The sequence below is a fragment of the Anser cygnoides genome, chromosome W (assembly GCF_040182565.1).
Source record: "Anser cygnoides isolate HZ-2024a breed goose chromosome W, Taihu_goose_T2T_genome, whole genome shotgun sequence".
Classification (NCBI taxonomy): Eukaryota; Metazoa; Chordata; class Aves; order Anseriformes; family Anatidae; genus Anser; species Anser cygnoides.
In genome coordinates, this window is record NC_089911.1 from 13,035,092 (window position 1) to 13,096,039 (window position 60,948).

General features: G+C 45.2%; 2 long non-coding RNA genes across 2 annotated transcripts; one reads left to right on the top strand and one right to left on the bottom strand.

The window, feature by feature from the left end:
* The first annotated feature begins 26,936 nt into the window (after window positions 1–26,936).
* Window positions 26,937–41,344, top strand: LOC136788715 (uncharacterized). The gene is made up of 2 exons (XR_010827344.1): window positions 26,937–36,652; window positions 37,223–41,344. It is a non-coding gene; the product is annotated as an uncharacterized lncRNA (long non-coding RNA).
* Window positions 41,345–50,710: 9,366 nt separating this feature from the next.
* Window positions 50,711–57,690, bottom strand: LOC136788757 (uncharacterized). Its single transcript, XR_010827366.1, has 2 exons — window positions 52,485–57,690; window positions 50,711–52,034 (listed from the first exon to the last, which is right to left on the bottom strand). It is a non-coding gene; the product is annotated as an uncharacterized lncRNA (long non-coding RNA).
* Window positions 57,691–60,948: the final 3,258 nt, after the last annotated feature.

Sequence of the window (60,948 nt, forward strand, 5' to 3'; positions counted from 1 at the left end):
CTATAAATTGTTAAGCATGACATCATATGGTATGCGATATCCCTTTGGCCAGTTTGGGTCAGCTGACCTGGTTCTGCCCCTTCCAGCTTCTTGTGCACCCCCAGCCTTCTCACTGACAGGGGCGAGTGAGAAGCTGAAAAGTCCTTGGCTTAGTGTAAGCACTGCTTTGCAACAACTATAACATCAGCCTGTTATCAACATTATTCTCATCGTAAATCCCAAACACAGCACCCTACCAGCTACTAGGAGGAAAATAAACACTATCCCAGATGAAACCAGGACAATCCCTTTTCCCCATTCATGAGCTGGTTCATCGACTGGAGAGCTAAGGAGTGATCAGCAAGATTCACTCACCCTTTAAATAGTCCCATATGGCCAGTGAGAAAGTCTAATGGCGAGTGGAGGCTAACGGTGGACTATCGTGGCCTGAATGAAGTCATGCAACTACTGAGTGCTGTGGTGCTGGACATGATAGATCTTTAATATGAACTAGAGTCAAAGGCAGCCAAGTAGTATGCCACAAGTGATATCGCTAATGCATTTTTCTCCATCCCTCTGACAGCAGCATGCAGGCCACAGTTTGCTTTCACTTAGAGAGGCATCCCATACACCCGGAATTGACTGCCCCAGGGCTGGAAACAGAGCCATAACATTTGCCATGCACTGATCCAGACTGCACTGGAACAGGGGGAAGCTCCTGAAAACCTGCAGTACATTGATGACATCATTGTGTGGGGTGACACAGCAGAAGGTTTGGAGAAGGGGAAGAAAATAATCCAATCCTGAAAGCTGGTGTTGCCATTAAACAGAGTAAGGTCAAGGGACCTGCACAGGAAATCCAGTTCTTGGGGTAAAATGGCAGGATGGACATCGTCATATTCCAGTGGATGTGATCAACAAAATAACTGCTATGTCTCCACCAATTAGCAAAAAGGAAGCGCAAGCTTTCCTAGGCCTTGATGGGTTCTGGAGAATGCATGTTCCTGCTTGTGAGTCCTCTATATTGAGTGACTCAAAAGAGGAATCATTTTGAGTGGGGCCCCAAGCAACAACAGGCCTTTGAACAGATTAAACAGGAAATAGCTCGTGCAGTAGCCCTTGGGCCTGTCCATAGATGAACAGCTTTGCAAAACATCCTTTACATTGCAGCTGGGGAGCATGGCTTCACTTGGAGCCTTTGGCAGAAAACCCCAGGAGAAACTCGAGGTCAACCTCTGGGGTTCTGGAGCCGGGGTTATCGAGGATCAGAAGCCCATTACACCCCAACTGAAAAAGAGATACTAACAGCCTATGAGGGTGTTTGAACTGCTTCAGAAGTTGTGGGTACAGAAGCACAGCTCCTCTTGGCCCCACGGCTACCTGTGTTACATTGGATGCTCAAGGGGAGTATCCCCCATCATGCATCCGATGCTACGTGGAGTAAGTGGGTAGCATTAATTACACGGCCGGCTCTAATGGGGAAACCCAACTACCCATGAATCCTGGAAGAGATACTGGACTGGCTGGAAGGAAGAGATTTCAGAGTATCAACAAAAGAGGTAACTCATGCCGAAGAGGCACCACCATGTAATGAGTTGCCAGAAGAAGGAAAGCAGTAAGTGTCTTTCACTGAAGAATCCTGTGACGTGGTAGGGGACCATCAGAAGTGGAAAGGTGCTGTGTGGAGTTATCCCACATGATGAGACGTGGAAAACATGGAAGGGAAAGGTGAGTCGAGTCAGTATGCAGAAGCGAAAGCCATACAACTGGCCGTAGAAATAGCCAAAAGAGAAAAGTTGCCAGTATTCTCTCTCTATTCTAAGCCATGGATGTTGGTAAATGATATGTGGTGGTGGCTACAGCAATGGAAACAAAGGAAAAAAATGGGTTGCCTGGGCCACATATCCTGGTCCATTATCTGTTCTAATCGTTTTGGGGATTCCCACTGTCGCAAATACTGACAGAAGATGCTTACACACATCCTTTGCCTTTTCTCCTGCATGGACAGATGCAAAAATACAGAAGGGGGAGATGTGGGAGTGTGGCCTTGTGGGTCGACAAGCCCCATGGTTGGTGATAACATCAGACTCTTAATGATGAGGCCGTAAGGAATGTAAAGAGTTTGGAAGGAACAAAGAAGGGTGATTCAGGAGACACCTTGTTGTCTCGGGTTGCCTGTTCTCCAGCGGTTAAGGCATGGAAGTTGCTGGGTGTTTCTGTTGCCGGGCAGAGTTGTTGACCAATGAATAGTTAGTGGAAAAGGACTGCTGTGGGGTGAATGGTATAAGAAGGGAGCCTGTCCTCAATAAGGGGATTGAGAAGTGAGAGTTGAAGTTATGCCCTCAATAAAGTGGTAGCAGTTACTGATCCTAAAAGAACCTTGGTGTCCGTGTGGTCATTTTGCCACACACCCGAGCTGAAAGGAAGCTCATACTGAAAGTCGCTGAAAGGAAGCGCACCTGAGCTGGAAGGAAGCTCATACTGAAAGTTGCTGAAAGGAAGCGCATACTGAAAGTCACTGAAAGGAAGTGCACTTGAGCTGAGAGGAAGCGCATACTGAAAGTCACTGAAAGGAAGCTCAAGCTGAGAGAAGCGGACCCACGCACACAACTGCCCCTCACTGGCCGAAGGTAAGCGGTTGTGCGCTATGGGGAATCATATGTCCTTAGAACCAAAGAATGTCCTGGTAACCTTACAGTTTATTCCCTTTATTAACAATCAGACAGTTTATGATCCTGAAACATGGGACCAAATTGAGGTCAAGGTGTGGGACTCTGCTACTAAAAATGACAAGGTTGTGGCTGGATTGCTTGGCACCTGGCGAGCAATCTCTGAGGCCTTAAAGAGCCATGTGGGACCACAATCAGAAACGTGTGGTTTGCCAGATAGTGAGGGAGCTGCAGGCTCGTCCACCGATCCGCCTGCTATGCCATCCCCCCCGCCCCAACCGCTACTGCCATCGCAGGCTTTTGCTATTGCGCCCCCTGGTGACCTGAACGTTCCTTTTTGACCCAGGCCCTATAGGCCCTGAAAAGGAGCCGGATCTGTTTCCCTTCGATCCGGGAGGAATAGGATACATAGGGCCCAAAAGCCGAGTTGCTTAACAACATAAAGCGAGACATACTGTTCCCATGACTAGCCCCTGGAACTCTCCGTTGTTTGTAATCAAGAAAAGGAATGGAAAGTGGAGACTATTACATGATCTGAGAAAAATTAATGAAGTCATGGAAGATATGGGAGCACTTCAACCAGGATTGTCATCTCCAACTATGCTCCCCCAGTCATGAACAGTAATAGTAACAGACTTAAAGGATTGTTTGTTATACATATGCCACAATTTGGAAAACTTTGCCATGTTTATGTTTCAATTGATACCTTTTCTGATTGTACATGTGTATAGGCGTACTCAGGTTTCTTATGAACCTGAACACCAGAACCCTGGTGTCCGTGTGGTCGTTACGCCACAAGCTGCTGCCTGCGGTAAGCCCACATAGTATCAGTTTGGGAAGGACTGCATCCTGTGGGAGGGACCCCCCCACTGGAGCAGAATAAGAGAGTAACCGCGAAGGAACAGCAGAGGCAAAGCGTTATGGACTGATCACAACCCTCATTCCCCGTTTCCCCTGCCGCTTTGCAGGGGAACACGTAGAAGAGGTTGGATGAGGCTGGAAGGTGTTTTTGGTTTGCTTTTAGTTCCTCACTGTTCTAGTCTGCTAGTGATAAGCAATAAATTATATTAATCTCCCTGTGCTGAGTCTGTTTTTTCCTGTGACACTAATTGGTGAGTGATCTTCCTGTCCCTATCTCAACCCTTGAGCACTTTTCATCATGAGTGAGAGAGCAGATGTGGTGGAGTTCAGCTGTCCAGTAGGGTAAATCCACCACAAGCTCTCAGACATACTGTCTGATTGTTGGCTGGTCCTGTGCGGACCCAGGATTTGGACTCGATGATCCTTGTGGGTCCCTTCCAGCTCAGGATATTCCATGATTCTTGGATTCTATTCTTTAATGTGTGCGTGACTGAGCACTGGAGTATCCATCCTTGGGGATCAAAGGGCTGGAGCCCCATCCCTGGAAGCATTTAAGGACAGGTTGGATGGGGTTTTGAGTAACCTGGTCTAGTGGAAGGGCAGCTGGAATTGTATGATCTTTAAGATCCCTTCCAATACAAACCATTATATGATTCTATGATCTTCAAAAGCCATCTGGAAAGTCCAGGAGGTTCCTGTAGTGCATTGATGACAACTTTTTGACACAGGTGGTGGAGAAGCCAACAAGGAGAGGTGCGCTCCTGGACCTTGTACTAACAAATGAGGAAGGACTAGTTGGAGATGTGAGGGTCAGGGGCAGCCTTGGCTGCAGTGGCCATGATATGGTATAGTTCAGGATCTTGAGAGGAGGAAACAGGGCAAAAAGTAGGATCACAACCCTGGACTTCAGGAGAGCAAACTTTGGCCTCTTCAGGGACCTACTTGGAGGAATCCCATCGGTCAGGGTCCAGGAAGGAGGGGGGGTCCAAGACAGATGGTCGGTATTCAAGTATCACTTCCTCCAAGCCCAAGATTGGTGCGTCCCTATGAGCAAGAAGGCAAGCAAAGGGGGCAGGAGACCTGCATGGATGAGCAGGAAGCTCCTGGCAAAGCTCAGACAGAAGAAGGAAGCTTACATGTGGAAAAAGGGACAGGCCACTTGGGAGGAATATAGGGACACTGTCAGAATATGCAGGGATGTGACAAGGAAGACCAAGGCCCATTTGGAGTTAAATATGGCAAGGGGTGTCATGGACAACAAGAAGAGCTTCTTCAAATACATCAGTAGAAAAAAGGGAGACTGGGGAAAATGTCGGCCCACTGCTGAATGGGGCGGGTGCCCTGGTGACAAAGGATACGGAGAAGGCAGTTAATGAATGCCTTTTTTGCTTCAGTCTTTACTGCTATGACCAGCCCTCAGGAATCTCAGACCCTGGAGGCAAGAGAGGAAGTCTGGAGAAAGGAGGACTTTCCCTTCTTCGAAGAGAATCGGGTCAGAGATCATCTAAGCAAACTTGACATCCACAAATCCATGGGCCCCGATGGAATGCACCCACGGGTGCTGAGGGAGCTGGCCGATGTTATTGCTAGTCCACTCTCCATCATCTTTGAATGGTTGTGGAGAACAGGAGAGGTGCCTGAGGACTGGAAGAGAGACAGTGTCATGCCATACCCCAAGCACCAGTACAGGCTGGGGCCTGTCCTGCTGGAGTGTATCTCTGCAGCGAGAGATACCTGGGCGTCCTGGTGGACAGAAGGCTGACCATGAGTCAGCAATGTGCCCTTGTGGCCAAGTTGGCAAACGGTAACCTGGGGTGCATCCTGATGAGGAGCGGCTGAGGGAGCTGGGATTGTTTAGTCTGGAGAAGAGGAGGCGCAGGGGAGACCTCATTGCACTCTACAACTTCCTGAAGGGAGGTTGTGATGAGGAGGGGGTCGGCTTCTTCTCTCAGATAACTAATAATAGGACTCAAGGAAATGGCCACAAGTTGCACCTGGGGAGATTTAGATTAGATATCAGGAAAAAAAAAATTCTCTCAAAGAGTGGTCAGGTGCTGGAACGGCCTGCCCAGGGAGGTGGTGGAGTCACCATCCCTCGCAGTGTTCAAGAAGAGCCTTGACAAGGTGCTACAAGATATGATTTAGTAGCTTAGTGGATAGTATTGGTGATAGGACAGTTGGACTAGATGATCTTGTAGGTCCTTTCCAACCTTGTGTTTCTCTGATTCTATGATTCTATGAAAATAGGTGTTTCCTCATGCAAACAGAGTAGGCACTCATATTTTTAAAGCAGTTGAGCCCTGGTTTTGGGAAGAAATCTTTTATTACATGAGCTTGCCACAGGTTTTGCAAACTACTAGATACTTTGATAACTGGCTATCTTGCATCTAATCTCACCAAGGTGATTGGATCTGGGGCAGACGCATTCTGCAGCAGAGCAGGGGATCGCAGCGTGTAGGGGGTTCCCTACATCCAGGTTCCCTCAAGGCATCTGAGGGAGCCACCAGGACCCAGCAGCCCGCATGACGGTGGCTGACAAGGTGAGGGAGGAGCCAGGAGTGCCCCTCCTCTATCATACAAAGGCAACCCCTAGGGAGTGTGGCAAACAGAGCGGGCAAGCAGGGCATGGCGCAGCAGTCAGGCGTGGTGCGGCAGTTTGCGTGGCAGTGTGCGCAGGCAAAGCAGAGTATCCCACCCTGCTCAGGAGACTGGCTCACCTATTAGCTGCCTCCCAGATGGCAAATCCAGCCAAGGTCTCTACTAGGCAGAAAGCTCTTGCCAGAAAGACTGTGGTAACCCAGAACTATTGCCTGTCCAAAAATGCAGCTGTTCAGGTCTCTGGCCGCAGGGAATGCCTGAGCCTGTTGCTGCCAATGGAGGGTGGCAGACATACCACCTGTGTGAGGTGTGAGAAGGTGTATGATCTGATCAGCCTGGTGGCAGAGCTCAAGGAAGAAGTGGAGAGATAAAGTACCACCAGGAAGTGTGAGCAGCAGTTAAACTAGTGGAGCAACTCCCTGCCATGCCTGTGAGAAAGGCACTGGAGTGATACACCCCAAATAGTGGTGGACCCTGTTGTGGTTTAACCTGGCTGGCAGCTAAGCACCACACAGCTGTTCGCTCACCCTCCCCCCTCCCTCTCTGGGATGGGGGAGAGAAACAGGAAAATGAAGCCTGTGGGTTGAGACAGAGACAGTTTTTTAGGACAGGAAAAAAAAATAATAACGATAATAGTACTACTAATAATAATGTGTATGAAACAAGTGATGCACAATGCAATTGCTCACCATCCGCTGACCGATGCCCAGCCTATCCCCAAGCAGCCAGTCCCCCCACCCCAGCCAGCCCCCCCTATATATTGTTTAGCATTTTGCACTCCGTACAATCTTCCGCCACATGGGTGGTGTACATTTCACTTCATCTGGATCTTTGGATAACTGGTCATTGTCTAGGTCCTCATAAATCACCTGCCATACGGCTAATTCCCTCAGGTACTGGATTCCCTTCTCCATGGTGGCCCATTTGCCTGGTTGACATACAAGATCTTCCTTGAAGGGATACCTTTCCTTCACACCTGACAGGAGACGCCTCCAGAGGGTGAAGACTTGTGGTCCATTTCCAATTGCTTTGTCAATGCCTGCATCCCTAGCAAGGGATCCCAGCTGCCTGGCTTCCCTGCCCTCTAGTTCCAGACTATTGGCTCCAGTGTCTCAGCACCAGAGCAACCAGGTGACAAGGTGCTCACCTGGACAATGACCAAAATCCTTTCGAATATCTCGTAGCTCACGCTGGGATAGGCCTCAGGTAGTTATTGATGCTTTTATGATATCTTCCTCTTCATCTTCCCATTCATATGATGGCCCAGCCACTGTGGAGTAGCCCGTCTCGTTGTCTTCCTCCCCAGTCTGAGAAGGAATTCCTCTGCGTTCTAAATGACCTGACTTTCTCATCCATTGTTTCATCTTGGTTACAGGACGAAACAATTAAAACATCTCTGCAACAATTAAAACATCAGTGTGATATCAATATTATTCTCATCCTAAATCCCAAACACAGCACTCTACCAGCTACTAGGAGGAAAATTAACTCTATCCTAGCTTAAACCAGGTCACAAGCCTCCCTATTTTCTTCAAGTTTTCCTTGTTTTTTTCCCAGCTTTGAGACTACAATTTCCCCCCTTTGAGACTGTGAACCTCACTTTTAGGCTTCATAGTTCTCACTGCATAGTTCTTGTCCATTTCTATTAATTTGAAGAAATACTCTATATTATTTATATCTTGTTTCACTAACATCACTTGGTGAGGTGTGTGCTTGCAAAGCAGGTTAAATTTAAAGCTAACTGAACTATAGAGTTCTGTGTGCAAGTATTGGAACTGTAAGTTGACCCTGTTAAAGAAATTATAATTAGAACAGAAATCATTTTGTCCTTTTAAACAGCAATTTCAAGTCCTCGGTCGGTTCTACTTGTCATAAAGTCTCTTGTGCTTCTTCTGATGGTAGGTCTTGCTTCTCCCTCTTCTGGTGGTGGTGCTGCCTTCACACGAGTGTAGTGAATCCACAATTTGATCCCTTCCACCTTGATTGCAGTGTAGGTGTGGAGAAAGACAGTGTAGGGTCCTTTCCACTTCTCCTTTAGAGGCTCGTCTTTCCAGGTTCGAATCAGCACCTGATGTCCAGGTCAGTATGGGTGTACCGGAACATCCAGTGGAATTGGTAATCGCTCCTGTGCATATCTATGGAGAGAGGACAACACGGCAGACAAAGACAGCAAATATTGTCTGACCCAACCCTCCCCTCTGACATGCATTTGACTCCCTTCTGTCACCAATTCATTTACTGGATATGGTTTTCCATATAATAATTCAAATGGTCTAACTTTTTCTTTAGCTCTGGGGGCTATCCTAATTCTCATCAGAGCTATTGGTAGGGCTTCTGGCCATTTTAGCTGAGCTTCCTGGCAAATTTTAGTCAACTGTCTTTTTAGTGTTTGATTCATTCTTTCTACCTGCCCACTCGATTGTGGTCTCCAAGTGGTATGCAAATCCCACTTAATCTGTAATGCCCTGGATATTTCTTGAACTACTTGTGATATAAAATGAGGTCCATTGTCTGAGGAAAGTCCCTCTGGTGTTCCAAAGTGTGGTATTATTTCTTTCAATAAAGCCTTTATGACTTCCCTAGCTTTATTAGTTCGGCAGGGGAAGGCCTCTGGCCATCCAGTGAATGTGTCCACCAGTACTAGAAGATATCGATATAGTCTTTGTCTAGGCAATTCAGAAAAGTCCACTTGCCAATACTCCCCAGGCTTCATGCCTTTTCTTGTCTCCCCTGGTGGTGGTTTTGGCTGAATCTTGGGGTTGTTAGCACAGCATACAGGACATTTTTGCACTATTTGGTTTGCTATAGTTTGCATTTTTGGTCCAATTGAAAAACACTTCAAACTATCTACCATGGCATCAGCACCAAAGTGCATTCCTTCATGTAAGTCTTTCATTAGTTGTTCAGTCATAGTCTCTGTTATTAGTATCTGTTCATTGGGGGTCTCCTATCATCCATCCTTTCACTTCGTACATTTTAGCTTTTCTGCTAACTGGATCTCTTTAACAGAGTATTGTGGCGGATTAAGTAAAGTCTTTGCACAGGGGACTAACATGCCTTGTAGGTCTCCTGGTGCCCTTCTAGCTGCTTCCTTGGCTGCTAAATCAGCTTTCCTGTTCCCTATTACTATATCATGATCACCCTTTTGGTGGGCCTTACAGTGCATTACTGCTACAGCTTTGGGCTTTTTCACTGCCTCCAACAATTGTAAAATTTCTGGACCGTGCTTGATTGGTCCTCCAGATGTTGTCAGTAATCCTCGCTCTTTCCAGATGGCTCCATGGGCTTGCAAAACTACAAAGGCATATTTAGAATCTGTGTACACATTGAGCGTCTTTCCTTCTGCTAATTCCAAGGCCCTAGTCAAAGCAATTAATTTAGCTTTCTGTGCTGAGGTATTATGTGGTAGTGGTTTTGCTTCTACAGTGTCCCAGAGAGTCACGACCGCATATCCTGCTTTACGCTGTCCCTTTTCCATGAAGCTGTTGCCATCTGTAAAATAGTCAAGATCTACATTCGTGATTGGTTCATCTTTAAGGTCAGCTCAACTGGCAAATTTTGCACAAACCTGTATTCACTATTTGTTTTTTTTACTGGCAGTATTGGGGTGTTGAAGCTAGATTGGCATTCATGGATTAGTCCATAAGATAAGAAATTGTTTATCAGAGGCTCTAGACCCTTCCTTGCTGTAAGGCTAATTGGATATTGTGGCACCTTTACGGGTACAGCTCCTGGTTTTAGCTCAATACAAACTGGAAGTGCGTTTTCCATCTTCACTGGAACCAGGGGATCGGCTGGGGAAATCAGAAATTCATCCCCCGGTCTCCTTCAGTCTGAGTACTCTAGCATAATCAAGCCTGCTCTCGTTTCTCACTGCCTACTGTTTCCTTTTTCTTCCTCAGCAGACAGTCTTTCTTCCAGTGCCCCTCCTTCCTGCAGATAGCACACTGGTTGGGGCCCAAGTGAGTTTTTCGCTGTGCCTCCCTTGCCTTTTCTCGCCATTGCCTCCCTGAAAATTCCTCTCATTCACCCCTACTCCTACCTCCGTCTCTCATAGCCACTGCTATCAGCGACGCCTGTACTTTCATTTTTTCCCTGCCTTTCTTTTCTTCCTGGTTGTTATAAACCTTACAGGCTTTGTCGATCATCTGTGATACTGACATTCTTCCATCCGTCTCCTCTATCTTTTGCAGCTTTTCCCTAATGCATGGGGCTGATTGCCCTATGAACAGCATGGCAAACAGTCACTCATTCACCTGCTCATCTGGGTCTAAATCTGTCCACTTTTTGGCTGTTTTACAGAGGTGTTCATAAAGAGCAGATGGATTCTCACCCAGGCCTGGCGGACCTTGTATTATTTAAAGAGGTCTTTTGGTTATAGTACTCCATGTTGAATCCCATACAGGACTAATTGATTATATTGTTCTATTAATCGCTGACCCCTGAGAGTATTTGGGTCCCACTTAGGATCTTTCTTAACAGGTAACAATTCTTCTACTTCCTCTTTCGTGTACAAGTTCTTCGTTTCTGCCTGAGCTTTCTCTATGACCATTCTCTTTTCTTCTACAGTCAACAATGTGTTTAACAGGGCGTGCATATCCCCCCAGTTAGGGTTTGTTGTGGTTTAACCCGGCTGGCAGCTAAGCACCACACAGCCGTTCGCTCACCCTCCCCCTCCCTCTCTGGGATGGGGGAGAGAAACGGGAAAGTGAAGCCTGTGGGTTGAGATAAAGACAGTTTATTAAGACAGGAAAATGATAATAATAATAATAGTGATAATAGGACTACTACTACTAATGTGTACAAAACAAGTGATGCCCAATGGAATTGCTCACCACCCGCTGACCGATGCCCAGCCTATCCCCGAGCAGCCGGCCCCCCCACCCCGGCTAGCCACACCTATATATTGCTTAGCATGACGTCAGATGGTATGGAATACCCCTTTGGCCAGTTTGGGTCAGCTGTCCTGGGTCTGTCCCATCCCAGCTCCTGCTGCACCCCTAGCCTGCTCACTGGCAGGACAGAGCGAGAAGCTGAAAAGTCCTTGGCCTGGTGTAAGCACTGCTCTGCAACAATTAAAACATCAGCATGTTATCAGTGCTCTTCTCACCCTAATCCAAAACATAGCACCCTACCAACTACTAGGAGGAAAATTAACTCTGTCCTAACTGAAACCAGGACAGATATCCACCCCTTATTCCATACCATTTATGTCATGCTCAGGTTACACTCTTTCCAATACATTCTAATTAATCACCATTTTCATCTATGGTATATAGCAATCATGGTAGTGATGACATACAGTATTATATAATAATTAACATACTACAATTCCACTCATGGGCTATTCTCACCCAGTGTTAAATCCCCTTGAGGTACACACCGGACCTCCCCATTCTTTTGCATTATCCACCAAGTGCATCCAGGTCCCTGAGCAAAAGCAATCCCACGAATGGGTTTGCCTTTTCCTGAGGCAGGAGTAGCCCAGACTGTTTTACCCAGCATGTTTCTTACGTGCACTACAGGAACTTTATCCCCTTCTACAGTGCGTAACAGGTTTGATGGGGCAGGTCCAGCACGGTTGGCAGATCCCCTAGTATTGACTAACCAGGTGGCCTTTGCCAAATGAGTATCCCAATTTTTGAATGTCCCAGCACCCATTGCTTTCAGTGTAGTCTTTAACAGTCCATTGTATCATTCAACTTTCCCGGAGGCTGGTTCATGATAGGGGATGTGATATACCCACTCAATACCATGTTCTTTGGCCCAAGTGTCTATAAGGTTGTTTCGGAAATGAGTCCCGTTGTCTGACTCAATTCTTTCTGGGGTGCCATGTCGCCATAGGACTTGCTTTTCAAGGCCCAGGATAGTGTTCCGGGCGGTGGCATGGGGCACAGGATATGTTTCCAGCCATCCGGTCGTTGCTTCCACCATTGTAAGTACGTGGCGCTTGCCGTTGCGGGTTTGAGGGAGTGTGATGTAATCAATCTGCCAGGCCTCTCCATATTTATATTTCAGCCATCGTCCTCCATACCAAAGAGGCTTTGACCATTTGGCTTGCTTGATTGCAGCACATGTTTCACAATCATGAATAACCTGTGCTACAGTGTCCATGGTCAGGTCCACCCCTCGATCACGAGCCCATCTGTATGTTGCATCTCTACCTTGATGGCCTGAGGTGTCATGGGCCCATCGAGCTATAAATAATTCACCTTTATGTTGCCAGTCCAGGTCCACCTGAGCCACTTCAATCTTAGCAGCCTGATCCACCTGCTGGTTGTTTTGATGTTCTTCAGTAGCCCGATTCTTGGGCACATGAGCATCTACATGGCGTACCTTTACAACCAGGTTCTCTACCCAGGCAGCAATATCTTGCCACAAGACAGATCTCTGGATGAGATTCCTAAGTAGTTGTTTAACCCTCAACAAAACCTGAAGCGCATTCAGGAGACATAACAACAAGAACATGCTGGTCTGAGTATCCCAAGGATATTCAGCATCTTGGAGAACTACCGTAACTAGCTCGGGGGATAAGAGGGTGGTGAAGGAGAAAGGGAGTGTGAACAGGTAGGAAAAAATATCTTCCCCTGTCCCCTCCACAGATTGGCTACCTGACGAAAAAAGGCAACAGGTGTAATTGCTAATAGTTTCTGAGATATGGTTTCCAAAGTATAGAGTCATGACCAGAAGTCTCATCATTTCATAAGCCATTGTTACACCGCACAGTACCATAATGACCTTACACCAGGGCCCAGAAAGGATAAACAGTGCGACAGGGAGCACATACAGAAAGTAATGTGCTATATAACTCAATTTGGAAAACAGGCACAGCAGACTTGAGATTAAACCAATCAACATTGTGACTAGCAACTATTAAGCAGGTCTAATACTTATACCAATTTTAGTTTAACACACTCTGGTCAGATCTGTCGTTATCTCAACCCTTCGTGCCCCACGTTGTGCGCCAAAAAGGACTGTTGTGGTTTAATCCGGCCGGCAGCTAAGCACCACACAGCTGTTCGCTCACCCTCCCCCCTCCCTCTCTGGGATGGGGGAGAGAAACGGGAAAGTGAAGCCTGTGGGTTGAGATAAAGACAGTTTATTAAGACAGGAAATGATTAAGACAACAAGTGATGCACAATGCAATTGCTCACCACCCGCTGACCGATGCCCAGCCTATCCCCGAGCAGCCGGCCCCCCCACCCCGGCCAGCCACACCTATATATTGTTCAGCATGGCGTCAGATGGTATGGAATACCCCTTTGGCCAGTTTGGGTCAGCTGTCCTGGGTCTGTCCCCTCCCAGCTCCTGCTGCACCCCCAGCCTGCCTGCTGGCAGGACAGAGCAAGAAGCTGAAAAGTCCTTGGCCTGGTGTAAGCACTGCTCTGCAACAATTAAAACATCAGCATGTTATCAGCACTCTTCTCATCCTAATCCAAAACATAGCACCCTACCAGCTACTAGGAGGAAAATTAACTCTATCCTAGCTGAAACCAGGACAGGGTTATGGGAATTCACAATAGTTTCTAACAACTGATGCATTTCTGCCGGGTTCTCCCTATAAGGTCTGACAGTGTTTCTAGTTTAACAAATATAATGTTGTAAGCGGAACATGAACAAAAAGAGATTCTTCTCCTGGTCCCACTGCCTGTCTTAACGGAGCCTGGGTAACTGGCTCTACCCCTTGTTGGGTTCTATTCCAAGTGCTATTGGGCTATAATTAGAATCATCCTGGGCCTCAGGAGGGGCCTTTGATGTCCCTGCAGAAACATCTGCAGGTAGAGCCTCAGGGGAGGACTCTGATGTTTCCATGGGAACCTCTGCAGCCCGAGTCCCAGGAGTGATCTCTGTCCCTGTGGGGACCTCTGCAGTCTGAGCCCCGGGAATGATTCTTGATGTCCTTGCCAAAACATCTGCCAAAATACCTGCTGCAGAAACACCCATAGACATGCCCACAGAGATACTCACAGCCCGAGCTTCAGGAGAAACCTCTGTCCCTGCAGAAACCTCTGCAGAACCACCTGCAGTCTGAGTTTTGGGGAAGATTTCCAATGTCCTAGTAGAGACCTCAGAAATCCAACTCCCAGGGGAAGTCTCTGGCATCCCCACAGAAGTCCCAGAGGTAGGGGAAGCCTCTAGTCCATGCTGCGGTGGTGGTGCTGAAGGTTCCAAAAACTGAACTTCTTCTTGTTCTAGACTCGGATAAATTTTAGGGGGTTTATCATTCTCTTTTTTTCCTTTCTTTTCGGCGCATAACATAACACGATCTTCCCACAATCCACACTCCGTCTGACTTTGCAAGTCCTGATACAGCGACATGAAAGCACTACCATACATCACTTCATCCCATTTTCCTTCCCACCGGCAAAATAACAGCAATTGCCATATGGTATCATACTTAAAGGATCCGTTTTCTGGCCATCGTTCTCCACCATCTAATTCGTACTGAGTCCACTCCTGATTACAATAGTGCTTCATTTTGTCCTTTATCAAATAATTACCACCAAATTTAAACCAATTTCTGAGGATGCATCCCAGGGGGGAAGAAGGGGGTTTCTGGACTGACTGCTTCCCATTTCCTCTAGCGGCTGCTCACACTTGGCTTTATTCTGGTAGCTCACGGAGCAGTTTCCCATTCTTGCTAAATCACGGCACCAATCAGGTAGCTCACGGGGCTATTTCCCATTCTTGCTAAGTCACAGCGCCTACATGTGAGGCTGACAATCTGCTCTTCGTATACCCATAGGAAGATATAAATTGTACTCACTAGTCCAGTGACTCCCCTTGATCCCCAGACGTTCGGTGGATTCCTCAGAGCGTTGCGCCGTTGTAACCACTTGCCAGCCCCGGACTCTCGGAGGGTCTAATCTGGACCCCAATAAAATCACCAGTGCACGCTTGGTCTCTGACGTGCTCCCCTCCGATGCAGATGCTGTTGAGATGGACCGGGCAAGGCTAATTTAGGGGGCCCATCTGGGTCGCCAAAGCTGTTGTCCATAGGTTTGTGCCCAGTGCGCCGCGCCAATAAGTACACAGAGTCAGAATCCACACAAAGGTCTTTTAATTAAATAATTAATTATATAACTCTGCAGAGTCAGGTGTTTGGCGATCTTTTGCAAAGCAAGCACACCTCTGACTCGAATCACCATCATTTATACACAGCAAACTTGTGAAAACTATCTCTTTGGCTACTTTTGATTGGCTATTACAGCTCACGCAACTTACCTGTACTGAGTTTGCACATTACAGAAGAATAGCGGGGGGGGGGGGGGGGGGGGAACACACCAAATCCCAAATTAGCATACATTAGCATTTTGGTGGGTGTGGTTTTTAATATGTTAATGACCCTTAATGAGCAAAAGGTCACCCTGGAGCTGTTTTTCTCCTTCTTTTTCTTTACCTTTTATCCTTTATCTTCCTTGCTTCTCTTAGCTCAAGGCTACCTGTCTCTCTCTTTCCTTATTTTCTCAGCTAAAAGACCACACAAGCTATAGAAAGACTACACAAGCTACAGGCCTCCCTATTTTCTTCAAGGTTTCCTTGTTTTTTCCCAGCTTTGGGATTACACTAGCCCAGGAGCTGGCAAGGCTCATTGAGAGGGCTTTAAACTCGGTACAAAAGGGGTCAGGGATGAAATGAGACTAGATAGAGATGAGCCTAGGGGAGCAGTACCAGGGTTGGGGGTGAGGGCAATGGCGCAACTGAAGCGCATCTACACCATCGCACGCAGCATGGGCAACAAACAGGAGGAGCTGGAAGCCATTGTGCAGCAGGCTGTGGTGGTTTTACCTTGCTAGGCAGCTGACCTCTGCCACAACTGCCCTCTCACTCGCCCTCCTCAGAAGAGGAGGGGAAGAAGTAAAGGAAAGAAACAACTCACGGGTTGAGATAAGGATAATTTAATTAAAGGGAAAAATAATTATTAAGGAAAAAATATTATTAATTAAATAATTTAACTAAAGGGGAAAGGGAAAGGGAAAAAGGGGAAAGAAAACAGAACAAAGCAAAACAAGCAAAGGCCGTGTGGAAGCACAGAGGAAAGAAATTACTCTCTACGTCCCACCAACGAGCGATACTTGGCCACGTCCTTGAAGAAGGGCCTCAGCGCGCGTAGCCATTGTTCGGGAGGACAGATGTTTTCACGAGAGCCTACCCCTCCCCTCTCCTTCCTTTTCCCCACCTTTTACTGCTGAGTGTGACATCATATGGTATGGAATATCCCTTTGGTTGGTTTAGGTCAGCTGCCCTGGTGATGTTCCTTCCACATCTCTTGCCCACCCCCAGCCTGCTGGCTCTGGGGGGGTTAGAGGGAGTCCTGATGCTGTGCCAGCACTGCTCAGCAGTAGACACAACACCGGTGTGATACCAGTGCTGTTTTAGCTGCAAGTGCAGAGCACAGCACTGTATGGGCCGCTACAGGGAAAGTTAACTCCATCACAGGCAGACCCAGTACACAGGCAAACTAAGACTTAGTTGCCATCACTGAAACGTGGTGGGACCACTCTAGCTAGCCACCCCTATATATTGCTTAGCATGACGTCAGATGGTATGGAATACCCCTTTGGCCACTTTGGGTCAGCTGTCGGGCTCCACGGGCTACAGGTCTGGCCTGGAATCTGCTCTGCGTCCTTATCTCAACCCTTGAGCCCTTTTCATCGTATTTTCTCCCCGTTCCTCTTTGAGGAGGGGGAGTGAGAGAGCGACTGTGGTCGAACTTGGATGCCCACCCGAGTAAAACCACCACACCTTGCGTATTCAGAAGTGATTGTGCAGGCATAACAGTGGCATAGCATTGGGGAGTATGTTAAGCAGCTAAGGGGAAGGTGCCACTGTCACAAAATAAGGAGGATAGCTAAGAAAAACTGGATGAAAAAACAGTACAAAAAATAGTACGAAATCAGTATAAACAAAAAATCACGGGCCCTCTAGTCATGAGAGAAGAAGGAAAAAAAAAAAGGAAAAGGAGAAATTAACAGTTGGTCAAATAAAACTGTACATTTGTACAGCCCTGGTATAATAATAAGCATTGAGTAGTTTGTGAACCTGTAGTACTCAGCCAATGAGGAAACGGGAGGAATCAAGCATTAGGTAATAGGGAATATAAGGTTATGATATACTTTTGCTGGGTGCTCCTGCTTGCAGGACGCCGGCCATTGCAATTGTGAATAAATGGCTTCACAGAAGACCCTGTCTGAGAAAATTGTTGAGGTATTTCTTGTGGGAAAGGAATTCGCATGGGGGCTTAGCGCTGTTTCATACGCCCCTGAATTAGAGATAATGAGGAAATAAGCGGTAGAAACAAAAACTTGAGCAAGGTCAAGATAAATTAACTTGGCTGCAGTGCTAAAGATGAGCTTTGGGCAGTGGCCAATTGCTGGCTGGCTTGAGGCGCGTGTCTGAGGGTCTCTAACCAATTGTATGACAGAATCAGGCACGTGGACAGCGCATGGGGTTACGGGGAAAGTATATGTAGTGGTGAAAAATGGCAATAAAGGCCTTCTGTTCAAGAGCCATCAGGAGTCCTTGTCTTTCATCCCTTCAAATGGTGATCCTGACGTGATCGGGAAGAGAGAAACGCTGAGAGAAGCGTCTGAAGGGACCCCAGCCGAACAACTCAAGCTGACGGCGGGACCGCGGCTTTAATCCTGGGACATCACCTCAAGAAGCAGGAGAGCGGCTGGGGCATTAACTATGGGAGCTAATCTGAGGCGGCGATAGCTAAGCTACTGACTCAACTCGTGGTAAAAAGAGGAGTGAAATATGACCCACATAAAGTGAAATGATTGCTAAAGTTCTTACGAAAGAACGGGGCCCCGATACCAGCTTCGGTGGTGTTTGATTTAAAAACTTGGAAGAACATGGGGACAACTCTATGGGACGCTGCCTCGCAGGGAAATACAACAGCTGCTGAGGTGATAACGACCTGGCGCTTAGTGACTGAGACACTGAGATCATGGCAAGTGGAAAAAAGGGTAGAGACAGTGGCCGCTCAGGCTACGCAGGCGGGTGAAATAAAAAGCTGTGACTGCGTACCGCTGGAGGAAGTAAACCCGATAGACTTGGGAACAGAGGCAGAGACGATGTCTCAGCGGCCGTTAGCGCTGCCGCTGCCACCGACAACAAGGCCAGCGACGCTGCCCACGGGGGATCTTTTTGACCCCCAAGATCATTGGAAACAACTTCAGAGAGAAGCAGTAAAGGGGGGGGGGGGGGGGGGGGGGGGGGTGCGCGCAGGGCTCGTTTTTCCAGTCCAAGTTCGGGATAGCGGGCAAAATGACTGGCACCCCTTCTGGTGGGACCTTATTAAGGAACCGCGTAAGGCGGTGACCACTTATGAATTATCGGCCCTGTTTACGGGGGACGATAATATATATAATATAATATAATATACTCTTACTTTACAGTTATCACAACCTTCACAAACTTCACTTACATCAAAAAGAAAAAGAATTCCCCACACCAAAATAAACATAACATCATCACAACACCGACGAGGTGGACAATTTACACACACACCACCCCTCATCCCTTCACCACACTAATATGAAACATATTTTTCACAATTGCTGCTTTCTTAAATTCTTCACAACTATTGCATTCATAAAAACATCCAGTCCGTGTTTTGCCCGTTACTTCTCTCAACTATCATCCTTATCTCAAATTCCTTGAGCCCCACGTTGGGCGAGTAAAAAACCATAAGAAGTTATCATGGATTTGGGGTAGGAGGTTTGAAGAAACCAATCTTCCGGCAGTATCGGACAATAAATGGCACAGAAACTATAGTAATGCTGAGTCGTACTGGAGCAAACAATTTGTGAATAGCATATGCCAACACAAATGTGCTTGTACCAGCAGCCCTTTTAGATTGCAGCGATGATTCACTGAAACCAAGTTTGAAGAGAACTGCAGTCATATCTGTTATAAATGACTGAGTCCCAAATAGGATTACAATCAAAGTTTACAATTTATTAAACGAATAGAGGCAAGCAAACAGCGCTGGGTGCGCCGGGAGTCTCTGCTCCACCAGGAAGCACACCTGTTACGTAAGGCGGCTGGTTTTTATGCTCCTAGGCTAATACATATTCATTACTACTTCTAGAAGAGGCAGGGTTATTATAATTGGTTTCCCGAATCCGAAGTCCTCCCAGGTGCGCCTGCTTATCAGTCTCTGTTAGTCTCTCGGGGGCCGCTCGGACGGGGAGGCTCATATTCTTCCTCCTTATCTAGTGGTCTCTTGGCCGGATGTCAGAAGTTACTGCACATCCGTGCAGAGTCAGCAGCTTTTCTCTGAAGAAATCCCTTTGTTCTCTTCTCGCCTAAACCCAGGCCTCAGTGTTAACCCTTCAAATCCCTTAGTGGCACGAATTGCTGGACCATTCCTTACAATTCCTCCCCTTCTTTTTAATATCATCAATTCGTGTCTCTTCTTCAACCTTTGTTAGTAGCAATTGGATTTCATCAGTCAGTTCTCGGGGTGTCCATTTCTTAAGCATCATTATCGCACATCACCTTTTCTCTCCCAAAGTCATCACAAATTGGGTGCTATTTATTATTCGCCATATCAACAACGTAAAGCAAGGTATCATACAAGGTATAAACAAAAATGTCATTACACCACATAGAAATAAAAATAGCATCCTTTTAACCCATGGTCCACCGGGCAACCATGAAAAGAAATCCCAGTCCATACCCTTCCAAGTTTGTACTGGGACGTGGGCTAGCTTTTTAATTTCTTGTTATCTGCTTAACCACTTTTCCATTATCATCAATTTGTAAACAACAATTAGAATCGTTCAGTTTTCCACACGCTCCCCCTTCTTCTGCTAGTAAATAGTCTAAGACCATTCTATGTTGAAAGATAGCATTCCTCATCTGAGTGGATTGATCAGCCAGAAGATCCAAGGTCGTCGCTGTTTGATTGGTTACAACTTCGAGGATAGCTTGCGACCTAATTATTCGGTTCAAATTATAAATAGGTTCTCGGGCTCCTGATATCAACTCATTCGGGTTCCAGGTATGCTGTATGATTCTTTCAGGAGGCCATTCATCCTTTCCCCATTTTTGGGCACTACCCCCGGCTAAGGAAGTGTCAATAGATCGTTTTACTCTGTTCAGGTCATCATATCATCTTATTCCTAAATGATTTCCTTGTGTTTGTGACAATAAAAAGAACAAGGGTCTTATGTACCCCACATAGCATATTCCCGACCAGTTTCCGGGTAGCCTCTTGTAAGCATGTTTGCCACACACCCAATAATGTCCCTTTAGGGCCCACGTCCCGTTTGGAAAAGGACCATCCCATCCCTCTTTACCCTTTGGGGCGTGATAATACAGAGTGTCCTTGTTACCGAGTGGTCCTGTTACAATGTCTGCCCCGTTTGTGCTCGTATATGCGCGCTTCCAAGCTCCCACGTTGGGTTTCCACTTACAGTCACAATTCAGTTCTCTTTGGCGGCCTGTCATATTATAAGCTGACCAGAAATGTTTAAAGAACACTCGCCTCCCATTCTCATCCTGCCATTTCCAACGATAGACCCGCACCACATGCTATTCCTTAGAGGTGTTATCACGCTGACAGCTCAAGATTTGACCATCGAATTGTCCCCCCGCTTGTGCTCTTGCCACAGTTTCACATCCGGATCCAAAAAATTCTCAATATGAGCATTTCAGCCAAGTCCCGTTTCTCAGCTGAACATGTGTGGCGTTCCATTTCCCACTACGTGCTGTACAGCTTACAGGACTACATCCAGGATCGGTACAATCATATCCGGGGGACAGAGTCCAATTGCAAATGCTTTTTCCCACCGCCACTGTTCCTGTTCTGTTCAAGCAGTATACACCCCGAGCTGACGAGTGCAACTGCCATGGACCTCCTTCCTCTTTCCAAAATTGCATCCCATTATGAACTTCGCTCAAATTACTGACCCACCACTTGGGTTCGACCGGGCCTGCTACCCAGGGCCAACTTCCAGTTCCCCCCCGGTCCTCCACAAATCCAGCAGTTACTAAGGTTAAAGGCCTTGGCCACTTCCTCCCCCAAAGTGAAAAAGTTATTCCTCCATTCTTGCCCATGGCCCAATTGCCCCTGTAAAAACAATACCAGGAAGTATAGCATTTCTTATCCTTTTTCGCCGTCCAATCTTGAGAGTGTGGGAAGCGCCTTCAATCATGGGGTTGGGCCCGCTTTCAGAGCTTGTGTTACCATTCAGCCCTTCGAGGTGATCCAGCTCCTGGAAAAACTAATCACAATTTTATTATGGGTTTAAAAGGTTCTCATGTTATTTTTCTCAGGACAACCTGATCTTAGCGCGGGAGAAGTCCGGTCGAGGCACTCTCACTCGGCGGTCAATACCCATAGGGGTTGCCTCCCTCGGTAGACCATACACACCGCAGTGGAGGGTCCTACCCCGGTCTTGCCTTCTCCCTTTCCTCTTTCCTTCAGCCTTGTCCTCTTTATCCAGTGCCCTTAATTCATGCAGAACCTCATTGCTGGGATATCAGTTCCTCTTTAGTCTCAGTTTCAGTTCCCCAGGAGTGGACTCAACCCTCCAGGCTTCGGTAGTTATTGGTCCTTTTATTCTGGATGCGTGGGTCCAACCCCTTTCTGCTGTTCTCACAGCTGTTTCAGTAGTAAGTAAAACAAGGTACGGTCCCTCCCATCGGGGGTTCAATGATTCTTCTCTCCAGGTTTCTATTAAGACCTTGTCTCCTGGTTGCATTTTATGAATAGCAAATCCTAAAGGTGGTGTCTGAGTCATCATCCCAATTTCTCTTAGCTCCTGTAATCTCCTTCCAATGGTAATTATGTATTTCTGGATACTATGATCCTCAACTACATTGTTCCCTAGGGGCATCCCTTGAGAATAAGGCATACCATATAACATTTCATATGGTGATAATCCAGTCTCACTGTGTGGTTTAGTTCTTATGTTTAAAAGTGCCAATGGTAAGCATTTCGTCCAGGGCAGCTGTGTCTCGATCATTAACTTAGCCAATTGTTGTTTTATTGTTTGATTCATCCTTTCTACTTTCCCTGAGCTTTGTGGGTGCCACGGAGTGTGGTATTCCCACTGAATACCTCTCAAGGGGTACATCCTTCAAACCTTTGTGGCTGGCGTATGTTCGATTATTTCCACACAATTGTGTTCCAACGGTCCTTCTTCTGGAACAGTTCCTAGAAATACTGCTGGATATAACAGGTTAGTCGTTTTCAAGGTTATGTCATCTTGTTCAGTTAGTATTGCCTGATATTTCATCATCCGGCTGGGTGATAACCCGTGCCCCCCCCCTTTTGTTCCAAAACGGTTGTTACCATATGTGGTCCAAAAACTTCAATATGTTTTCCCATTTGAAGGCAAATAATTTTCTACTATCTTTATCAAGAGGTATGCAAAAGAAGGCATCCTTTAAATCTATCACGGTAAACCATTTATATTTCCCTTTCACAGATGTTAACAATGTGTAAGGATTAGCTACTACCGGGTGAATATCCTTTGTTATTTCATTTATTGCTCTAAGATCTTGTACAAATCTATACTCGCCATTCAGCTTCTTTACTGGAAAAAATGGAGTATTGTATTCCGATTTACATTCTTCCAGAATCTGATATTTGAGAAATTTGTCAATAATTTTCACCATTCCCGTGCCTAGCTTCTATCTTAAGTGGATATTGTTTGATTCAAACAGGTTTGGCTCCTTCCTTTAATTCCACCTTTACCGGTTGTGCCAGTTTCGACTTCCCTGGTACATCTGTTTCCCATACTGTTGGTATAACTGCATTTTCTACTTCTCTTGGAATATTAACAAAGGGTTTATCTTTGATCATTAGGATTTGTCCTACTTTGGACTCAGGTACCTTCATTATTAATTCTCCATCCTCAAAGGTTATTGTTGCATCTAAGTTGGCTAATAGATCCCGTCCCAAGAGTGGAATCGGGCATTCTGGTACATACAAAAATTCATGGGTTAGTTCCTTACCCCCAAAGCGCAAATCAAGGGGTTGTAAGAATGGCCGTTCCTCCTCTTTCCCTGTGGCTCCAATTATTGTAGTTGTCTTAGCTCCTAATCGTCCTTTTAAACTATTTAACACTGAATGTGTTGCTCCTATTACATTTACAGCCTAATTAACACAGAGGAAGAAGCTCCCATAACCAACAAAAAATTCAAGCCTCTGTCTTCGTTTCCTAGCTTTATTTCAACTAGTGGACCTGCTAGGGTAGATGCCCCAGGTCCCCGTCATTCCTGACTGTTGTAAGTTTGTCCTGCAGCCTAAGACAATTTCTTTCTGATATCAGGGGCCAATTGCCCTGGAAAGAGGCTAGCCAATTGCCTCTGATTTTTTTTTTTTTTTAAGCCAGGCGGGGAAGGGGGGGGGGTGGTGGTGCGCAGGGCTCGTTTTTCCAGACCAAGTTCGGGATTGCGGGCAAAATGACTGGCACCCCTTCTGGTGGGACCTTATTAAGGAACCGCGTAAGGCGGTGACCATTAATGGGTTATCAGCCCCGTATATACGCAGTCCTTGCTGGAGAATGTCATGATGGGACAGCTTTTAACATTACCATCTCAAAAACAGGCTGGCAACTGAAGGCCAGGCATTGTCTGTGAAGCATCAGATAGATTGTGAACCTGGATTACCCACTCCAGTGGGGAAACAGGGGAGGGTCCTGTCATCAAAAAGTATATAAACTGTGTTTTGGAACTAGTGGGTGCGCTCTCCTGCTTGTGGGGCGCCCGCCATTGCAATCACGAATAAATTACTACTTCACTGAGATCCTCGCCTGAGCCTATGTTATTGGCTACAGAGTGTTTCTCCCAGAAACACTTTTTATGTGGTGTAATGACATTATTGTTTATATCTTGTATGATACCTTGCTTTACGTTGTTGATATGGCGAATAATAAATAGCACCCAATTTGTGATGACTTTGGGAGAGAAAAGGTGATGTGCGATAATGATGCTTAAGAAATGGACACCCCGAGAACTGACTGATGAAATCCAATTGCTACTAACAAAGGTTGAAGAAGAGACACGAATTGATGATATTAAAAAGAAGGGGAGGAATTGTACGGAATGGTCCAGCAATTCGTGCCACTAAGGGATTTGAAGGGTTAACACTGAGGCCTGGGTTTAGGCGAGAAGAGAACAAAGGGATTTCTTCAGAGAAAAGCTGCTGACTCTGCACGGATGTGCAGTAACTTCTGACATCCGGCCAAGAGACCACTAGATAAGGAGGAAGAATATGAGCCTCCCCGTCCGAGCGGCCCCCGAGAGACTAACAGAGACTGATAAGCAGGCGCACCTGGGAGGACTTCGGATTCGGGAAACCAATTATAATAACCCTGCCTCTTCTAGAAGTAGTAATGAATATGTATTAGCCTAGGAGCATAAAAACCAGCCGCCTTACGTAACAGGTGTGCGTCCTGGTGGAGCAGAGACTCCCGGCGCACCCAGCGCTGTTTGCTTGCCTCTATTCGTTTAATAAATTGTAAACTTTGATTGTAATCCTATTTGGGACTCAGTCATTTATAACAATTGGGGTCTCGTCCGGGATGGTCTTGGTTCCTGAACTCTGACTTGATCTAGGAGGGGCGCCCCCACCATTTGGTGGCTCCTGTTCGAGTCGGGTCGGGACTAACACCATCTTGAACCTGAATAAGGGCAAGCAAAGATTTAGATTTTTTTATGAGCTCCCTTTGCTGGCTGTAGCACTATATTTTGCCCGTAATTCTGCGCGCGAAGATCCGAACGAAGACGACGGAGTCGTAAGTATTTAAGGCGTATACCGTTTGGTTGGGTGGGATTCGGTTGCCTGTGTGTGTGAGAGTGTGACTGAGACGGAACGTAGTTCCGAAGCGATTGTGGAGGTCTTCTAACCGCGGTTCCAATCTCCCACGAGGGACTTGGCCGGTGAAGGACCGAAGCGATTCCTATAGGATTCGTGGGTGGGTGATAGGTCCTAAACCCCCTGCAAGACACTCTCACTAAGGCAACCAAGGGCTGTAGGAATTGCCACAGTAAAATTCCTAGATGGGTCAGACAAAATTGAAGACCCGGGACCAGAGAAAAGGGAGCAAATTACCAGACATACCACCAGAAAGTCCATTAGGGATAATGATTAGAAATTGGAACGATAGGGGCCCCAGAAAAGGAAAAAAGTAAATTAAAAATGGTTCGGTATTGTATGACAGAATGGCCAAAGGAGCCTTTAAGACCACATGTCTTTTGGCCCGTTTTCGGATCCTTTGAAGACTGGGTTTGCCAGGCCGTAAATATACATGTTAATCCAAAGGAACCCTTTAGCCAGGAGGAAAGTGATTATGCAGGATTATGGATCAGGATCTCACGTCCTTTTCCAGCCTCAATATTTACACTAAAAGCAGACGAGAAGTTTGAAGAAGAAGGAAAAAAAAAAAAAAAAAAAGGAAAAAGATGATGAATGGGAGTCATTGGATAACCTACCACCTCTATATCCTAACAATCCACCCCCGGTGGTGCATCTTGTAATCCTATTTTGTTCTTAAATGTTTTGTGTCAAGGAGGAAGGTGGGAGCATTATCTAAGTAACAGTTCAGAAGTTTCGGTATATTCCCGGTGGTGTTTGGTCAGTTTCCCAAGTATCGGGGGAGGGGGGCTGACTGATTATCAAAGTGGTAGAACTGAGAGTCACTTCTTTGGTGGCTCGGACCCGAGCCCTGGGAATTTGGTAAGAAGGGGGAGAGCGAATTTATTTAGGCCTCAGTACCTTTTAAACCCCCATCTTGACGGATACACAGGAGTGATTTCTTGTTTTGTGTAGGCTTACTAACAAAGTGCATGAGAAAAATTAGCATTCGGCTTGAAATTCGGTCCTGTTGAAATGTAAATTTTGTGAAAAGGTGGTATTGCTTGTCTAGAAGACAGAAGGCTGAGTACTTCAGGTGTTTTTCCGAAGTCCTGTGGATTTATGATTGGAACGGGGCTCATTAATAATCTGAAATAGTGGAGTTTGTCTGTGGAAAGAAGAGTTTAATCCCAGACAACTGGGACATTTGGGAAGAAGATTAGGAAAAGATAGTAAAAACCTGCAATAAAAAGGTTTGCGTGGAAATTGAAACAAGGGACATTAACTAATATAAATAAATAAAAGGGAATGGGAAATCAAGGAAATGGGTAAAATCCAAAACAAAGACGTCCTAAAAAAAAAAAAAAAGCCTCCTTGGGTGCATATTGGCACATTGGAAGGATATTGTTAGAAATGGGGGCACAGAAAGCAAGAGGACTTTCACTAAGTATTGCAATCAACGGTGGCCACTATATAAGCTAAATGGCCACTTTATGGATCAATCGACTATAACAGTGTCTTGCAATTAATGTTGTTTTTGAGGAGAGAAGGAAAATAGGATGAAATGTTGTATACTGATATGTTGTTTCAGCATCTTGGAGGGAAAAGGTTTGGAATTAAGTTGGCCCCTGACTGAGCCTTTGGTGTTGGCATTAGAAAAGTACAGGCTGGAGAAAGATAAAGGAAGTGTTAAAAGGGTTGTTGAAGGTGTTAAAGGTTGTGTGGCATGTAGTATTTAACAGAGCTGTTTGAAGCTGAATGAGCAGGGAAAGAGGATGTAGGAATGTTAATAGTTCCGTCTCAACCCGAGGCTGAGATCTCTAAATCGCGGGTGTGAGCCCTCTGGGGCAGAGGGACCATGATGGGTCCGAGAGTTGTCATGGAAACAGAAAAGCAGCTAACTCTTAAAACAACCTGAGTTCATGTGTGAGCTCAGATTGCCAATGGGACCGCTCAGGGAACTTTCAACGATTGCATTCCCCTGACCGACCCCCTCACTGAGACCCTAATCACCCCGGAAATGATGTAAATACCAAAATCTGGTTAAATTGGCTATTGGGAATTGAGAATCTGTTCCAACAAGGTCCAAAAGAAACCCCTATGGAATTTATGGAATTTTTGAATTTTTGGACTAACTTTGAAATGCAATGAGAAAAAAAAAATGGACCTGGCTTAAAAAAAAAAAAAAATCAGAGGCAATTGGCTAGCCTCTTTCCAGGGCAATTGGCCCCTGATATCAGAAAGAAATTGTCTTAGGCTGCAGGACAAACTTACAACAGTCAGGAATGACGGGGACCTGGGGCATCTACCCTAGCAGGTCCACTAGTTGAAATAAAGCTAGGAAACGAAGACAGAGGCTTGAATTTTTTGTTGGTTATGGGAGCTTCTTCCTCTGTGTTAATTAGGCTGTAAATGTAATAGGAGCAACACATTCAGTGTTAAATAGTTTAAAAGGACGATTAGGAGCTAAGACAACTACAATAATTGGAGCCACAGGGAAAGAGGAGGAACGGCCATTCTTACAACCCCTTGATTTGCGCTTTGGGGGTAAGGAACTAACCCATGAATTTTTGTATGTACCAGAATGCCCGATTCCACTCTTGGGACGGTGTGATAAATTAGCGGGTGTTTGTTCATTGTCTTTAAAAGGAATTCAGAGGATCTGCTGAGAAGATAAGGTTTTGCAATTTACGACCTTGTTAAGGGGGAAGACTAAGCAAGTAGATAGTGGGGAGGGGGTGTTGGATAAACATCCTTGGTAAAACAAAGACTCTGTGAAATACTGTTTCCCGCTTCACTACCCTCCCCCTTGAACACGAGCACAACGCATGATCATTGAAAGAAAAACAACGACCCCCAACAACGAACTGCGCAGCTTCAGAAGGTCCAACAAGTCCTGACAAGCCGAAACTTGGATGCTATAAAACGGCGACACTGAAAAGGGAAAGTTGCGTGCTGTGGTGGAGCGGAGACTCCCCAGCCGCCCAGCGCTGTTTTGCTTGTGCCTGCTTACTTAATTAATAAAATATTTCTGATAGACCAAGAAATTTGTATGGTCTCACTTATAACAAATTTGGTGCCGTGACTCGGATGAAGACGGATTGACTGGGAATCCCTCTAGGGGAGGCGCCCCGCCGATTTCGGCGGCCCCGGGAACGGGAAATCCCGCTCGAGCCCTTCACCGACGAACCCAAAATTAGGCACAAGCAAATAAAACCGGTAACCCCAAGCAATCTTTGTGCACGAAGACCGAACGAAGACCCACGGGGTGGGTAAGTATAGGCCGGTGATCCGTTCGGTTGGGGTTGGTGATCCCGGAGTGCGTCTGTGTGAGACGTCCAATTGCGGACGAAGTGAGTGCGGACCCCTCAGTAGTGCGGTTCCCACATCCCGCGAGGGACTGGGCCACGACCAGGGGGAAGCGGCTCTGTGTGTGTGTGAAGGCACTCCGGAAGATGGGACAGAAGAAGAGTAAGCCTTCTGGTCCCATGGGTGGGGTAATGCCTAGTGCTAGGTTGCCCCCTATTCCCCCAGATAGTCCACTGGGGTTAATGATTAAGAATTGGAGTGATTCCCCTTTTAGGCGGGGAAAGGATAAAGTAAAAATGATTCATTATTGTGTTGAAGTTTGGGGAGGTAGGCAAATTATTGGCCCATATTTGGGTCGTTTGAAGACTGGGTTTGCCAAGCCTTAAACATTTATGTAAGTGCAAAGGAACCTTTTTGTTTAGAGGAGAGCGAATATGCAAGCCTTTGGATTGGCTCAGAGAATCGAGTTAATCTGTACCCTCTGTACCCTTTAAAAGAAAAAGGAGGGGCAAAATTACAAATTGTGGAGCAAGAGATAAAGTACCTGGGTCACCAGTTAAGTAAGGGGACTAAGAAGTTAGACCCAGGCAGAATCAGTGGAATATTGGCTTTAGCATCCCTGCGAACTAAAAAGCAGGTACGGCAACTGTTAGGGTTGACCGGATACTGTAGACAATGGATAGAAGATTATAGTGGAAAGGTTAAATTTTTATATAACAAGCTGAATAAGGATGGATTACTCAAATGGACAAAAGAAGATGAGGAACGACTGAACAAGTTAAAGGAGGAACTAGTACGCCCCCCCCAGTGTTAAGCTTACCAGATTTAAGGAGGCTGTTTTGTTTTTTTTTTTTGTGAACAGCGCAGAAGGCACAGCATATGGAGTGCTGGCCCAAGAATAGGCAGGGAGTAAAAAAAAAACCTGTGGCCTATTTGTCTAAATTATTGGATCCGGTTAGCCGGGGTTGGCCAAACTGTTTGCAGGTAGTGGTAGCTGCTGCCTTGTTAGTGGAAGAAGCACAGAAGATCACTTTTGCGGGGGAAATCAAAGTAATATCTCTACACAATATATGCGGGGTACTGCAACAGAAGGCAGAGAAATGGATCACTGACGCCAGATTATTAAAATATGAAGGAATTTTGATTTCCTCTCCAAAATTAACCTTAGGAACAACCTCCCTACAGAACCCTGCTCAATTTCTTTATGGGGAACCAAATGAGTCCTTATGTTAGTGTTGGGGAGAATCGAATGGATGTTCTATTAATGTTTCTCAGGTGATGGATCATACGGTATAATTAAATATTATTAAATGTACTTACATTATCAAGTAATCTATGTATACTGGAAACCTAGGGAGTACATTGAACATTTAAAGGAATCGTTGAAGGGGAACCCTGGGAGGGAATAGGTACAACCTGACCTTGGATAAGGGCCTGGAGATGATGAAATGAGTTGAAGCAGAACCAAGGAGCGGAGGGAGCATGCGTCGAGTGAGAAAGGTGAAAGAGTTTAGCGGAGAGGAAGACTCCTTACTTCATCTGGACGACCACCTGGACGACCACCAGAGTGCGCCACGCATGTGCAAAGGGGAGGGGAGCTAATTAGAATGAAAAGCGAGGCTGATGTTGCAACCTGTAATGAATATGTATACCTGACGCAATATTGTATGTATAAATAACGGCTGGGAAGTAACGGGACTTGAAGCCAGATTTGGGCACCTGCCCCGGCTTCCAGCGCTGAATAAAGCACCTTCATATAATCACTTGGTGGTTATGTGGTTGCTACGCTAACATTTTGGCGACCCAGATGGGACAGCGTGGGCACTGCTGAGGCGGATCGTGTCTCGGTTTCGCTCCAGCCGGCACCGAGGGATTCTCGGGGAGCAGTCGACCACGACCGACCTCCGCTGCTCACGACGTACCACTGGAGTGGTAAGCAAAGGTGCTTTCAACTTTGGGTATTCGGTACCGATTTGGTTGGGAAAGCCTGCCGGTCAGACGCGGCGAAAGCCACGCTCGGTTGGGCAGGGAGCTCCCGGGGTAAGCCTAGGCGCCGTCCGTTAGACAGAGCGAAAGCTCTGCAGGTTCGGCATTGGTAACTGTATTGGTTTGTGCTGAAGGGTCAGCACCAGGTATTATTGGTATGTAGAAAGCGTGCTGCTGCTGCTCCGGCAGCTTTTTGCGAAAAGCACGCTGCTGCTCCGGCAGCTTTTGGGAAAGCACACTGCTGCTCCGGCAGCTTCTGGAAAGTGTGCTGTTGCTGCTCCGGCAGCTTTCGGGAGAGTGTGTTGCTGCTCCGGCAGCTTTCGGGAGACTGTGTTGCTGCTCCGGCAGCTTTCGGAAGAGTGTGTTGCTGCTCCGGCAGCTTTCGGGAGAGTGTGTTGCTGCTCCGGCAGCTTTCGGGAGAGTGTGTTGCTGCTCCGGCAGCTTCCGGGAGAGTGTGTTGCTGCTCCGGCAGCTTTTGGGTCCGTATCATAAGCTCAAAATGAAAAAGATTAAAGAAATTCTGGGAAAAGATGTACCTATCCCGCGGACATCCCCGCTGGGGTGTTTGCTAGCACACTGGAAAGAGGGAGGTTTTGGTCAAGAAATGCGGAAAGGAAAGCTGATTGATTATTGTAATATTTGGTGGCCACAGTATAAACTAGAGGACCAAGAAACTTGGCCTGAGAATGGAACATTGCAATATAATACAATTTTACAATAATGCTATTTTGTAAGTGGGAAGGAAAATATGATGAACTGCCGTATGTGGAATTATTCTTTTATTTGCGCCGAAAGCCTGAATGGCAGCATGCTTGTGGAATAATGGTGCTTGAGGTTTCAACTGAGGAACGTTGTTGTGCATGTACTAAGGAGAGACGCTGTATACAGCATCAGGCAATAGAGAATAATAAGTATTATGGGGAAATGAATAATGGAAATATCGATTTGGAAGTTGCGCCGTCGGCTCCGCCGAAAGAGTCAAGACAGGGAGGGAAAAGAGAAAAGGAAGATAGCAGTAGTGATGGAGAATCCCCGATTTTAGCCTCCCCTGTGTCACATAGGACCCGGCAACAGCGAAGGGCAGGAGAAACTATAAACGAACAGGGAGGGAAAATAATCGCTCTCCTCAGGCGAGGAGTGGGGACAGAAGGACCGGTATATGTCAAGGTGCCTTTTTCAGCTGGGGACTTAATGATATGGAAACAAGCAGCCGGCACCTACAGGGAAAACCCAGAGCCAGGGTAATGAAAATGATAATTAAAACCCAAAATCCCGATTGGGATGATCTCCAGGTGATCCTGGATACTTTGATGGACTCGACAGAAAAAGACATGGTATTGCGGGCAGCCAGAGAGAGAGCCCGAGAAGATATATGAAATGGATTAGTGCTTGGAAATCTAGATCAAAACTTCCCCACTGAGGATCCCCAATGGGATTATAACACAGGGGATAGAATAAGGAGGCTGAAGAGATATCAAGATTGGGTACAAATCGGGGTATAGAATGCCATGCCCCGGACCATAAATTGGTCAAAATTGTATAATGTCAGGCAAGAAAAAGCGGAATCACCTTCCGCCTTTTTTAGAGAGATTGAAAGAAACTGCTAAGAAATATACAGATTTAGACGTAGAGACTGAGCAAGCTAAAGCTCAATTAGCACTCATTTTCTTGGGACAAGCCCAAGAGGATATTAGGAAGAAATTGCAAAAGTTAGAAGGTGCAGATTTGAGAAATTTGGATAGGCTGTTGGAAATAGCCTGGAAAATCAAAACTAGCCCAGCCAGTAAAAATTGAACTTAAGGAAGGGGCCCGACCGGTACGGATTAAACAGTACCCATTGAAGCTAGAAGCTAGGCTAGGAATAGTAAAGATTATAGATAAATTTCTTAGCTACCACATTCTGGAGGAATGCAAATCTGAATATAATACCCCAATTTTCCCAGTAAAGAAACCTAATGGGGAATACAGGCTAGTGCAGGACCTTAGGGCAATAAACGAAATAACAAAAGATATTCACCCAGTGGTGGCTAATCCTTATACATTGTTAACATCTGTAAAGGAAAAATATAAGTAGTTTACTGTAATTGATTTAAAAGATGCCTTCTTCTGCATACCCATTGACAAGGATAGTAGAAAACTTTTTGCTTTTGAATGGGAAAGTCCACGGAACGGACGAAAGATGCAACTGACCTGGACAAGATTGCCTCAAGGATTCAAGAATAGCCCGACCCTCTTCGGCAGTCAACTAGCTAAAGAAATAGAAGACTGGATTAACCAAGAACAGATTCAGGTACCAAAGGACCGATACTTGCTGCTACAATATGCGGACGATATATTAATAGCTACCGAAGGAGAGTCAGAATGTATTCAGGTAACTATTGATATTTTGAATCAATTGGAACTAAATGGGTACAAGGTTTCTAAACAAAAGGCACAAATCGCGTGCACAACAGTAATTTATTTGGGATGTGAAATTTCTCAAGGACAAAGAAAATTGGGAGTTAACCGAATACAAGCTATTTGTGAAATCCCCGAGCCGCGAAATCTGCACGAACTACGGGCTTTCCTAGGTATGGCCGGGTGGTGTAGACTGTGGGTAATGGACTATGGACTCATAGCAAAGCCCCTCTATGAAACCCAAAAGGCCTGTACATTTACCTGGGGAAAGCCACAACAAGAGGCCTTTAAGAAATTAAAAGAAGCCCTGATAAAGGCGCCTGCCTTGGGCTTGCCGGACTTATCAAAGGACTTCCAGCTGTTTGTGCATGAGAGACAACGATTGGCATTAGGAGTACTGACCCAGCGACTTGGGAGCTGGAAAAGACCTGTGGGGTATTTTTCTAAACAATTGGATGCGGTAAGCGCTGGATGGCCCTCGTGTTTAAGGGCCGTGGCAGCCACAGTCCTTTTAATACAGGAAGCCAGGAAGCTCACATTAGGGAAACGAATTGAGGTGTTCGTGCCACATATGGTGACTACGGTATTGGAGCAAAAGGGGGGCCATTGGCTATCGCCCAGCCGAATGATGAAATATCAAGCTATACTAACTGAGCAAGATGATGTAATCTTAAGAACTACTAACTTATTGAACCCAGCAGTGTTTCTAGGAACAACTACGGAGGAAGGAGACCTCAGTCATGATTGCGTGGAGATCATCGAACATACCTATGCCAGCAGAACAGACTTAAAAGATCAGCCTCTGGGGAGACTGGATTGGGAACTTTTCACGGATGGAAGCAGCTTTGTGGAAAATGGGACTCGTTATGCAGGATACGCGGTAACTACATCAAAGGTAGTGATTGAGGCAAATTCCCTACCTCCGGGGACTTCAGCCCAACGAGCAGAAATAGTCGTCCTGACACGAGCCCTGGAACTAAGCGAGGGTAAGAACGTGAATATTTGGACAGATTCAAAATATGCATTCGGGGTAGTCCACGTACATGGGGCATTATGGAAAGAAAGGGGAATGCTATCCTCATAAGGGACTAATATAAAATATCAGGAAGAAATATTGAAATTAATAACAGCTGTACAGAAACCCCAACAGGTGGCCATAATGCATTGTAAAGCTCATCAAGGAGGGATGTCAGAGATTGCAGAAGGTAACAGATTGGCAGATTTGACGGCCCGGAAGGTCGCGCGTGAAGTACGGAAAGTAATGGCTCTAATTCCATCGAAGGTAGGCCTCTCTTGTTTTAAATTACCTAAAGACCCAAAGTATTCAGCAGAAGATGAGAGACTTGCAAATTTGATGAAGGCCCGGAAGAATCCTGACGGATGGTATGTGACTACGACAGGACAACTCATAGTGCCTCCTATAATAATGCGAGAAATCTTACAAATAAAACATAATGAATGTCACTGGGGTGCAGGAGCAATGGTGACCTATTTGAAACGAGGTGTCATCTCGGTACACATGTTAACAATGGCAAAGTCAGTAATGTCAAAATGTGAGCTTTGCTTAAAGAATAACCCGGTAGCAAGGAAACATGCTGAGATGGGGAGAATTTTTGAATTTTTGGACTAACTTTGAAATGCAATGAGAAAAAAAAAAATGGACCTGGCTTAAAAAAAAAAAAAAATCAGAGGCAATTGGCTAGCCTCTTTCCAGGGCAATTGGCCCCTGATATCAGAAAGAAATTGTCTTAGGCTGCAGGACAAACTTACAACAGTCAGGAATGACGGGGACCTGGGGCATCTACCCTAGCAGGTCCACTAGTTGAAATAAAGCTAGGAAACGAAGACAGAGGCTTGAATTTTTTGTTGGTTATGGGAGCTTCTTCCTCTGTGTTAATTAGGCTGTAAATGTAATAGGAGCAACACATTCAGTGTTAAATAGTTTAAAAGGACGATTAGGAGCTAAGACAACTACAATAATTGGAGCCACAGGGAAAGAGGAGGAACGGCCATTCTTACAACCCCTTGATTTGCGCTTTGGGGGTAAGGAACTAACCCATGAATTTTTGTATGTACCAGAATGCCCGATTCCACTCTTGGGACGGTGTGATAAATTAGCGGGTGTTTGTTCATTGTCTTTAAAAGGAATTCAGAGGATCTGCTGAGAAGATAAGGTTTTGCAATTTACGACCTTGTTAAGGGGGAAGACTAAGCAAGTAGATAGTGGGGAGGGGGTGTTGGATAAACATCCTTGGTAAAACAAAGACTCTGTGAAATACTGTTTCCCGCTTCACTACCCTCCCCCTTGAACACGAGCACAACGCATGATCATTGAAAGAAAAACAACGACCCCCAACAACGAACTGCGCAGCTTCAGAAGGTCCAACAAGTCCTGACAAGCCGAAACTTGGATGCTATAAAACGGCGACACTGAAAAGGGAAAGTTGCGTGCTGTGGTGGAGCGGAGACTCCCCAGCCGCCCAGCGCTGTTTTGCTTGTGCCTGCTTACTTAATTAATAAAATATTTCTGATAGACCAAGAAATTTGTATGGTCTCACTTATAACAAATTTGGTGCCGTGACTCGGATGAAGACGGATTGACTGGGAATCCCTCTAGGGGAGGCGCCCCGCCGATTTCGGCGGCCCCGGGAACGGGAAATCCCGCTCGAGCCCTTCACCGACGAACCCAAAATTAGGCACAAGCAAATAAAACCGGTAACCCCAAGCAATCTTTGTGCACGAAGACCGAACGAAGACCCACGGGGTGGGTAAGTATAGGCCGGTGATCCGTTCGGTTGGGGTTGGTGATCCCGGAGTGCGTCTGTGTGAGACGTCCAATTGCGGACGAAGTGAGTGCGGACCCCTCAGTAGTGCGGTTCCCACATCCCGCGAGGGACTGGGCCACGACCAGGGGGAAGCGGCTCTGTGTGTGTGTGAAGGCACTCCGGAAGATGGGACAGAAGAAGAGTAAGCCTTCTGGTCCCATGGGTGGGGTAATGCCTAGTGCTAGGTTGCCCCCTATTCCCCCAGATAGTCCACTGGGGTTAATGATTAAGAATTGGAGTGATTCCCCTTTTAGGCGGGGAAAGGATAAAGTAAAAATGATTCATTATTGTGTTGAAGTTTGGGGAGGTAGGCAAATTATTGGCCCATATTTGGGTCGTTTGAAGACTGGGTTTGCCAAGCCTTAAACATTTATGTAAGTGCAAAGGAACCTTTTTGTTTAGAGGAGAGCGAATATGCAAGCCTTTGGATTGGCTCAGAGAATCGAGTTAATCTGTACCCTCTGTACCCTTTAAAAGAAAAAGGAGGGGCAAAATTACAAATTGTGGAGCAAGAGATAAAGTACCTGGGTCACCAGTTAAGTAAGGGGACTAAGAAGTTAGACCCAGGCAGAATCAGTGGAATATTGGCTTTAGCATCCCTGCGAACTAAAAAGCAGGTACGGCAACTGTTAGGGTTGACCGGATACTGTAGACAATGGATAGAAGATTATAGTGGAAAGGTTAAATTTTTATATAACAAGCTGAATAAGGATGGATTACTCAAATGGACAAAAGAAGATGAGGAACGACTGAACAAGTTAAAGGAGGAACTAGTACGCCCCCCCCAGTGTTAAGCTTACCAGATTTAAGGAGGCTGTTTTGTTTTTTTTTTTTGTGAACAGCGCAGAAGGCACAGCATATGGAGTGCTGGCCCAAGAATAGGCAGGGAGTAAAAAAAAAACCTGTGGCCTATTTGTCTAAATTATTGGATCCGGTTAGCCGGGGTTGGCCAAACTGTTTGCAGGTAGTGGTAGCTGCTGCCTTGTTAGTGGAAGAAGCACAGAAGATCACTTTTGCGGGGGAAATCAAAGTAATATCTCTACACAATATATGCGGGGTACTGCAACAGAAGGCAGAGAAATGGATCACTGACGCCAGATTATTAAAATATGAAGGAATTTTGATTTCCTCTCCAAAATTAACCTTAGGAACAACCTCCCTACAGAACCCTGCTCAATTTCTTTATGGGGAACCAAATGAGTCCTTATGTTAGTGTTGGGGAGAATCGAATGGATGTTCTATTAATGTTTCTCAGGTGATGGATCATACGGTATAATTAAATATTATTAAATGTACTTACATTATCAAGTAATCTATGTATACTGGAAACCTAGGGAGTACATTGAACATTTAAAGGAATCGTTGAAGGGGAACCCTGGGAGGGAATAGGTACAACCTGACCTTGGATAAGGGCCTGGAGATGATGAAATGAGTTGAAGCAGAACCAAGGAGCGGAGGGAGCATGCGTCGAGTGAGAAAGGTGAAAGAGTTTAGCGGAGAGGAAGACTCCTTACTTCATCTGGACGACCACCTGGACGACCACCAGAGTGCGCCACGCATGTGCAAAGGGGAGGGGAGCTAATTAGAATGAAAAGCGAGGCTGATGTTGCAACCTGTAATGAATATGTATACCTGACGCAATATTGTATGTATAAATAACGGCTGGGAAGTAACGGGACTTGAAGCCAGATTTGGGCACCTGCCCCGGCTTCCAGCGCTGAATAAAGCACCTTCATATAATCACTTGGTGGTTATGTGGTTGCTACGCTAACACTTAGGACATGATTGCCTCCGAAATATAGAAGAGCAAACGAAATTGAGACCTGATCTAGAGGAAGTGGAATTACCCATTGGTGAACAGATATATGTGGATGGTTCCTCGAGAGTAGTCGAGGGAAAGCAAAAATCAGGATACGCGTTAGTAAACGAGAAAACATTTGAGATAGTGGAATCTGGACCTTTGAGCCCTAGCTGGTCTGCCCAAGCTTGCGAGCTATATGCCATATTGCAGGCCCTAAAATTGTTGAAAAATAAAAGCGGTACAATATATACAGATTCAAAATATGCTTATGGGGTAGTACATACATTTGGTAAAATATGGAAAGAAAGGGGGCTCATCAATTCACAAGGAAAGGGTTTAATACATCAGGAATTGATTACCCAGGTTTTACAAGCTATCAGAGAGCCCAAAGAAATTGCTGTAGTACATATAAAAGGGCATCAAAAAGGCCTCACCCCTCAGGTTAGGGGTAATAATCTAGCAGATCAGGAGGCAAAAAGGGCAGCATTAATGAGTATAAGAATTATAAGAACGAGGGAAGATTGCCCAGACTGTGGGAAATACTTAATACTTATACTTAATATATAGTAATTAATATAATAATTAATAATATAATAATATATAATAATGCTTAATATAATACTTAATACTGTGGGAAAGGCTTAAAGGAATTTCCATGTTATGATTGCTGGAGTGAATGGGGAGTTGATGGGATTGAATGCAATTGTTCTGAGGAAGAAAGCCCGCCTTATAAAAACTGCTACAAGTGCAGGCCGACTAACTCCCTGTGGTCGAATGGACCCATTCCCCTCCCCTTACTCTGTTTCACTAATACAGAAGAAGACAAGATGACACAAATGGGGGTTCAAAAAAAAAAAAAAAAAAAACAAAACGATAAAGGGAAATGGGTACTGCCTGATGGACGGGAAGTGTTACCAAAATCAGTAGCTATGAGGGTGCTACGGAGATTTCATGAACAGACGCACTGGGGTACTCAGGCGTTGGTGGATCAATTTGCCACATATTATATGTGTATAGGGATTTATAATATAGCAAAGAGGATCGTAAATGATTGCATAACTTGTCGGAGGGTAAATGCTCAACACATGAGAAAAAGGGTCCCGGGAGGAGGACGAGAATTGGCACATCGACCTTTTGCAAAGATTCAATTAGATTTTACTGAACTTCCAAAAACGGGGCGATATAGATACTTATTAGTTATTGTAGACCACCTCACAAACTTTGTTGAAGCATTCCCTACGGCAAGGGCCACAGCTCAAACCATGGTAAAGATATTATTAGAAAGCATCATACCCAGATACGGGGTAATAGAAGCAATTGACTCTGATCGAGGCCCACACTTTGTGTCAAAGGTATCCCGAGACACGATGAAGGCTCTGGGAATTAAATGGGAATATCACACTCCCTGGCATCCTCAGAGTTCGGGAAAGGTAGAACGAATGAATGGTGAAATTAAAAGCAACTAACAAAGCTTATGATAGAGACTAAAACCTCCTGGGTGAAATGTTTACCGCTTGCACTATTGAATATCTGGACATAGCCCCGAGCCGATGTCGGAATCTCACCTTTTGAAAGGCTGTATGGTATGCCTTATGATTTAGAGATGCCATCTGATCACCCCCAGGTACAGGATATCCAATTAAAACCTTATTTAATACAGCTTATGAACCAACGGAGGGAGTTGCAAGCGAAAGGCTTGGTGGCTAGATATAGCAATCCATAGGATACAACCTGGAGATAGGGTTCTAATTAAGACATGGAAAGAAACGTCTTTAACACCACGGTGGGGAGGCCCCTATGTTGTTTTACTTATCACAGAGACGGCTATCCGGACGGCTGAGAAGGGGTGAACGCATGCCAGTCGCGTGAAAGGACCAATCCAGAAAAGCAAATGGGAAGCGGTCGCAGGCCCTGATGACTTAAAGCTCACGTTGAAACGAACTCGATAAGTATGGTCTAACTGTCTATGTATCGTAAAAAAAAAAAGGAGGAAAGGGGACCCTGTTTGATCAGAAAAAGGTCGCGGTTACCTGAGAAACTCCCCTGAAGAACACTGCTGCTGCCAAGAAGAACTTGCACCTTGTAGTTCGCTGCAACCGAACTGACAAGCGAGGCAGAGAGTGAAACGATGGGGAATTACGTGGCCAGGTAAAGAACTCTGGAAAATGGGCCCTAGCCATTTTTTTTGCGATACATAGTAATGGGTACGATTGTTTACACTGTTCCTGGGTCTGCGCACCCTCACAAACCTTTTAAATGGAGCCTGATTAGATGGGAAGATCACCATGTTGTTCAGCAGATAACTACTGCTGGGGGACTGATAGGGAAGGCATCATCTATATAAAGAAGGAAGAGACTAAGAGTCCCCAACGGGTGGGACCAAATCAGAAACTGTCGGGGAGTGTTTTGAGGATTCAGCCTACACAAGCTTTTAGAATGCTAACTCCTAATAGCCCTAAACCACTGGAGGTTGCTAATAAATCAGTAAACCCGGAGTATGGGATTAGAAATGAAGGGGTGACCGGGAATAACATATGGAGAATCATGAATGCTAGTTATCAGTTGTTGAATCAACCAAATCCAGACGTGCCTAGACCTTGCTGGTTATGTCTTGATATAAGGCCCTCATATTACGACGCCATTGGGGATCTGGGAGAAACCACCCGTTCAAACGAAACCGATCCCCCACAATGCAATTGGGGAAGGGATGTAGGAATAACGTTAACGGAAGTAACTGGGAATGGCAGGTGCGTAGGCACGGTCCCTGGTGAGAAGTTCCATCTATGCAATATTACAGAAAATGTTACACAATTAGACAAAGAAAAATGGTTAATACCAGCAGATAACACCAGATGGGTATGTTCGTCTCTGGGGGTAACTCCATGCTTATCTTTAAAATTGTTCAACTCGTCTCATGATTTTTGTGTACAGGTAGTAATTATACCTAGGATTCTTTACCATTCTGAGGAGTATATGTACATCCAACATGCTATGGCAAAAAAAAAAACACTTAAGGAAGAGAGAGCCTATTACGGCTGTCACTTTAGCCACTCTGATGATTCTGGGGGCTGCAGGAGCCGGAACTGAAATTACCTCTCTGGTAAAACAAAGCCAAGAATTTACCTCTCTACGCATTGCTGTAGATGAGGATTTGGCCCGTATCGAGCAATCCATATCAGCTTTAGAGAAATCTGTACGACAAAATCGTAGGGGATTAGATCTGATTTTTCTACAACAAGGAGGATTGTGTGCAGCCCTACGAGAGGAGTGTTGCGTATATGCAGATCATACTGGAGTAGTAAGGGATACAATGACTAAATTGAGAGAAGGGCTAGAAAAACGAAAAATAGAAAATGAAGCCCACCAGAATTGGTATGAATCCTGGTTTAATTACTCACTTTGGCTCACTACACTGCTATCAACTATAGCAGGACCTTTGTTGCTGCTCATATTAACACTAACTTTTGTACCATGTATATTCAATCGAATAATCGCGATTGTAAAAAAACCGATTAGAGGCAGCTCACCTTATGCTTGTGCGTGCGAAATATGAATCTCTTGAACAGGAGGAGGATGACGCAGAAACTTTAATATTGAGCAAACAAGTGCTTCAAAAATTCATCAATGAACAAAATATGTTAGAAAAAGAAAAAGGAGGGATTGTGATAAATTAGCGGGTGTTTGTTCATTGTCTTTAAAAGGAATTCAGAGGATCTGCTGAGAAGATAAGGTTTTGCAATTTACGACCTTGTTAAGGGGGAAGACTAAGCAAGTAGATAGTGGGGAGGGGGTGTTGGATAAACATCCTTGGTAAAACAAAGACTCTGTGAAATACTGTTTCCCGCTTCACTACCCTCCCCCTTGAACACGAGCACAACGCATGATCATTGAAAGAAAAACAACGACCCCCAACAACGAACTGCGCAGCTTCAGAAGGTCCAACAAGTCCTGACAAGCCGAAACTTGGATGCTATAAAACGGCGACACTGAAAAGGGAAAGTTGCGTGCTGTGGTGGAGCGGAGACTCCCCAGCCGCCCAGCGCTGTTTTGCTTGTGCCTGCTTACTTAATTAATAAAATATTTCTGATAGACCAAGAAATTTGTATGGTCTCACTTATAACAGACGGGATCTATTAGCCAACTTAGATGCAACAATAACCTTTGAGGATGGAGAATTAATAATGAAGGTACCTGAGTCCAAAGTAGGACAAATCCTAATGATCAAAGATAAACCCTTTGTTAATATTCCAAGAGAAGTAGAAAATGCAGTTATACCAACAGTATGGGAAACAGATGTACCAGGGAAGTCGAAACTGGCACAACCGGTAAAGGTGGAATTAAAGGAAGGAGCCAAACCTGTTTGAATCAAACAATATCCACTTAAGATAGAAGCTAGGCACGGGAATGGTGAAAATTATTGACAAATTTCTCAAATATCAGATTCTGGAAGAATGTAAATCGGAATACAATACTCCATTTTTTCCAGTAAAGAAGCTGAATGGCGAGTATAGATTTGTACAAGATCTTAGAGCAATAAATGAAATAACAAAGGATATTCACCCGGTAGTAGCTAATCCTTACACATTGTTAACATCTGTGAAAGGGAAATATAAATGGTTTACCGTGATAGATTTAAAGGATGCCTTCTTTTGCATACCTCTTGATAAAGATAGTAGAAAATTATTTGCCTTCAAATGGGAAAACATATTGAAGTTTTTGGACCACATATGGTAACAACCGTTTTGGAACAAAAGGGGGGGGGCACGGGTTATCACCCAGCCGGATGATGAAATATCAGGCAATACTAACTGAACAAGATGACATAACCTTGAAAACGACTAACCTGTTATATCCAGCAGTATTTCTAGGAACTGTTCCAGAAGAAGGACCGTTGGAACACAATTGTGTGGAAATAATCGAACATACGCCAGCCACAAAGGTTTGAAGGATGTACCCCTTGAGAGGTATTCAGTGGGAATACCACACTCCGTGGCACCCACAAAGCTCAGGGAAAGTAGAAAGGATGAATCAAACAATAAAACAACAATTGGCTAAGTTAATGATCGAGACACAGCTGCCCTGGACGAAATGCTTACCATTGGCACTTTTAAACATAAGAACTAAACCACACAGTGAGACTGGATTATCACCATATGAAATGTTATATGGTATGCCTTATTCTCAAGGGATGCCCCTAGGGAACAATGTAGTTGAGGATCATAGTATCCAGAAATACATAATTACCATTGGAAGGAGATTACAGGAGCTAAGAGAAATTGGGATGATGACTCAGACACCACCTTTAGGATTTGCTATTCATAAAATGCAACCAGGAGACAAGGTCTTAATAGAAACCTGGAGAGAAGAATCATTGAACCCCCGATGGGAGGGACCGTACCTTGTTTTACTTACTACTGAAACAGCTGTGAGAACAGCAGAAAGGGGTTGGACCCACGCATCCAGAATAAAAGGACCAATAACTACCGAAGCCTGGAGGGTTGAGTCCACTCCTGGGGAACTGAAACTGAGACTAAAGAGGAACTGATATCCCAGCAATGAGGTTCTGCATGAATTAAGGGCACTGGATAAAGAGGACAAGGCTGAAGGAAAGAGGAAAGGGAGAAGGCAAGACCGGGGTAGGACCCTCCACTGCGGTGTGTATGGTCTACCGAGGGAGGCAATCCCTATGGGTATTGACCGCCGAGTGAGAGTGCCTCGACCGGACTTCTCCCGCGCTAAGATCAGGTTGTCCTGAGAAAAATAACATGAGAACCTTTTAAACCCATAATAAAATTGTGATTAGTTTTTCCAGGAGCTGGATCACCTCGAAGGGCTGAATGGTAACACAAGCTCTGAAAGCGGGCCCAACCCCATGATTGAAGGCGCTTCCCACACTCTCAAGATTGGACGGCGAAAAAGGATAAGAAATGCTATACTTCCTGGTATTGTTTTTACAGGGGCAATTGGGCCATGGGCAAGAATGGAGGAATAACTTTTTCACTTTGGGGGAGGAAGTGGCCAAGGCCTTTAACCTTAGTAACTGCTGGATTTGTGGAGGACCGGGGGGGAACTGGAAGTTGGCCCTGGGTAGCAGGCCCGGTCGAACCCAAGTGGTGGGTCAGTAATTTGAGCGAAGTTCATAATGGGATGCAATTTTGGAAAGAGGAAGGAGGTCCATGGCAGTTGCACTCGTCAGCTCGGGGTGTATACTGCTTGAACAGAACAGGAACAGTGGCGGTGGGAAAAAGCATTTGCAATTGGACTCTGTCCCCCGGATATGATTGTACCGATCCTGGATGTAGTCCTGTAAGCTGTACAGCACGTAGTGGGAAATGGAACGCCACACATGTTCAGCTGAGAAACGGGACTTGGCTGAAATGCTCATATTGAGAATTTTTTGGATCCGGATGTGAAACTGTGGCAAGAGCACAAGCGGGGGGACAATTCGATGGTCAAATCTTGAGCTGTCAGCGTGATAACACCTCTAAGGAATAGCATGTGGTGCGGGTCTATCGTTGGAAATGGCAGGATGAGAATGGGAGGCGAGTGTTCTTTAAACATTTCTGGTCAGCTTATAATATGACAGGCCGCCAAAGAGAACTGAATTGTGACTGTAAGTGGAAACCCAACGTGGGAGCTTGGAAGCGCGCATATACGAGCACAAACGGGGCAGACATTGTAACAGGACCACTCGGTAACAAGGACACTCTGTATTATCACGCCCCAAAGGGTAAAGAGGGATGGGATGGTCCTTTTCCAAACGGGACGTGGGCCCTAAAGGGACATTATTGGGTGTGTGGCAAACATGCTTACAAGAGGCTACCCGGAAACTGGTCGGGAATATGCTATGTGGGGTACATAAGACCCTTGTTCTTTTTATTGTCACAAACACAAGGAAATCATTTAGGAATAAGATGATATGATGACCTGAACAGAGTAAAACGATCTATTGACACTTCCTTAGCCGGGGGTAGTGCCCAAAAATGGGGAAAGGATGAATGGCCTCCTGAAAGAATCATACAGCATACCTGGAACCCGAATGAGTTGATATCAGGAGCCCGAGAACCTATTTATAATTTGAACCGAATAATTAGGTCGCAAGCTATCCTCGAAGTTGTAACCAATCAAACAGCGACGACCTTGGATCTTCTGGCTGATCAATCCACTCAGATGAGGAATGCTATCTTTCAACATAGAATGGTCTTAGACTATTTACTAGCAGAAGAAGGGGGAGCGTGTGGAAAACTGAACGATTCTAATTGTTGTTTACAAATTGATGATAATGGAAAAGTGGTTAAGCAGATAACAAGAAATTAAAAAGCTAGCCCACGTCCCAGTACAAACTTGGAAGGGTATGGACTGGGATTTCTTTTCATGGTTGCCCGGTGGACCATGGGTTAAAAGGATGCTATTTTTATTTCTATGTGGTGTAATGACATTTTTGTTTATACCTTGTATGATACCTTGCTTTACGTTGTTGATATGGCGAATAATAAATAGCACCCAATTTGTGATGACTTTGGGAGAGAAAAGGTGATGTGCGATAATGATGCTTAAGAAATGGACACCCCGAGAACTGACTGATGAAATCCAATTGCTACTAACAAAGGTTGAAGAAGAGACACGAATTGATGATATTAAAAAGAAGGGGAGGAATTGTAAGGAATGGTCCAGCAATTCGTGCCACTAAGGGATTTGAAGGGTTAACACTGAGGCCTGGGTTTAGGCGAGAAGAGAACAAAGGGATTTCTTCAGAGAAAAGCTGCTGACTCTGCACGGATGTGCAGTAACTTCTGACATCCGGCCAAGAGACCACTAGATAAGGAGGAAGAATATGAGCCTCCCCGTCCGAGCGGCCCCCGAGAGACTAACAGAGACTGATAAGCAGGCGCACCTGGGAGGACTTCGGATTCGGGAAACCAATTATAATAACCCTGCCTCTTCTAGAAGTAGTAATGAATATGTATTAGCCTAGGAGCATAAAAACCAGCCGCCTTACGTAACAGGTGTGCTTCCTGGTGGAGCAGAGACTCCCGGCGCACCCAGCGCTGTTTGCTTGCCTCTATTCGTTTAATAAATTGTAAACTTTGATTGTAATCCTATTTGGGACTCAGTCATTTATAACAGATATGACTGCAGTTCTCTTCAAACTTGGTTTCAGTGAATCATCGCTGCAATCTAAAAGGGCTGCTGGTACAAGCACATTTGTGTTGGCATATGCTATTCACAAATTGTTTGCTCCAGTACGACTCAGCATTACTATAGTTTCTGTGCCATTTATTGTCCGATACTGCCGGAAGATTGGTTTCTTCAAACCTCCTACCCCAAATCCATGATAACTTCTTATGGTTTTTTACTCGCCCAACGTGGGGCTCAAGGAATTTGAGATAAGGATGATAGTTGAGAGAAGTAACGGGCAAAACACGGACTGGATGTTTTTATGAATGCAATAGTTGTGAAGAATTTAAGAAAGCAGCAATTGTGAAAAATATGTTTCATATTAGTGTGGTGAAGGGATGAGGGGTGGTGTGTGTGTAAATTGTCCACCTCGTCGGTGTTGTGATGATGTTATGTTTATTTTGGTGTGGGGAATTCTTTTTCTTTTTGATGTAAGTGAAGTTTGTGAAGGTTGTGATAACTGTAAAGTAAGAGTATATTATATTATATTATATATATTATCGTCCCCCGTAAACAGGGCCGATAATTCATAAGTGGTCACCGCCTTACGCGGTTCCTTAATAAGGTCCCACCAGAAGGGGTGCCAGTCATTTTGCCCGAGACTGATTAAAGAGGCAGGATCCGTGAAGTAGTGGGGAAAGGAAGAAGGTAGGCACTCCGGGTTTTAAGAATTGATCCGGTAACTCTGTGCACAAACCAAGGTAAGAAATATTAAGTATTGCCTTGGGGGTCGGGTGAGACTCTGTGTGATGTGTGATGTGTGATTGAGACGTACTTTTGTACGAAGCGAGTGTGGAGTCCTGATCCGCGGTTCCGTAGCTCCGCGAGGGGCGCGGCCGGAGACGGACGAAGCGTGAGATAAGGGAGAGAAAGGAAGAGTCTCGGGAAATTTGGTGTATGGTAAGCCCTTGCACAGGGAAGTGCTTGGCAATACACCAGGGAAATTTGGTGTGCGGTAAGCCTCACACGGGGAAGTGCTTGGCAGTACACCAGGGAAATTTGGTGTACAGTAATCCTTGCACGGGGAAGTGCTCGGAAGTACACCAGGGAATCTGGTAAACTCATAGGTGTGCGGTAGCCCTTGCACGGGGAAGTGCTTGGCAGTACACCCCCATTTTCCAGAATAGGAAAAATGGGAAATATGAGTTCCAGGGGACAGGGAGATATCCCTGGGGGAGTGCCTACCGAAAGTTCTTCCTGAAGAATTATAAGAAATTGGAAAAATAATCTCAAAATTGGAGGAGATGGTAAAAAAAAAAAAAAAATATGGTTAAATATTGTGTATTAGTCTGGACAAAAGAACCAATTAAGGAAACAGCAGTATTTTGGCCAAAATACGGGCCTGATGAAAATTCAGGCTTTAAATTTGTGTGTAAACAATAAGATTCCTTTTTTTTGGAGGAGGAGCCAAGTTATGCTCCCTATAATCCTAATATTGCACCGGTGGCAGCAGCAGTCGCTCCAGGAAAGGAGACAGGGACTGCAATTAACACTGTCCCTAGAGAAGAGCGTACTCTAGGCTCTGGCAAGAATTAAAACAAGGTAGAAGAGGTACTGAGAATTTTGCCTTCCCTGATGCTAACAGTGCTAACACTAACTGTGTATCCTCTTAAGTGAACTTCCCCCCCTCCTTACCAGCAGAGACGTTAGGAGTTTCCTAGGACCAAACTTATACTCTTGGGGGGGGGGGGATTATGTATATAAATATGTTGTTTACAGGGAAAGAAATGGGAATGATCAGGAGGAGAGCTGCTATACAAAAATGGGAAAGAACTCATCCTCCAGGACCAGGGGTAATACCGGCAGGGCAGAAATACCCACTTGCCGATCCTGGCTGGAATAATAATAGTGTGTAACACAGAAATCATATGAGAGACTTGGGGTCAGAATGAGAAAGTACTTGGGGATGAATCCTGAGGACCCGGTATCCCAAGGGCTCTTGAAAGTTCATTTTGTGATTGAAGCCTGGCAAGATGCACAGAAAATGCTCCAGAAGGTGGGGGGGATGTAGTGAACAGTCACTGGGGGGCCCTCCTGTGGGAGGCCCTGAACGTGTGTGTCAAGAGGGGAGATGAGAAGGAAAAGCAGACAGTGAAACTAATGGTATTGACTGTGTAGCAGGTAGTCAGGCAGAGGGTTGGAGAAAGAGGAAGAAAATCTTCAGGGGGAGTCAGGGCCAGGATGGAAAAAGAGAGGAAGAGAGATGAAGGAATGGCAGGCAAGGAAAGCTACCCGTGTTGCGGCCTGAATCTTAGCAGGGACAGGCTTTGATGGGATGTTTTAAGTGTGGGCAGGCTGGCCACTTCAGGTAGGAATATCCGGAGTGGAAGAAGGAGGAGAGAAGGAAAATGGGATGAGGGAGAAAGGTATGGAATTAAGTTGGCTAATGACTGAGACTTTGGTGAAAGTACAGGCTGGAGAAAGATAAGAAGAAGTGTTAAAAAGGGTTATTGAAGGTGTTAAAGGTGTGGTATGTAATGCTTGACAGAGCTGTTTTTTGAATGAGTTGGGAAAGTTGAATGAGCAGGGAAAGAGGATGTAGGCATTATCTAAGTAACAGTCTAGAAGTTTTGGTATATTTGCTGTGGTGTTTGGTCAGTTTCCCAAGTATCGAGAAGGGGGGGGGGGGGGGGGGGGGGGGGGGGGGGGCAGCCTGCTCCACCAGGGGCCTCTCCACAGGCCACAGGGGGCTTCGGATCCGGCACCTGGAGCGCCTCCACCCCCTCCTTCTGAGCTCCTCGCTCTCCCAGCTGCTGTTGAGCAGCAGGTTTTTGTTTGTTCGCTTGTTTTCGTGGATGTGCTTTCACAGAGGCAGGGACTGTGTTGCTCATGGCTTGGCTCTGGGCAGCAGTGGACCCCTCTGGGGCCGGATGAAATTGTCCCTTATCTGCTACGGGGAGGTTTCTGGATTCTCCTCGTGGGGGGCTGCCACTGCAGCCCCCCCCCCCCAAACCTTGCCATCAAACCCAATACACTGGGGCAGCTAGGTCATTACTGGCCTGTAAAGTATCAGGGATTAAATTAACTAATGAAACCCTAAAAAGTGATGGGGGTAGAAGGGGCTGGGATAACAGTGCCACCTTTGGGGGATACCAAGCTGAGACTAGGGGATAAAATGATCTCTGGGCAGTTATTGTATGTACCCAAGGCAGGGACTAACTTGTTGGGAAGGGATTTGATGATGAAATTGGGCATTCAAATAGTAAATTGTTAGACTGGAATAACAGTGGTATTAATGGAGTGCTCTCAGGCCCTGAGAGCAAAGATATATTCACCTCTGACTGGAAAGACTCTGAAGTGGGGGCGGAAGCAACAATACATATGGACAGTTTTACCTCAGGGGTTTACAGGGCCACCGATTTATTTGGGCAAAGTTCTAGAACAGATTTTGGAGCAATTCCAACCTCCCAAGGAGGAATTACTGTTACAAAATGTGGATGATCGTTTATTGTCAGGACAGGAGAAAACAGTTGTGAAGGAAGCTACAAAATGTGGATGATCGTTTATTGTCAGGACAGGAGAAAACAGTTGTGAAGGAAGCTACTAACAAGCTATTCTACTTTCTGGGAAAACAGGGCTTGGGAGTATTGAAAAATAAATTACTATACGTAGAAAGAGAAGTCAGGTATTTAAGGCATCTAATGTCTGAGGGAAAATGGAGAATAAATCCAGAGAGGATTCAGGGAATTGTTGAAAACTAAGAAAGAACTAAAAAGTTTTTAAGAGAGATTTCTTTAAGGAATCAGGAGCCACGAAGTCTGAGTGAAAATGGATACTCCCTGATGGGAGAGAAATGCTGAATAAAGCACCAATGAGGCAAATATGATGTTTTACATCAAGAGAGTCATTGGGAGATGCAAGCAATGTGTGATGTTGTGCTAAGAAAGTATGTCTGTGTAGGAATATACACTTTAGTGAAGCAAATATGCAGAGGATGTACCATATGTCAAAAGGCAAATAAAAAGGTCATTTGTAACTAACCTAGAGGGGGACGGGAGCCAGGGATTCGACCTTTACAAAGTAGACAGGTAGACTTTACTGAGTTACCTAAAGGAGGGAGATTTAAGTACTTGTTTGTCCTAATTGGCCACGTGACTGGATGGGTGTAAGCTTTCCCCTCTGTATCTGCCACTGCAAACACGGTGGCTAAGGTATCACTGGAGCAAATAGTCCCTAGATATGGGATAGCTGAAAACATTGATTCAGATCAAGGAAATAATTTCACTTCACAAGTACTGCAAGGGTTAATGCAGGCCTTAGAGATTGGGATTTTCACACCCCCTGGCACCCCTCCTCTTCTGGGAAGGCAAAACGAATGAACCAGACATTAAAGAAGCAATTAACTAAATTAGTGTTAAAAACCCAACTTCCTTGGGTAAAATGTTTACTTTTAGCACTCCTACAGGTTCAAACAGCACCAAGAAACGATATAGGAATTTCACCGTATGAGATGCTGTTCGGATTACCCTGTCTGGGCAGAAGGGATGAGATACCACAATTCGAAACAAGAGAGTTTTCTTAAGAACTGTATTCTGGGGTTGTCTTCTTCTTCGTCATTTCTCAGGACCCATGGGAAATTGGGTCCTGATTCAGACCTGGAAAGGATCAACTCCGGCCCGAATGGGAAGGACACTTCCAAGTACTACTAACCACTGAAACAGCCATAGGAACTGCGGAAAAAGGTTGGACTCACTATACTCGAGTGAAGGCATCCATCGACCCTAGTACCTGGGAAGCTGTTCCTACAGAAGACTTGTTGGAAGCTGAAATCTCATAGTGGACTCTGAGCGGGATAAGAGCTTGCAATTGTAAACTAACCTTTTATTTTCACAGGTAACTAATAAGTGTGACTTGTGATTGAGAGAAAGGATAGACCTATAGTGAATTGAAGTGTTCCCAAGGGGGGTTTGTTATAGTAGTAGTGTATATCTTATTCTTTGTATTGATAATTATTTGGAAACCTAAGGTTTAAAAATAATGACAGGGAAAAATCAATTATTAATTTTGTTTTTAGTGATTGTAGGCCTCAGAGAAAGTCTTGGTCAATTGGCAACTTGGAAAAGGCATGACCAGATAATAGTAAGACGGGATACCCCATAAAAATATGGGTGAATGTGACAGAGGGTTATGTACCGCAATCTGTCATGCTTGATGCTTGTGAGGTGTTAGCTTGTGGAGATTTAAATGCCCAACGACAATTGAGCAGAGGGAACAAATAACTGGGAGGGACCCAACAGCCAGATTGAGAATAGCTGTATGGAAACTGTTATAAGTGAGACCATACAAATTTCTTGGTCTATCAGAAATATTTTATTAATTAAGTAAGCAGGCACAAGCAAAACAGCGCTGGGCGGCTGGGGAGTCTCCGCTCCACCACAGCACGCAACTTTCCCTTTTCAGTGTCGCCGTTTTATAGCATCCAAGTTTCGGCTTGTCAGGACTTGTTGGACCTTCTGAAGCTGTGCAGTTCGTTGTTGGGGGTCGTTGTTTTTCTTTCAATGATCATGCATTGTGCTCCTGTTCAAGGGGGAGGGTAGTGAAGCGGGAAACAGTATTTCACAGAGTCTTTGTTTTACCAAGGATGTTTATCCAACACCCCCACCCCACTATCTACTTGCTTAGTCTTCCCCCTTAACAAGGTCGTAAATTGCAAAACCTTATCTTCTCAGCAGATCCTCTGAATTCCTTTTAAAGACAATGAACAAACACCCGCTAATTTATCACAATCCCTCCTTTTTCTTTTTCTAACATATTTTGTTCATTGATGAATTTTTGAAGCACTTGTTTGCTCAATATTAAAGTTTCTGCGTCATCCTCCTCCTGTTCAAGAGATTCACATTTCGCACGCACAAGCATAAGGTGAGCTGCCTCTAATCGGTTTTTTTACAATCGCGATTATTCGATTGAATATACATGGTACAAAAGTTAGTGTTAATATGAGCAGCAACAAAGGTCCTGCTATAGTTGATAGCAGTGTAGTGAGCCAAAGTGAGTAATTAAACCAGGATTCATACCAGTTCTGGTGGGCTTCATTTTCTATTTTTCGTTTTTCTAACCCTTCTCTCAATTTAGTCATTGTATCCCTTACTACTCCAGTATGATCTGCATATACACAACACTCCTCTCGTAGGGCTGCACACAATCCTCCTTGTTGTAGAAAAATCACATCTAATCCCCTACGATTTTGTCGTACAGATTTCTCTAAAGCTGATACAGATTGCTCGATACGGGCCAAATCCTCATCTACAGCAGTGCGTAGAGAGGTAAATTCTTGGCTTTGTTTTACCAGAGAGGTAATTTCAGTTCCGGCTCCTGCAGCCCCCAGAATCATCAGAGTGGCTAAAGTGACAGCCGTAATAGGCTCTCTCTTCCTTAAGTGGTTTTTTTGCCATAGCATGTTGGATGTACATATACTCCTCAGAATGGTAAAGAATCCTAGGTATAATTACTACCTGTACACAAAAATCATGAGACGAGTTGAACAATTTCAAAGATAAGCATGGAGTTACCCCCAGAGACGAACATACCCATCTGGTGTTATCTGCTGGTATTAACCATTTTTCTTTGTCTAATTGTGTAACATTTTCTGTAATATTGCATAGATGGAACTTCTTACTGTGAGAAACACTCCGTAGCCAACAACCCAGGCCCAGGCGGGGATCTCAGTGAAGTAGCAATCCATTCGCGATTGCAATGGCGGGCGCCCCACAAGCAGGAGAGCGCACCCACTAGTTCCAAAACACAGTTTATATACTTTTTGATGACAGGACCCTCCCCTGTTTCCCCACTGGAGTGGGTAATCCAGGTTCACAATCTATCTGATGCTTCACAGACAATGCCTGGCCTTCAGTTGCCGGCCTGTTTTTGAGATGGTAATGTTTTCTCCCCTTATCTGGCTTGACTTAACATAGTGATTTTCACCTGATTGCTCTAAGGAGTCTGGTTGTCTGCATTTTAGGAGGTCACCTGCTGAGCTTTCTTATCACTGTAAGCATATCTCAATACCACATTCCTTCCTTCTATACAATGTAACACTGCAAAAACAACATTTCTATTCCCACATCACCAGGGACCGTGCCTACGCATCTGCCATTCCCAGTTACTTCCGTTAACATTATTCCTACATCCCTTCCCCAATTGCATTGTGGGGGATCGGTTTCGTTTGAACGGGTGGTCTCTCCCAGATCCCCAATGGCGTCGTAATATGAGGGCCTTATATCAAGACATAACCAGCAAGGTCTAGGCACGTCTGGATTTGGTTGATTCAACAACTGATAACTAGCATTCATGATTCTCCATATGTTATTCCCGGTCACCCCTTCATTTCTAATCCCGTACTCCGGGTTTACTGATTTATTAGCAACCTCCAGTGGTTTAGGGCTATTAGGAGTTAGCATTCTAAAAGCTTGTGTAGGCTGAATCCTCAAAACACTCCCTGACAGTTTCTGATTTGGTCCCACCCGTTGGGGACTCTTAGTCTCTTCCTTCTTTATATAGATGATGCCTCCCCTATCAGTCCCCCAGCAGTAGTTATCTGCTGAACAACATGGTGATCTTCCCATCTAATCAGGCTCCATTTAAAAGGTTTGTGAGGGTGCGCAGACCCAGGAACAGTGAAAACAATCGTACCCATTACTATGTATCGCAAAAAAAAAAAATGGCTAGGGCCCATTTTCCAGAGTTCTTTACCTGGCCACGTAATTCCCCACCGTTTCACTCTCTGCCTCGCTTGTCAGTTCGGTTGCAGCGAACTACAAGGTGCAGGTTCTTCTCGGCAGCAGCAGTGTTCTTCAGGGGAGTTTCTCAGGTAACCGCGACCTTTTTCTGATCAAACAGGGTCCCCTCTCCTCCTTTTTTTTTTTACGATACATAGACAGTTAGACCATACTTATCGAGTTCGTTTCAACGTGAGCTTTAAGTCATCAGGGCCTGCGACCGCTTCCCATTCGCTTTTCTGGATCGGTCCTTTCACGCGACTGGCATGCGTTCACCCCTTCTCAGCCGTCCGGATAGCCGTCTCTGTGATAAGTAAAACAACATAGGGGCCTCCCCACCGTGGTGTTAAAGACGTTTCTTTCCATGTCTTAATTAGAACCCTATCTCCAGGTTGTATCCTATGGATTGCTATATCTAGCCACCAAGCCTTTCGCTTGCAACTCCCTCCGTCGGTTCATAAGCTGTATTAAATAAGGTTTTAATTGGATATCCTGTACCTGGGGGTGATCAGATGGCATCTCTAAATCATAAGGCATACCATACAGCCTTTCAAAAGGTGAGATTCCGACATCGGCTCGGGGCTATGTCCGGATATTCAATAGTGCAAGCGGTAAACATTTCACCCAGGAGGTTTTTGTCTCTATCATAAGCTTTGTTAGTTGCTTTTTAATTTCACCATTCATTCGTTCTACCTTTCCCGAACTCTGAGGATGCCAGGGAGTGTGATATTCCCATTTAATTCCCAGAGCCTTCATCGTGTCTCGGGATACCTTTGACACAAAGTGTGGGCCTCGATCAGAGTCAATTGCTTCTATTACCCCGTATCTGGGTATGATGCTTTCTAATAATATCTTTACCACGGTTTGAGCTGTGGCCCTTGCCATAGGGAATGCTTCAACAAAGTTTGTGAGGTGATCTACAATAACTAACAAGTATCTATATCGCCCCGTTTTTGGAAGTTCAGTAAAATCTAATTGAATCTTTGCAAAAGGTCGATGTGCCAATTCTCGTCCTCCTCCCGGGACCCTTTTTCTCATGTGTTGAGCATTTACCCTCCGACAAGTTATGCAATCATTTACGATCCTCTTTGCTATATTATAAATCCCTATACACATATAATATGTGGCAAATTGATCCACCAACGCCTGAGTACCCCAGTGCGTCTGTTCATGAAATCTCCGTAGCACCCTCATAGCTACTGATTTTGGTAACACTTCCCGTCCATCAGGCAGTACCCATTTCCCTTTATCGTTTTTTTTTTGGTTTTTTTTTTGTTTGTTTTTTTGTTTTGAACCCCCATTTGTGTCATCTTGTCTTCTTCTGTAATAGTGAAACAGAGTAAGGGGAGGGGAATGGGTCCATTCGACCACAGGGAGTTAGTCGGCCCGCACTTGTAGCAGTTTTTATAAGGCGGGCTTTCTTCCTCAGAACAATTGCATTCAATCCCATCAACTCCCCATTCACTCCAGCAATCATAACATGGAAATTCCTTTAAGTCTTTCCCACAGTATTAAGTATTATATTAAGCATTATTATATATTATTATATTATTATTATATTAATTACTATATCTTAAGTATAAGTATTAAGTATTTCCCACAGTCTGGGCAATCTTCCCTCGTTCTTCTAATTCTTATACTCATTAATGCTGCCCTTTTTGCCTCCTGATCTGCTAGATTATTACCCCTAACCTGAGGGGTGAGGCCTTTTTGATGCCCTTTTATATGTACTACGGCAATTTCTTTGGGCTCTCTGATAGCTTGTAAAACCTGGGTAATCAATTCCTGATGTATTAAACCCTTTCCTTGTGAATTGATGAGCCCCCTTTCTTCCCATATTTTACCAAATGTATGTACTACCCCATAAGCATATTTTGAATCTGTATATATTGTACCGCTTTTATTTTTCAACAATTTTAGGGCCCGCAATATGGCATATAGCTCGCAAGCTTGGGCGGACCAGCTAGGACTCAAAGGTCCAGATTCCACTATCTCAAATGTTTTCCCGTTTACTAACGCGTATCCTGATTTTTGCTTTCCCTCGACTACTCTCGAGGAACCATCCACATATATCTGTTCACCGATGGGTAATTCCACCTCCTCTAGATCAGGTCTCAATTTCGTTTGCTCTTCTATATTTCGGAGGCAATCGTGTCCTAAGGACTCATTTGGTTCCCCATAAAGAAATTGAGCAGGGTTCTGTAGGGAGGTTGTTCCTAATGTTAATTTTGGAGAGGAAATCAAAATTCCTTCATATTTTAATAATCTGGCGTCAGTGATCCATTTCTCTGCCTTCTGTTGCAGTACCCCGCATATATTGTGTAGAGATATTACTTTGATTTCCCCCCCAAAAGTGATCTTCTGTGCTTCTTCCGCTAACAAGGCAGCAGCTACCACTACCTGCAAACAGTTTGGCCAACCCCGGCTAACCGGATCCAATAATTTAGACAAATAGGCCACAGGTTTGTTTTTTTTTTTAACTCCTTGCCCATTCTTGGGCCAGCACTCCGTATGCCGTGCCTGCTGCGCTGTTCACAAAAAAAACAAAACAAAACAAAACAGCCTCCTTAAATCTGGTAAGCTTAACACTGGGGGGCGTACTAGTTCCTCCTTTAACTTGTTCAGTCGTTCCTCATCTTCTTTTGTCCATTTGAGTAATCCATCCTTATTCAGCTTGTTATATAAAAATTTAACCTTTCCACTATAATCTTCTATCCATTGTCTACAGTATCCGGTCAACCCTAACAGTTGCCGTACCTGCCTTTTAGTTCGCGGGGACGCTAAAGCCAATATTCCACTGATTCTGCCTGGGTCTAACTTCTTAGTCCCCTTACTTAACTGGTGACCCAGGTACTTTATCTCTTGCTCCACAATTTGTAATTTTGCCCCTCCTTTTTCTTTTAAAGGGTACAGAGGGTACAGATTAACTCGATTCTCTGAGCCAATCCAAAGGCTCGCATATTCGCTCCCCTCTAAACAAAAAGGTTCCTTTGTATTTACATAAATGTTTAAGGCTTGGCAAACCCAGTCTTCAAACGACCCAAATATGGGCCAATAATTTGCCTACCTCCCCAAACTTCAACACAATAATGAATCATTTTTACTTTATCCTTTCCCCGCCTAAAAGGGGAATCACTCCAATTCTTAATCATTAACCCCAGTGGACTATCTGTGGGAATAGGGGGCAACCTAGCACTAGGCATTACCCCACCCATGGGACCAGAAGGCTTACTCTTCTTCTGTCCCATCTTCCGGAGTGCCTTCACACACACACACAGCCGCTTCCCCCTGGTCGTGGCCCAGTCCCTCGCGGGATGTGGGAACCGCACTACTGAGGGGTCCGCACTCACTTCGTCCGCAATTGGACGTCTCACACAGACGCACTCCGGGATCACCAACCCCAACCGAACGGATCACCGGCCTATACTTACCCACCCCGTGGGTCTTCGTTCGGTCTTCGTGCACAAAGATTGCTTGGGGTTACCGGTTTTATTTGCTTGTGCCTAATTTTGGGTTCGTCGGTGAAGGGCTCGAGCAGGATTTCCCGTTCCCGGGGCCGCCAGAATCGGCGGGGCGCCTCCCCTAGAGGGATTCCCAGTCAATCCGTCTTCATCCGAGTCACGGCACCAAATTTGTTATAAGTGAGACCATACAAATTTCTTGGTCTATCAGAAATATTTTATTAATTAAGTAAGCAGGCACAAGCAAAACAGCGCTGGGCGGCTGGGGAGTCTCCGCTCCACCACAGCACGCAACTTTCCCTTTTCAGTGTCGCCATTTTATAGCATCCAAGTTTCGGCTTGTCAGGACTTGTTGGACCTTCTGAAGCTGTGCAGTTCGTTGTTGGGGGTCGTTGTTTTTCTTTCAATGATCATGCATTGTGCTCCTGTTCAAGGGGGAGGGTAGTGAAGCGGGAAACAGTATTTCACAGAGTCTTTGTTTTACCAAGGATGTTTATCCAACACCCCCACCCCACTATCTACTTGCTTAGTCTTCCCCCTTAACAAGGTCGTAAATTGCAAAACCTTATCTTCTCAGCAGATCCTCTGAATTCCTTTTAAAGACAATGAACAAACACCCGCTAATTTATCACAGAAACGATCCTCTATTGCCATCAGAGAAAGGGAGAAACTCAAGGAGAAAACAGGAGAGAAAACAGGAGGCCCTCTTTGAAATGCGGCAGTTCAAACATTTGAGATTGAAACAGGGTATGGGGATGTGAATGCCTGGATAGAATGGGTCAAATATACTGTCCAGAGTCTCAACCATAGCAATTGCTATGCTTGTGCCTCGGGATGACCGATTGCCCAGATAGTGCCCTGCCCATTGGGGTGGACCAAGGATTCCCAGGGAATGCGATGTATGATTGCATTGTACCAAGAAAAGACTGCCTGGGGAAATGAGGCCTGTAAGTCTCTCTCTTTGCTATTCCCTTCCTTGCATGATAGCAATATCAGGGTTCCCCCTGCATTCTCCACAGCTATAGGTAACCATACAGCTTGCCTCTCACGGCAGGGTGTGAGTGCTACCCAGCATCTGGGAGACTTTGCCTTGTGCACGAGGACCTTGAATGCTACCGAGGACTTGATGGGAAACTATTCAAGACTTGAGATACCCAGGGCAGATCTCTGGTGGTACTGTGGAGGGAAGATCTTACGGTCCATCCTGCCATCTAATTGGGGAGGCACTTGTGCACTTGTTCAATTAGCTATACCCTTCACCCTGGCATTTGAAAGAGAAACATCGCAAATACCCAGAAGAAGTAAAAGGAGCTTAGGAGTATCATTTGATGATAGAGCGTACATAGATTCTATTGGGGTGCCTAGAGGAGTTCCTGATGAACATAAAGCCAGGAATCAAATTGCTGCAGGGTTTGAGTCACTGTTCTGGTGGGTAACAATTAATAAAAATGTGGATTGGATTAATTATATCTATTATAATCAGCAGAGATTCATAAACTATACAAGAGATGCGATAAGAGGAATCGCTGAACAACTAGATGCCACCAGCAAAATGTCTTGGGAAAACAGAATAGCATTAGATATGATTCTTGCGGAGAAAGGTGGTGTGTGCGTGATGCTGGGCAACCGTTGTTGTACTTTTATCCCTAACAATACTGCCCTGGATGGCACAGTAACTAGAGCATTGCAAGGGCTTACCACCCTTGCCAATGAATTGGCAGAAAACTCAGGAGCAGACACTTCCATCACAGGATGGTTGAAATCTTGGTTTGGTAAATGGAAAGGGATGGTAGTGTCCATATTTACATCCCTGATTGTAGTAGCAGGAGTTTTGACAGCCATTGGTTGTTGCATTATCCCCTGTGTAAGGGGACTTGTCCAGCGGTTAATTGAAACTGCACTTTTGAAACAAATGACCATGGATCCACCACCCTACTCAGATAAGATGATGATATTAGAGGAAATGGAAAGCAAAGAAAGTGAAGAAGAGGAAGACATCTACCAAATTACATCTTAGAGAAAAATTTTGCAAAAATCAACAAATTATAAAAAGAGAAAAGGGGGGAATTGTGGGAATAGAAATGTTGTTTTTGCAGTGTTACATTGTATAGAAGGAAGGAATGTGGTATTGAGATATGCTTACAGTGATAAGAAAGCTCAGCAGGTGACCTCCTAAAATGCAGACAACCAGACTCCTTAGAGCAATCAGGTGAAAATCACTATGTTAAGTCAAGCCAGATAAGGGGAGAAAACATTACCATCTCAAAAACAGGCCGGCAACTGAAGGCCAGGCATTGTCTGTGAAGCATCAGATAGATTGTGAACCTGGATTACCCACTCCAGTGGGGAAACAGGGGAGGGTCCTGTCATCAAAAAGTATATAAACTGTGTTTTGGAACTAGTGGGTGTGCTCTCCTGCTTGTGGGGCGCCCGCCATTGCAATCGCGAATAAATTACTACTTCACTGAGATCCTCGCCTGAGCCTAAGTTATTGGCTACAGAGTGTTTCTCACAGAAACACTTTTTATGTGGTGTAATGACATTATTGTTTATATCTTGTATGATACCTTGCTTTACGTTGTTGATATGGCGAATAATAAATAGCACCCAATTTGTGATGACTTTGGGAGAGAAAAGGTGATGTGCGATAATGATGCTTAAGAAATGGACACCCCGAGAACTGACTGATGAAATCCAATTGCTACTAACAAAGGTTGAAGAAGAGACACGAATTGATGATATTAAAAAGAAGGGGAGGAATTGTACGGAATGGTCCAGCAATTCGTGCCACTAAGGGATTTGAAAGGTTAACACTGAGGCCTGGGTTTAGGCGAGAAGAGAACAAAGGGATTTCTTCAGAGAAAAGCTGCTGACTCTGCACGGATGTGCAGTAACTTCTGACATCCGGCCAAGAGACCACTAGATAAGGAGGAAGAATATGAGCCTCCCCGTCCGAGCGGCCCCCGAGAGACTAACAGAGACTGATAAGCAGGCGCACCTGGGAGGACTTCGGATTCGGGAAACCAATTATAATAACCCTGCCTCTTCTAGAAGTAGTAATGAATATGTATTAGCCTAGGAGCATAAAAACCAGCCGCCTTACGTAACAGGTGTGCGTCCTGGTGGAGCAGAGACTCCCGGCGCACCCAGCGCTGTTTGCTTGCCTCTATTCGTTTAATAAATTGTAAACTTTGATTGTAATCCTATTTGGGACTCAGTCATTTATAACAATTGGGGTCTCGTCCGGGATGGTCTTGGTTCCTGAACTCTGACTTGATCTAGGAGGGGCGCCCCCACCATTTGGTGGCTCCTGTTCGAGTCGGGTCGGGACTAACACCATCTTGAACCTGAATAAGGGCAAGCAAAGATTTAGATTTTTTTATGAGCTCCCTTTGCTGGCTGTAGCACTATATTTTGCCCGTAATTCTGCGCGCGAAGATCCGAACGAAGACGACGGAGTCGTAAGTATTTAAGGCGTATACCGTTTGGTTGGGTGGGATTCGGTTGCCTGTGTGTGTGAGAGTGTGACTGAGACGGAACGTAGTTCCGAAGCGATTGTGGAGGTCTTCTAACCGCGGTTCCAATCTCCCACGAGGGACTTGGCCGGTGAAGGACCGAAGCGATTCCTATAGGATTCGTGGGTGGGTGATAGGTCCTAAACCCCCTGCAAGACACTCTCACTAAGGCAACCAAGGGCTGTAGGAATTGCCACAGTAAAATTCCTAGATGGGTCAGACAAAATTGAAGACCCGGGACCAGAGAAAAGGGAGCAAATTACCAGACATACCACCAGAAAGTCCATTAGGGATAATGATTAGAAATTGGAACGATAGGGGCCCCAGAAAAGGAAAAAAGTAAATTAAAAATGGTTCGGTATTGTATGACAGAATGGCCAAAGGAGCCTTTAAGACCACATGTCTTTTGGCCCGTTTTCGGATCCTTTGAAGACTGGGTTTGCCAGGCCGTAAATATACATGTTAATCCAAAGGAACCCTTTAGCCAGGAGGAAAGTGATTATGCAGGATTATGGATCAGGATCTCACGTCCTTTTCCAGCCTCAATATTTACACTAAAAGCAGACGAGAAGTTTGAAGAAGAAGGAAAAAAAAAAAAAAAAAAGGAAAAAGATGATGAATGGGAGTCATTGGATAACCTACCACCTCTATATCCTAACAATCCACCCCCGGTGGTGCATCTTGTAATCCTATTTTGTTCTTAAATGTTTTGTGTCAAGGAGGAAGGTGGGAGCATTATCTAAGTAACAGTTCAGAAGTTTCGGTATATTCCCGGTGGTGTTTGGTCAGTTTCCCAAGTATCGGGGGAGGGGGGCTGACTGATTATCAAAGTGG